Source organism: Halichoerus grypus, chromosome 11 (genome assembly GCF_964656455.1).
Source record: "Halichoerus grypus chromosome 11, mHalGry1.hap1.1, whole genome shotgun sequence".
NCBI classification, from domain to species: domain Eukaryota; kingdom Metazoa; phylum Chordata; class Mammalia; order Carnivora; family Phocidae; genus Halichoerus; species Halichoerus grypus.
In genome coordinates this window covers 25,675,309-25,746,144 of record NC_135722.1, presented here as the reverse complement: position 1 = coordinate 25,746,144, position 70,836 = coordinate 25,675,309, and the positions used below count along the sequence as shown (strand labels likewise).

Genomic DNA, 70,836 nt, shown 5'->3' with positions numbered 1-70,836 from the left:
GCTCCAGACTCACTTGTGCCGTCCCCCACCCCAAATCCGTATGTCAAAACCTTAATCCCCAGTGTGCTGGTATTTGGAGATGGGGCCTTTGGGAGGTAAGTAGGTTTAGATGAGGTCATAGAGTGGGGTCCTCAAGATGGGAAAAATGTGCCTATAAGAAGAGGAGGAGACACCAGAGCTCCCTCTCCCATGTGAGGACGCAGCAAGAAGGCAGCCAACTGCAAGCCAGGAAGAGAGCTCATCAGGACAGGAACTGGCCTGCACCTTGATCTTGGACTTTCCAGCCTACAGAACCGTGAGAAGTAAATGTCTGTTGTTTAAGCGCCCCAGTCTGTGAAATTTTGGTATAGCCGCCCAAGCAGACCCATACAGACAATAAATATTAGTGAGTTCAGTCCAGCTTCTTTTATTCATGTGAACCGGACTTTTCACCTTGAAACTGCTTCTGAAAAGAGATCCTCCACCCCCCCCCACCCGTCCCTGTGGGAGTAAAATGTGGCTCTCAGCAGGCACCCACCTGCAGCCTCTGGGAAAGGCCCCGGGCTACACCTGTGTTTATTTTCGCAATGAATGCCGGCACTGGCCGCAACGTGTCCTCCTCCCTAGAGGTTTCCAAACTGGATTTTCTCCTGGATAATAATGAACAAGCTGATAAATGTCAGCTCTGGATGTGAGAGGACTAGAAAGGGAAGGGGGGTGGGGGGAAATCTGTTCCATCCCACTTCCAAGTTCAGGCTGCCACCTAGTGGATCCCACCAAGAGAGAAACACCTTTGTGTTCATGACCAGAAACCCTGATGCCAAATGTTCCCAGCAAACCCTACCAAGCAAAGTGACGTGTCAGGTCCTGATCCGAGCGGTTGTATGCACATTATCTCAATTAATTTGAAACAACCCCAGGCAGGGGGAATGACCAGGTACATTTTCCAGAAATTCCAGAAATTAAGCACCTGCTTCTTTGAAGGAAGGCTTGGATGAATAAACAAACGAATGAGTAAAATGAACGCAGGCTTAATTTACGGGCAGTGTTTTCCGAGTTGTAGAATGTACTGCATTCAAATAAACTCCGAGGCGACATAAAGAATCCTGGGTGAGTTTGTGAATGGATAGACGGGACAGCTGATATTTCTTCCTCCCTGCAGAGGAGTCCTCCTTCCGGCCCCCGCTGAATCACCGGCTGACCTTGACCTTCGCCGCTCTGTCCTCTCCCCCAGCTCGTGACCGAGCTCCCAGCCAGCATGCCCGCCCCGCCCCCCACCCCCCGGCCCTTCCCTGAGGAGCTGGGACAGGAAACTGCTCACTGTGGGCGGTCCTGCGAACACGGAGCCCGACGACGTGGCTCCGGTGAGTCACTGAGGAGTGAGGTTAGGAGGAAGCCCAGGGGCAGAGGCAGGAACGCGGGGAGGAGTACGGAGAGGGAGATCAGACGGCAGCTGCCCGGGCTCCTGGCGGCTTCCCCCCCACCCCCCCGCGCCAGTCGGCAGGAGGCCCGGGAGGGGACATGCGGCGGCCCGGAATGCAGGGGCTGCCCCCAACTCTGAGTGCCTCTGAGGGGGCTGCCGGCACAGGACCCTGGCCAGCCCTCCCTCCCTCCGCGACGTGGCCAGAGATGGACTCGGAGGGGTGGAGGGCCAATCACATGTCCTCTCCAAGGACAGGAGGCCGGCGCGGAGCCGTCCTGGGGCAGCACCCTCATTCCATTCCTTCTAAAGGCCTGGATGCCTCCTTTTTTTTTTTTTTTTTAACATTTTTCTTACGTTGGTTTCTATTGCTTGTAACCAGAGAACCTTCCTGTCAGCCCCTCTTGTTATTTAAGTAAGTTAGTTTGAGTGGCCCTCTGTTTCCCGGCAACCAAAAGAAACCCAGCCCGCGGAACCATTTCCCGGACTCCCCTCTGGTCCTGTCTCCGAGGACGCCGCCCAGATACCGTCTGTGTGAGCTGACGCCCTGGTGTGGACTGACGAAAGCGCCGGGTGGTGACCACAGCCCTCCCCTGGGGGACCCACCTGCAGAGAGTCCCAGCCCTTGGCTTTGCTGCAGGAGATGATGCTGCCTGGGAGAAAGCGGCTGGCCCTCTCTAGAAAAGACTCAAACCTCCTCCCAAACTGCCTCCCAGCCACGCTCACCTCCTTGTCACTTTCTGTAGGGCTGAGCCCTCGGGGCCCTGCAAGCTCAAAGCTTCTCCCTCCCTGCGGGCCAGGCCTCCTTCTGGCTCACAGCCCACGGCCACCTCCATTCCCCATAGCCCAACAGTGAGAACAGTGTTCTAAATGCGCTAGAAAATAATAATAATGACTCCCAACTGGGGCGGTTTCACATCTGTCACCTTATTTCTTGTCCCCCACCCAACCATCCTTTGAGAGCAGTGTCTCCATTATACAGATGAAGGAGCAGGCTCAGAGAGGTTAGGTGACTTTCCCAAGGTCACATATCTGGTTGGAGACGGAATCAAGTGTCTGCTGAAAATGCCCGTGAGCCATGAGGCACCCACGTGGTGTTCACCTCCGGCGAAAGCTTTAAAGCTGTGATTGGCTCTCTCTTCTGTTCTGAGAAACCAGGTTCCTGCAGGCCTGGATCCTGCCTGACTCCTTTGGCCACATGGTGGGGCACAAATTACTTGCATTAAGTAGAAGGAGGTTTTCCCGTTTCCCTTGAAATTTTCTATTTCTCTCAGGACTAACAGATCTGTGATGAAGGGGATGTGATATAAATAGCTAGTTTCATGCTTAATCAAGTTTCATGTTCCATCTTGCTCAAAATGGTTACCACTGCAGAGGAGGGACTTCTGTCCCCCTCCTGCAGGCTGTTACCTCTGTACTCCCTTATACCCTTATTACCCGAAAGTAGAAGTCACAAATCTGATTGGCCAGGGTCCAGAACATTCCTTGGGCCCCATGTTACCAGTGGGCAGGCTTACTACATCTTAAAAGTCAGTACACATGTGCTCCTATTTATTTCAAGGTAAAGCCTGCCTTGGGGGGCAGGCCTGATCAGGCTCTTCTTTCCTGCCTCGGCTGGTCAGTGTCTACAGCCGAGTGGGCAAATGGGGCCAGAGGAAGAAAGGGGCCTCCTTTATACCTTCAGCCCAACTTCAAATGCTTCAAAGCAGCTTTCTCTTTAGCTCAGTTATGAACAAAGTGGTATTTTTGTTTCTCGTTTAGCTGGTGGTGTGCTAGTAAACAGTTTAACAACCAACTGTCTGGGAGAGTGGAGGTGGGCAGAAACAAACGGGATTTCTACCTTCGCCAATTTCCATGGTGTAGAAACTCTCCTGATGGCCAATATCATATGCCAACCTGACATTCTTAGGAAGTAAGCAGGAAGCACGTTCGTACACCATTATATATAGTGGTGCCAGAGACATGGCCTCAGGAACATAAGTAATTGCAAAATAGGAAGTGAAGGATTTTGAGTATTTCTTAACTTAGTTGTAAATATACTTGGTGAGTTGATACAGTTTAATTTTTAATAATGGCTGTATTTAACAACCAGCTGACAAAATTCCTGAATTTTAGCAACTGGCGCTCATGAGCTATTCAAGCCGGCCCCGGCACCCGGTGCATTCAGCTATTATTCCTTGCATATGCTCTTCTCTCAATCAGGACTCCTATCCTTTTCATCTGCCAACGTCCTTTTCTTTGGCAAACAGCTTCTTCCATTCCATTTTGTTCTGGAGGAGCCTCTCTTCCCTCATTTATAAAACACGCCAAGAGTGGTGCTTATTCTACAAGGTGATGGTGAGGATTAAATGAGATTGTTCATATCAATTGTCTCCCTCTGCGCCTGGGACACGGTGTGTACGGAATAGGGGGCCAATCTTGTGCTCATGGGGGGGGAGGTTAGGGGTTAGCAGGAGGTGGGAGCTATTGGGACTGGGAAGGGAATGGGAAACAGGCCCCCCGGCTATACTGCCCTTGGTTTTTCCCCACCCTCTCATTAACATTCTCCAGCCCCTCTCATTGACTTTGCCCGCCAGAAGTTTTTCAGGGTGAACAAGGGAGCTTTCCCGATAGCCACCAGCCTGGGGCAATAGGAATCTGCCTTCGGGGCGCCTGGGTGGCTCAGTCGTTAAGCGTCTGCCTTCGGCTCAGGTCATGATCCCAGGGTCCTGGGATCGAGCCCCACATCGGGCTCCCTGCTCCGCGGGAAGCCTGCTTCTCCCTCTCCCACTCCCCCTGCTTGTTTGTGTTCCCTCTCTCACTGTGTCTCTCTCTCTCAAATAAATAAATAAAATCTTTTAAAAAATAAATAAATAAATAAAATAAAAGGAATCTGCCTTCTTCCTGGGGAGGAGAGACGGGCCTGGAATCCCTGCCCAGGGTGAGAGGGCTGCTATGGGTAGAGCAGAGGTTACAAACTCTACGGGACTGCTGAGCCTTTATTTTATTTGGTCCGAATTGTGTTCTGGAAATATTTGCATTTGTTGCTAAGATTTAGAAAGCAGGAGCTTTCGCCTGACAGCGTGCTACACTCCTGGCTGGGCAACAAGCAGCTGGAAGTCAGGGTCGGCTGCCGACCCCCCATCCCCCGCCCAGCCTCGGCTCTGCAGCTGGCCCCTCTCCACCCGGTTCCCCGCACCCCTTCCACGGTTTCCAGCTGGGCCTTACAGGCATGCACATTTGCATCCTCAAGCACGGGGTCGCTGCACAAACTTTGAGGAGGTAACATGTAAACAAGGTGTGCAGGAAGTTGAGGGTGATAGCCATGTGGCACCTAGGGGAAGGTTCCAGGCACAGGGGGGCTGGTGCAAAGGCTGAAGGTGGGAGCATACTGGGATGTTTGAGGGCCAGCAAGAGCCCAGATGGCTGGAGCAGGAGTGAGGGGAGCATGATGGGGTAAATGCTGAGGGTCCTTCCAGGTGGGACTCTACAAGCCACTGCAGGGACTATAACTATATAATGGTATGCAACTTCCCGGGGTTCCTAGCACCCATTTCCCCATTTACCGGCATCTGCATGCTCACACCACGGACGGAACCTCCTGTGATTGCAGAGGAACCGTCTCTGCTCCCACGTAACGCCGATCCCTCCACTGTAAAGTAGGTCCCACCCCTCTTGTCCACTTGAGAACACCATTCCAGCCATGCCCCATCTACATCGTCACTTTTTCTCCCTCCGCCCGAGCACAAACAAGCAGTCATTTCTCTCTTAATAAAGACCGCTCAACCCCGCTTGCCCTGACAGTTACTGCTCTAAGAGGCAGCTAAACGCCTCTAAAGTCTTCTCCAGCCATGGTCTCCAATTCACCTCCACCCCCTTCTCTCTTAAAACGACTCTGGTCAGGCGTTAAACCCCTCTCACTCAACCGAAACTGCACTTGACAAGATCACCGACACCAGATCCCCGTAGCCAAGTCCAAGAGGGCATCTCAGGCTCGCGGTGCCGGGCCGACCAGTGCGATTGGTCCGAGCTGATCACGCCCCCTCCCAAACACCTCCTCCGCTCGGAATTTTTTTTTTTTTAAGATTTTATTTATTTTTCGAGAGAGAGAGAGAGAGTGAGAGAAGGAACACAAGCAGGGGGAGTGGGAGAGGGAGAAGCAGGCTCTCCGCCGAGCAGGGAGCCCGATGCGGGGCTCGATCCCAGGACCCTGGGATCATGACCTGAGCGGAAGGCAGACGCTTAACGACCGAGCCACCCAGGCGCCCTCCTCCGCTCGGCTTCTAAGACGCCTGATTCACTGCTCACTCCTTTCCGTTCTTTTTTGCAGGAAGCCCAAACGTCACAAGTTCTTTGGCTGTGATCTCCAGCGGCTGCAGGCAGAGCGAGGGCACAAGAGAATCCAGATGCCAAGCATCAAAATGTTACACTCGATTGAAGACCTGTTTTCTAAAATACTTTCTCCTTTATTTGTGGGCTTGTGTTGCTGAGCTCTTGCTCCTTCTTGCCAGAGAGACAGCACCTGGCTGCAGGGGTGCTGGCAGTGGGGGCCACCCCACAGGACATAGACACCTCTGACCCAGCAAGGGGGAAAGGGCGGCCGGGCCTGGGCCACATTGCACAGCACCACCGCTTCTCGGTGGATTATTAGTTCTGACAGCCTCCTACCTGCTTTCCCTGTTTCCTCCTCAGTCTATTCTCAACTCAGAAGCACAGGTCAGATACTATCACTCGGCTGAAAACCCTCTAACCACTCCATACTCCACTCGAGTCCCTGCCGTGGCTTGCAGAGTCCCACCTGGAAGGACCCTCTGCACTCACCCCTATCATGCTCCCCTCACTCCTCCTGCTCCAGCCATCGGGGCTCTTGCTGGCCCTCAAACATCCCAGTATGCTCCCACCTTCAGCCTTTGCACCAGCCCCCCTGTGCCTGGAACCTTCCCCTAGGTGCCACATGGCTATCACCCTCAACTTCCTGCACACCTTGTTTACATGTTACCTCTTCCAGAAACCTTATTTAAAATGCCACCCTGCTTTCCTCTGACCCTCCTGACCAATTGCCTACTGTTTTTGTTTTCCCCTTAGCAGGTCATCTATGATACTGTATTATGATTTACTTATTTATAGTATTTATTGTCTGGGTCTCCCCCACTCCCAGTCCTGAGTCTGGGAGGGCACATAACAAGTCCTCGGTACTTCTTGAATATGATTTTCTAGGAAGGACCATAGCTTTGACCAGATTATCAAAGAGTTTTTTGGCCCAAAAACTATTAAAACACTTCCCAGGACTAAAGCTGTTTGAAAACAAACCATTTGTTCCAGTCCTCAAAGAACCTTTCTGAGCAGGGACACAGCAACCAAATATATATTGCCCTTGGGTTTTCCCAACTCCCTCCACGTGGCAGTATTGGGCGTCCCCTCCTATGGTCTCAGGAGCCCCTGAATGCCAGCTGGGCAGCAGCTTCTAGACCCTGTGAGAGAGCACCCCCCCCCCGCCCCCGGCTGCAGCACAGAGAGGAGACAGACCATGAGATTTACCCCACAAGTGGGCACTGTATGTGGAATATACGCTGGGAGCAATGAGAACAGCAGGAAATACAGAACAGAAAATAACGATCTTTGAAATGACAACAAACGGGACACATTATCTAAGCACTAACACCTAAGGAGGCGGCTGCCCAGGCTCCGGTGGGCAGCTCCTCAGGAGAGAGAGGCCGACTTCTTTCCAGCCTGCCTTGTCTTCAGTCCTTGTAACTTTTCATCTTTCAGTGCCTTCAAGAATTTATCTGCAGGAGAGCAAAACAAACACAGCTGTAGTTAAGATAAGGGCTTTTCTAACAGTTCCAAAGTAAGCTTCTGGGAAGCAATTGTGTGTTCCCTGCATGAACCCAAAACCCAACATGGGAAGGAAAAAAACCCTAACAGCCAAAACGTGTTTTAAGTGGGGAATATGTAGTAAAGAAATCCAGGACTTAGAAAAGCCTGTCTTCTAGGGATTCTTTCCATGACTGTGGGGAAAAGGACCTTACAGGGTGCCTGATGAGTTGGGGAACACTCTCATGGCCACATTAACCTAAACATTTAGGTTATTTCATACTCCCCTTCCCTGTGTGGCAAGAGAGCCGATTTAACCTGTTGTTTTTGTTTTGTTTTGTTTTATAATAGTGGGGATGGTCTTTCGAGAACAATGTGCCCTCCTCCATTGTTATACTGCAAGCCTTAGAACAGGTGATGGGGGGGCACCTGGGTGGCTCAGTCGTTAAGCATCTGCCTTCGGCTCAGGTCATGATCCCAGGGCCCTGGGATCGAGCCCCGCATCAGGCTCCCTGCTCTGCGGAAGCCTGCTTCTCCCTCTCCACTCCCCCTGCTTGTGTTCCCTCTCTCGCTGTCTCTCTCTGACAAATAAATAAATAAAATCTTTAAAAAAAAAAAAAAAGAACAGGTGATGGGAAGACAAAGTCTGCAGAACAGCCTATGGCTACTGAATATTCTATAGTGTGACAGGTCCTTATGGAAGTAGAATCAGATTTAACTTTACCCTCCAACTGGAAGGATCAGTTAGCTTGCATGCTAGAGGAATCCTGCCCACATCAGCACACCTGGTCTACCCTGATCCAGATCCCTAAGACTTTAAACCTAAGATCAGAGGGCAGAATTCAGGACCCTGGTGAGAGGGCTTACCAGGACCGGACCCAGGGTTCACAGGGAGGTTTCCTTCCAGCACTGAGAAGTGGAGGGCCCCAAAGCCCCTCAGTGAACTGTCCTTGGGATTCCTGGGTCTTGCACAATTCCCACCTCTACCTACAGACCCTCCAACTGGTGTTTGCTTCCCCCTCCTCCCATTCAGGACCGCAGTTGAAGATAAACACTAAAGCTCAGGTCTGTAGAGGTAGGGATTGTGGGTCGTGGGTGATGGTAATATCACTACCACAGGGGTCGGGGGTGTCACGGTGTAGGAAGTTTAAAGTGCAGGATGGGGGCTGTGATGGACGGAGTTCTAGGTTTGGAGGCTGAGTCCAGATTACCAAAAGGGCTCAGGATGGAGGGAGGGTGGAGTTTGGGCCAAAAGTGTTCATGAAATCCTGGCTGTGGTGAGCGAAGCGTCGGTTGAAATCCAAGATGGGGGAGTCGGGGTGCTGGGAGGTGTGACTGGGTGCTGGAGAGGTCGATCTGGGATCTGGGATCCCTGGGGACTGGAGTCTGAGCCCGAGGCCACACTGCGGGGGAGGGGATTAGGAAGACATGGAGCCAAGGAGGGAGCCAAGGAGCCAGCCAAGGCGGGCTAAGGGGGGGACTCGGGCAAGGTCACGCACAGCGCTGGGAGTCGAAGCCGTCCCCAGTGATGGTGAGCAGCTCCAGCTCCTTAATCCGGATCTCCAGCTCGCATAACTCCTCGGGGTGGGAGGCGGAGGCGAGCCGGGGGGTCGTGGGGCCGGGGGCCAGAGGCGAGGCAGCCACCTCGGGCCCCGGCGGTGGCGAGTAGAAGAAGCGCAGAGGCTCATAGGGGATGGAGGCCAGGCCGGAGGGCCAGGGCGGGGGCCACGGGCGCTCGCTGGGAGGCCCCAGGCCGGGTGGCGGCGGCAGGGGCGCCGGAACCTGGGGCACCTGGGGCAGGGGCCGCCCCGCCACCGCCCCGCCCGCCGCCGCCCCGCCCGCCTTCAGAGGCACGAAGAGCTTCTTCCAGATGTTGAAGTCGCTGAGCGGGGACGAGGAGATGCCGCGGTCGTAGAGGGAAGGGAAGTAGAGGGGCGGGGCCGGCCGCTGGCTCATGGTGGGGCTCTGGCTGCCGCGCCGCCCCTTCGGCATCTTTTGAATGGGAAGCTGCGTGGGAGGAACCCCGCGCCCTGAGACGCGCGCCTCAGCCCGGAGTCGCCCGAATTCTGAGGTTCCACAGGCCACGCCCCGACGGAGCGCGGCCCCGCCCTTTCGGCCTGCCCCGCCCCGAACCGGAGGGGTTCTACTGTCCGGCCGGCCACGCCCCAGGACGTGCCCCGCCCATTGACGGCAGGCGGCGACCCTGGAGCCGGCGAGGCTGGGCGAGCTGCAGTGACCGGAAGTCTCGCAGGCGCGCCCTAACCCGCGCTGGCCGCACCGCTGGTTTTCCGCTGCGCCCGGCGATCGCCCCACATCCGCTGTCCTCTAGCCTCCCATCCGGTCCGGCCCCTCGACTCTTCCCACCGCCCCTACATTCCACAAGCCTCGCTCCCACGCTCTTGCTCCCCTGGCCCCAGCTCCCATCTCCCATCCCAGCAGAACCTCAGAAAAAAACAGGAAGCAGGGAGCTGGCCAGAACTGCAAGAATACATTTTTCAGTCTTCCTCTCCTTTCATAGGGAGAAAAATATTTCCTAGAAATCTGCCCCCTGCCACAGCCGACTTCCCTTACACCTCTCGCCGCAGAGTATCTGGGGAAATGAGTTACCATCCTCTACAACGGGAGGCAAAGGAGAAGAGTGTTGATTGGGATCGGCTGTTGGAGCCAGCCCATGTTTCTGCCAAATTTCCCAGTGTTGTGGAAGATTCTGGAGAACGGGACCCTGGTATGGATTTGTAATAGATCTGAAGTGGAATGTCTTCAATGAAATGCAGTTTACTTAAGTTCTTTTCCAGACACATTATTAGGCGCTAACAGGAAACAAGCCACCAAAGAGAAATCCTGCTGCACCCACCTCGAATAGCTCACCCATTCTTTAAGAAGGACCTGTACATACTGTCCCAAGGGGCTTGTCCAGCTCATTTTACATGCGTAGCCTGTATTAGCCACAGACTGAGGGGAAGTAAATTTCCTTGAAAACCTCCCCCTAGTGATCACTGGTGTGAATGGACAAAGGTGGGTGGGGGCCAGTTTAGGCTGTTGGCCAGCCAAGATCTGAGTCAGTACCAGCTCCATTGGCAAATGCTACATATATGTATACGGCTATATACCTATGGTTCATTTAGGGGTCTGTGTGTGTGTGTACATGTATGTATGTGTGTGTATATAGGTATTAGGAGTGAGCTGGACAGTTAGGCAGTCAGGACTAGGGTCCCCACAAGAAAATACAGAGTCAGGACAGCTAAAACAAAACAGCACCGACATCCTGTTCTGCAGCTTAGAAAGGACTGCACTAACATTTTGCTTTGCAGCCTTTGCAGAAATGACTTCTGCAGAATGTCCTAAAATAAGACAATTAACCCCAAAGCATTTGTCAATATCACGGGCAAGGAACAGTTAAGACAGATGTCAGCAAAAAAAAAGACCAGCACAGAGACATTAACCTAATAGATAGGCAGATACATGACCAAAGGCATGACTCAGCACGTACACCCTGGTTGCTTAAGATAGCTCCACAAGAGAGCTCATAGAAGCCCCTAAACTTAGAAACTTTGAGAGCAACCCACTCACACTCCCCTCCCTCTCCGGGAGCTTTATACTCTTGCTCAATGAACTTTGTTTTGCTGCCCACCACTCTTCGTCTGGTCTACCTCTTCATTCTTCCAAGCAGTGTGACCAAGAACTGCGGGCACTAAGGGGACAAAAATCCTGTAGCATATATAGCGGGACAGCGGACAGTCAGATGTCCAAGGTGAATAACTTTGGGTACGTTGCTTGACTTCTAAGAGGGTTTTCTGTAAAAATAAAAATAAGAGAACCAGGCTGCCTCATACCGTTGTTTGTGATGATCCAATAGAAGACAGAATGATGTGTGTGAAACACTTGAAAACTTCAAAAACTCTGTCCAAATGCAGCTGTCCCCACTGAGCGGCTTGTCTGAAGCTGAGCAGCTTTGTGTTCCCGTACTTAGCTGCAAACTCCTCGAGGGCAAGAATTCAGCCTTATAATGTTGAGCATAGAATAGGATTCAATAAATATTTGAGAACTTTTATTTTTTTTTAAGATTTATTCATTTATTTGAGGAGGAGGGAGGGACAGAGGGGGAGGAAGAGTCTCCAGCAGATTCCGTGCAGAGCCTGACTCGGGGCTCCATCTCACAACCCTGAGATCATGACCTGAGTCAAAACCAAGAGTTGGATGCTTAACCTACTGCACCACCCAGACGCCCCTATTTGAGAACTTTTAAAACAGTGTTATGTGTTTGGGGGACTGAAGGGGACCAGGATATAGCACGCCAAAATATGCCATGTTGGGATAAGGATTATTGTAAGTTGAAGGAAACTGAGAAACAGCAGACACAAGAGAAATTCTGTCCTCTCCCTTTCTGCCTAAAAGCAGGGTATAAATTTCCCTTTGTGAAGGTATCTCCTCCCCTCTGCCAAACCAGGGAAAAGTGATGATAATTCTCACTGGAGACGGCACTGACTTGAGTATGCATAAACAAATCTTACTACACAACCCTATCTTCAATGAGTTTCTCCCATGTATCTAACTTCCCACAATTTATGACTTCTAGAAGCCCAAACCCCTTTTTCTTTGTCTTGTCCCTTGTCCACAATTTATCACCCTTTGTTAAAATGGCTTATAAGGTTGCAAGCCTAAATGTTTCTTTGGGTTTTCACATCTTTTCTGTCAGCCCCCGTGTGCATGCATAATAAATCTTTTCTACTGTTAACTTGTCTTTCGTTGGTTTAATTCACATGACCCAGCTATTGAACCTAAGAAAGTAGAGGAAAATACTTTTTCCCACCTCTACAGAACCACAGTAGTGGTAAGAACCAGAGTTTTGGACTCAGACCTAGGACCAAACCCTGGATCTACTATGTACTCGGCTGTATGGATGAACTTTTCTGAACCTCGGTTTTTTTTTAAATCTGTATAATGGGAATAGCAGCAGTATTTCCTCATTAAATTGGCAAGATTAAATGAGACCATCTAGGGGCGCCTGGGTGGCTCAGTTGGTTAAATGAGACCATCTAAGTTATTTGGCCATAGAACATGCTCAGTAATGTTAACTCTTATTATATATTGAAGAGCCTTAGAAAGGAAAGAGATTTTGCATTATGTTTTTCAAATGATGTAATCTAATCACATTTTTATTCATATATATATCCATTCAAAGAGAAAAAGCTTACAGACTTTTTGCCTTAGCTTCAAGGTAATCTGAATAGATGTTTATACCAGGTGGCTTAATTATAAGACAATCGTGATGTTACAAGTGGTAGATTTAAGAGAAAGGTAGTTTCCTCTAACAACTACACAACAGGAAAATGCTACGATGAACACACACTGAGGTAAATCCCAGTGAGGTGAAGTCCTTATGGGGTACTAACAAACCACAGTGGTTAAGGCAAAACCCTACAAATTCGTTCTGCAAACAAGTGTCTGGTAAAGTGAAGTTGGTGATGAAAAGACAGAGCAGACTTACATCCATTTTAAATAGAAACTTCCCCTCCCTGGGCTCAAAAGCTCTTGCAGCACCTGCCTCACTACTCAAATTCCCCATTATGTGCCATCCTATTGGGGCTGAAGGGATTCAGTTTCCGACACCCAAGCTCCCTGCCTGCACTTGGAACCAACTGAGAGAGACACTCACCCAGGTCGCTCTTCGCAGATAAAGGTCTGTTGGAGGACGTGGCTTTAGGTCTGGTGACTGGGTGGATTTGCCAGGACAGCACCTCTGAAGTGAGCTCAGCTACCCAGCGCCAGGCCCGGTGGGAAAACCACAGGCCTCGTCCACAGGGGGAAGGGTCTTTACTAGCACAGAGGAGAGTGGGATAAAAGGCCTGGTCCTTTCTCCAGGCTCATCTATCAGGGCAGGGGTTCTCCCATCTCAGGAGAAGGGGGGCAGGAGTGTCACCCTTAAGACACGTGACACAGTGGGTTGGGGGTTCCTCCCAACACTCTGACTTAAACTCTCTCGCACCGAGGTTGGGGTTTATAATTTCCCCTCGCCCAAGCCCTGTTCGGCCAGGAGCTCCCAGGAGTACATGCGTTGCTGGTTCCCTCATCATAGCCTGCTGGACATAAGCAAGCTTCTTCCGGGTTTGCTGCCCTGGGAGTCCCACTGCTCTTCAGCACCTTAGCTCTGCGTCTAGTCACACCACTGGTGGTCACATCCTATCCGGGTCCCCAGCCTCTTTAGGGGCATATCGCGATTGGCCATGCCTGCCTTGGCTCCGGATGGCTTTTAGGGACATGTAGTGCTTGTGGCTCAGAGTACAACAGGGTTGTTATGAGTACATGTTTGTGTCCCCCCAAAATTTCTATGTTGATATCCTAACCCCCAAGAGGAAGGTGTTAGGAGGTGGGTTGGGAGGTGATGAGCTCATGAGGATGGAGCCCCCACAAATGGGATTAATGCCCTTAGAAGAGAGACCCCAGAGACCTCCTTTGCCCCGTCCGCCAAGTGAGGACACAGGAAGAAGATGGATGTCTGTGAACCCGGAAGTGAGTTTTCACCAGACACCGAATATGCTAGAGACTTGATCTTGCACTTTCCAGCCTCCAGACCTGTGAGAAATGGCCTCCAGACTTGTTGCTCAAGTCCCCCAGTCCGTGGTATTCTGTTACTGTAGCCTGAAGGGATATGTGAACCCAGGACTCTGTGAGTTGGGGAAAATTGTGTCAGCTCTCTGAACTTCAACGTTCTGGTCAATAAAATGAAGACAGTATGTACGCCGCAGGGTCGGTGCGTCTGATGAAGACATGAATAAGCGGTCCCTGGGAAACACACTGGGTGCTCAGTACAGAGCGGCTTGTCCAGCTGTAGCCGGGTTCCTTAGTTCACCATTAAGCCCTGGTGAACTGATGAGGAGAATGGAGCAGGGAAGGGAGGATGTCACTTCTAGAAAACCAAACCCTCTCCAGATGACTTAGCAAGGCCTGAACCCTGGAAACCGCTTCCCGGCTGTCCTGCTGAGGACAGTGAGAGCAAACTCATGAAGAGAGGCTACTGCATGCCCCACACTTGTCTAAACTCCACTAATCTTCCTAACGACCCAAGCAGTAGGTGTTGTTATCCCCATTTTCCAGATGAGAAACTGAGGCATGTAAGGTTAAGCACCTCACCTGAGGTCCGTGGCAGGTTGGCATCAGAGCTGGTGTTCTAAACGGGGGGCGGGCCCCACTGCCGCCTCCTCCAGCCTCCCACGGGCCCCCAGCCCTCGGGGCAGGCCCACAGCCGGGCATCTGGCCCCCTGTCCTCTTCCTGGCAAGGGCTGGCTCCACTTGGAAGTTGTGTGTGCCACAATTCAATGGCCCAACTATTCTGGGAACAGCCCTTCCTTTATTACTCATCTGAATTAACCATTGTGTTGGTCTGGACCTGGGGGCCCAGACATGCCCACTCGCCTTCACAATGCCCACTATTTATAAAAGTTTCTAGAAAATACAGTTCAGCCCTTCTTCTTTTTCCCTGGGTAGATGTGTTCCTCTGTACTTACTCTGTACTTTGCAGAGTAAGCAAATTGTTTAATAAACTGGAGCCTGAGAGGCGATTTAGTGGAATGGAGCATGCAGGGGAAGGTCGAGCCGCATCAACCAGTTGGGCAACCTTGGGTAAAATAATTGTAGCTTACACTTACTGACCACTCACTATTACGCGCTCTCATGTCATCCCTACAGCAACACTTAGAGATTAGGGCTGTCAGAATTTTCTGTGCTCAAGCAACAGAAGTTGACACTGAGAATTTACACGGAGGGCTATGAGATAGCTCAGGGATTTGAAAGCTTAAGAATTAGGTTTAGGAGGAGGAAAAAGCAAAGCAACTTCAGGATCCAGGTAGCAGGGAGGAATCAAGAGCGTGTTCAGTGTGGCCACTGGGGGGGTAGCCAACTGTTGGCTGGCTATTCTCAATGACTATTCCCTTATCCTTTTACCCTTGCTGTCCTCCCCTAGAGAGGTTGGAAAAAGTAAATACAAGCTTTGCCAGTCCCCCTTTCAGGTAGGGGTGGCCGTGAGACACAGTTCCAGCTGGAAGGTATGACCAGAAGATATTTGGGAGATTCCTAGGAAAGACTGTACTTTCCTGGTAAGAGTGATAAGAACAACTGAAGCTTTCCCTTCAACTCCTCTTCCTGCCTTGAACTTGGATGCAATGCTGGAACTTCTGCAGTCACTTTGTGACCAGGAGGGAAAGACAAGGCTATCACAAATATACCAGCCCAGACATTGTTGAGCAGCTGACCGAATGCCGGCCGCTGCTTACCTGCAGGTTGTTTATGCAAGAAAGTCAGACTTTGTCTGGTTAAGCTCCTCTAAGTTGGGTTATTACTTGCAGGCTTCCTGCGAGGCTCACACCTTCACCCAAAAATATTTCTTGCAGTCCTTGCAGAACTCCAGTCGAGACTTAAATTCCAGGAGAGAACATACCCAACTTTTGGCTGGAGGAGGGTAGGCTACCTTTATTAACAGTCCCACCAACACCGCACTTACGGGTAGAAGGAGTTCCCCAAAAGAGGAGTATGCTCCCGTTACCAGAAGGTGGGGGCAACAGAGGCTGGGAGGCTGAAAGTCAAGCGTTCATTAGGATAGGTACCATGGTTATAGCTGGTGAGGACGCAGAGGCTCAGGGCGGTGACGCAGGAAGCTCAAAGCCTCCGAGCTAGTCGGTTCACGGGCACGGAGAAGGACCCTTTACGGACCATGCTGCAAATGCTCTGCCTTTAAGTAAAGGACTGTTGTACTGGGATTTTATTGTCCACCCACCTCTTAAAAAAGGGGCAAAGCTGGGGCAGCTGGGTGGCTCAGTCGTTAAGCGTCTGCCTTCGGCTCAGGTCATGATCCCAGGGTCCTGGGATCGAGCCCCGCATCGGGCTCCCTGCTCTGTGGGAAGCCTGCTTCTCCCTCTGCCACTCCCCCTGCTTGTGTTCCCTCTCTTCGCTGTGTCTCTCTCTGTCAAATAAATAAATAAAATCTTAAAAAAAAAAGGGGGGGGAGGGGCAAAGCTGCATTATTCATCTCATATACATGTTACTTCCATCCCAATTTTTTGTGTTCTTTTAACTGCTCCCCACAGCTCAGGGAGTAGGATGGTTTAGTTAGCAACTGTCAGTTAACTCTTTTCACTAGTAGATGTCTTGGTGAGGGATACTTGGCTGCAAAGAACAGAAACGTTCTCAAACTAATTCAAGCACCCAAAAAGGACGGAGTTATGGTGTGGATAGACCTGACTTTGGGTATAGACAGTAAATACCATTCATAGTTACTGAGAAAAATTAAGCGAACTCGTACACATACAGTGCTTGGCATAGTGCCTGGCACACGGTAAGCCCTCAAGTTATGACCACGACAGTCCAGGGTCGAAAATGTAGCGCCAGGTCCCATTTTGTCTACAGCAGTAGAGTTTATGAACTAGAACACTAAGTTCCAGTTCTGGCCATAACACCATGTCACACCAACCCAGGAAAGGTGTTTCCATTACATTCAGGCCACCGTACCTTATCAGCATCAGCATTGTAGGTTTGCCTGATTTATATATAAAACCTACAGCCAGATTGGGTGGTGTTAGTTGAGCCCGCATGAGCACGGTCTGTTTATGGGATCGACATAATGGGGTCGGCTAATTTGCACAGAGCCAATGATGCGAGGATGGGGATAGCCGCACCCTCAGGGAAGCTGATCACCGAGATGAAGGTCCTCACTCTACAATACAGGAATTGTGTTTCCCAGTTCAGTGCACCTGCCCCCTGCAGGGTCTGTGCTGTCTCCGCATCCCCCCACCCCGCCCCCGCCCCACCTCTCCCAGGCTATGGACCTACATGGCTTCTGGGGAAAAGGAGAGCATCCTTACCTACAACAGAGCCTCGTAGGCACCCAGCTAGAAGTCCTGTGGTCATCTACCTTACTCCAAAATAATGTGTTAATAAAAAGGAAGCTTTAGCCTAAACAAAAATCTTAGGGTGAACAAACCTGTAATAAGCAATATGAAAAGATCTCTGGTCAATTTCTACTTAGGCCAAAGCCAGTGGAGTGGATGCGACAATGTGGTCACTGGAGATTCTCAGGTCTCTTTAGTTTTAACCACCCTGGACTCGTGTAACCTGCGTTTTTATTACAGCCCACTTCCTACCTGCCAGACACTTTACAAATGCACTTTACGAACGTGAGATCCCAAGCCTCACAACAATTCTTTGAGCGATGGGCAGGAAGCCAGAGTTCAGAGAGGGTCCAAAAACTTGTCTAGAGACAGCCAATTCGTGGCAGAGACAGGATCAGAACCCGGGCCTCCAACTATAAAATCCACCCACTGAACTGCTACTATACTGAAACGAAATAATTACGAGAGGCAGTGGGCCCTGGAAACAGACTGTGGCAAACACAGTATTTTGTAATTTTATCATGTTTCCGGAAAGGCCTAACTGGGTTCTATAAAGCTCATCCCGTTGGCTAACCTAACTGTTCAGTGAAAACAACCGTACTGAAAGTTTTTGTTTCTAAGAAGAGGCAGGAATCATTTGCTTCAAAGCAAAAAAGCACCCGGCTCTCCCTCCAGGCTTTTTCCCAAAGTCACGCTGGTGTGTGCTCAAGGCAGTGTGCAAAGGATGCGGGGCAGTAGAGGGGGGCTGCCTTGGGGAGCTGAGTGTGAACCCTAGACCTGCCAACGTGTTACCCTGGTGACTGGGAGCAATTCAGCTAACTTCTCCAAATGTAGTTTTCTCTTAAGCAAAGTGAGATGATAGCACAGATGGAAATACATGTAGACCACAGAGCAGAGAACCCCGCACCAAGTTCCCCTTGTCAGAGGGCATGTCAGGTCGGTACTACTTTGGGTCAATTCTGTGCCTTCCCAGTACATCAAGAATCTCTTAGAAATGTTAGCATTAGTTCAGATCTGTTTGCAAGCAAACAAACCCAATATGAGCTAGTGGACTTTGACCACTGATGAGGCACTTACAAGGTGCAGGGTGAAATCATCTGGACCCAAGGACTCAGACATATAAAATAAGGTTCATGCTCTCAGGAGGCCCAAAGTGCAAAACGTGGGCTAGACAGGCTCTTATTTTATCAGGATACATACTACGTGTTAAGTCGTGGGGCCCACTACAAGGACACAGGGGAAATATACCCATACCTTGAGGCTCAGTACCTTCAAGCCTAAGTTGGATGATGGGTCAGCATCCTTCAGGACACACTAGGCGTTCCACTTACTACCCATTGGGTGTATCTTGCATCCATACCTCATTCCCCGAGAGAGAAGATCCGATGGGGGTATGACCACCCAATATTAAACCCAATATGAAAGTTCTTATAAAGCCATACAAAAGCTGTTGACTCTCCAGTCACCTGGCCTTTGCAGGACTACTTTTGGGTCAAGACACCCAATGCTCAGTCCATAGCATGAGTCATAGTAACTTTCTACAGAAAGAAACCTCAAAGCTTAAGGCCATTCATTATGACCATGCTGATTTCAACTCCCAGGAGCCCTCTCCCCATCTCCCCACGTAGCAGCACTCAGATTCTGCTTTAGAGAATTATCCCTTTCTTCGTGCTCTCTGACCCCAGTGTGGGCGCAGGATCCCAAGACAGCAGTCAGACAGTCACACTCTGGAATCCAAATGTTGAGAGCGCGTTCTGGAACTACCCAAATCCTGGCTTCTTGTAGTCTGGTTGGATTCTCCCTCAAAAGGTCCCCCAGATTCATTTTCTGTGTGAGTGAGTCAAAACTGGTTCTGTTTCCTAAAGGCCTATGTGAAAGGCACTGCGCTGATCAGCCGGCGGCCGTGGGTACGGTCGTACTACCCTAGGCAGAAGGAAGCCTCCTGAGCAAAGAGTTCCATGTGGTCTTCTGTCTTGGACAAGAGAATGAAAGACGATGTGAGGAAAGACACCGAGCCAGTGAGGAACCCAGAGCACCAAGGCAATGCTAGGTTTTGGTGAGGAAGCCCCAATTTGTCTCTGTTCGAGGAAGGGCGTCCACAGGAGAAAGCTGACATTGCCCAGGCTCTCTTCTACTAGCTGCAACCACTGGGCACACCGCAGATGCTGCTCTCCTCCTGGGCCAGTTATCACACTCATGCACTTGGTTACATTTTATCTTTGGAAAGACACCCGTCATTCCAGTTTGTCGCACAGATTACATGATCAAGGGGTTTAAAAAAATGTTATTCGTGAAATCCCACCTTCAGCTGCAAAAAGTCAAGCTATGCTGTTAAAGACAGCCAAGATGATAAGAGTACAAGTGTCCTTACATCTATTGGATCTTGAGAATTATTCAGCAACACCCACAAGAAAAGTAAAACTCTACCCTCCTGAAAAGGTGTATCACTATTTAGGAAACCGGGAGAGCTTCCAAAAGCCTCAACATTTGTGATTATGTTAATAACCCTGACAAATGTCTCCTCTGCAAACTGGGCTAAGTCAGCTAGGGGTCAACAGGCTAGGTGTCGGCAGGAAAAAACACACCCCTGTTGCTGTTTACGAGGGCATCTGGAGGTCCCAAGCTGCAGCCCCAGAGCTCTTCTCTTTGTGTTCATAAAGTACACAGACACAGAGGAAGAGACCTGCGACCAGTACTACTTAAAGTAGGCACACTTAATACTGCGAGTCATTTTTAACAAAGAATGTCCCACCGTTCAGTCTTCGACTGTGGGTGACAAAGCCAAGATACTCCACCAATCCGAAACAAAAGTCAGGGGGGTAGTTTTGGGTTTTTTTTGTTTTTTTAAAAGATTTTATTTATTTATTTGACAGATAGAGAGCACAAGTAGGCAGAGAGGCAGGCAGAGGGAGAGGAAGAAGCAGAGTCTCCACTGAGCAGGGAGCCCGACGCGGGGCTCGATCCCAGGACCCTGGGATCATGACCTGAGCCGAAGGCAGCCGCTAAACCGACTGAGCCACCCAGGCACCCCTAGGGGGGTAGTTTTAACACATCATAATTATATGCTGTTTGTTTTTTCTAGTGAAGACAGCAAAGCCCATTCACAACTGAGGAACAGAGGAAAACTTGGATTTTAGCCAACTGCTAGCTCTCGGAAGACAGACCTGGGGGTTCCATACCCTGCTGTGTGGGAAGCTCCCCTCCTTCCCTGCCAGACACCTGCTAGTTGAGAGTACAAAGGTCATTGCGATCACCGCCCCCCCCTCCCCCTGCGCTGAGACTCTCACTGCACCTGACCGACAGCCCACACGTGGGAGCCTGGTCGGGCCTGCATGGCAGCACAGGGGGCCATGAAGGGAGAGGATGAAGGCATTCCCTGGGAGAGGCTGTTGAAAAGAATCCCCTGCCCCAGCCCCCCTCCCCCCCGAAAGCACTGATCAGAGTATTTAATAACTACCTCCCAGCCATCGGAGGGGAAATGACCAGGGCATGCAGAGAATCTAAGGTACTCAAGCTGTCACAGCGAGGCTGCTCTTGCAAAAAGCCGAGGAAGAAGCATGTGACCTAGCTCAGATCATGCATGCTTCACCCTTACATTTTGTCCCTCTGACGGGTCTTCGCTGCCGGCGGGACTGGTCTTCAAAGTCTCTCAGAGTCTCTCTCTTAACCACGTGGCTCGAGCTAGTTTTAGTCTTGCCCAGCGGGATCCAGGTGAAAAATGTGGAAGGCAGCAGCCAAGGAAATAAGAAATATACAGAAACGGACGGTTTAGGAGAAGGCCTCCCGGTGTTGATTTAGAGCCAAAGGGTCCAGGCTGCGGCCAGCAGGGGGCTCAGCAGCAGAGCCGTGCTGCTGGCACCTGGGGCCGCGGCGTTCCTGTTACACAGGTCCTGCTGGCAACAGTTGTACTTGAGCTTCCCCAGCCCCAAGGCTTTGGAGATGAAGTTGTAATTGCAATCATCCAACTTCCAACAGCGGTGGTAAAAAAGGTTTGGCTCTGTGGGGGAAAGACACACACAAGGGTAAGCAAGCCCGCGGGTACAGTTCGGTACCTGCCTTTGACCTCTCGATTCTATTTGCTAGAACTTAGCTACTCATGGAAGTAGAGACTTCTGGGCGACAACAGGTACCCTCATTGGGCTAGGGAACGACTGAGCAAATGATGATACAGCTCAAGATGTAGAACTTTTCCCTAAAAACAAAGGTTCATCAGAGCCCGTAAAGTTTGTGGTGCAATAACCAATCACGCTGGTGTTTTAGAGGTTTGCTAAGATTTTTAAACCCATATTCCCTTTGATCCAACAATCCTACGTCTAGAATTGACTTTATGATGTTACTTGTGAAAAAGGTTAAGGTAGATGCTCGAGAATGGTCATGGCATCACCATCTGTCACAGCAAGAAACTAAAAGACAAAAATCAGTCCATTACTAAAGAAACGTTTGAAGAAATAAGGGTAGAGTTCCATACAATGGAAATCCAGGTAGAAAAGGAAGGACACAGGCCTGCATGTGTTGAAGTGGAGTCTGAGTTAAAAAAAAAAATGTAGAAAAATGGATAAATTGGACCCCATTAAAATAAAAAACTTTTGTGCATCAGTGGGCACTGTAGAAAACAAAAAGACAACCCACAAAGAGGGAGAAAATGTTTGCAAATCATATATATGATGAGTCTAGTACCCAGAATATAGAAAACATTCTTACAACTCATTAATAAAAATACAAACATAAGCAAAGGATGCAGAGATTTCTTCAAAAAAAGATATACAAATGGCCCATCAGCACATGAAAAGATGTTCAGTATCATCAGTCATTAGGAAAATACAAATCAAAACCGCAATGAGCTTCCCTTCACACCCAGAACGAGTGTTGACAAGGAAGTGGAGAAACTGGAAACCTCCGTTCCCACCACTGGGGGGAAGGCAAAATGGTGCTGATACTCTGGAGAAGTCTGGCAATTACTCAAAAAGTTAAAAATAGAGTTACAAATACCATATGATCCAGTAATTCCACTGCTGGGCATTTACCCAAAGAAAACAAAAACACTAATTTGAAAAGATACATGCACCTCTACGTTTATAGTAGCATTATTTACAATAGCTGAGACATGGAAGCAACCCATGTGTCCATTGGTAGATGAATGGATAAAGATGTGGTACACACACACACACACACTGGAGTATCACATGGCCAGAAAAAAGGATGAGATCATGCCATTGGAGACAACATACATGGATGGACCTAGAGGGTACTATGCTTAGTACAGACTCAGGGTACTATGCTCAGTACAGACGGAAAAAGACAAATCCTGTATGATTCTACTCATAAGTGGAATCTAAAAAATAAATAAACAGCAGAATCAGACCTATAAATACAGAGAATAAACTGGTGATTGCCAAGAGGGAAGGAGGGGGGCGGTTGGGAAAAACAGGTGAAGGGGAGAGGGAGATCCAGGACTCCAGTTATGGAACGCAGGTCACGGGCAGACAGACTGCATAGGACATACAGTCAACGCTACCGGGACAGCGGTATGAGGGCCACGGGATGGGTACGCTTGTGAACACGGCAGCACGCGCACACTTGTCAAATGCTAAGTTATACACTGAAACTACTCTACTATTGTGTGTCAACTATACCCCCCGCCCCAAAAAAGAGTTACCATATGACCTAGCAATTCCACTTCTAAGTATGTGAACCCAGGAGAACTGAAAACTACGTTCACACGAAAGCTTGTACACAAATGTTCAGAGCAGCATTATTTGCAACAGCTACCAAGTGGAAACCCAGATGTCCGTCGGCTGGTGAATGGATCAACACAATGTGGTCGCTCCACGCAATGGAGTGTGATTCAGCCACAAAAAGGACTGGACGTACCGACACGTGCCATGACATGGGTGAACCTTAAAAACACTCTGCTCGGTGGAAAAAGCCAGTCACAGAGGCCACACCCACTGTATGATTCAGTTCACAGTAAGTGAACAGGCAAATCCATGGAGATGGCAAGTCGATTAGTAACTGTTAGGGTATGTGGGAGGGAGGGGCAGGGAGTGACTGCTGATGGGTATGGGCTTTCTTTCTGGGATGAAAATATTCTGGAGTTAGTGGTGATAGTGGTGCAACCCTGTGAATATACTAAAAGCCACTGAACAGTACACTGTAAAATGTACATTTTCTGGTATGTGAGTTTTATCTCAATAGGATGGATGCAGACCAGGATGTAGAATGGGGGCCATATGCATAAATGAAGTGTGTGTCTGGGGGTAAATGCATTCATTTTCTCTGGAAAGATTCCCAAGGAGCTTAACAGTGTTGCCTTCCCAGAAGCCTATCTTTCATTTATATATTTCTGTATGGATTGAGATTTTTTTTTTAAGTCATTGGATGGATTTATTTTCAAAATATTTTAAACTTCATTTAAATATCATTGGACTATTCAGTAATACAGGAAGAATTAAAAAAAAAAAAAAATGCCATTATGGTCCAACTTTTGCACACATGGAAAAATAAAGGCCCAAAATATCTATGCCAAATATCTTATTGTGGTTTTTGACTATTCAGAAAAATGATGTTAAGGGAAAAACAGTGTGCTGGTTGAGAGGCATTATGGTCAATTTTCCTCTCCAAAAATAACTGTGTGCCAAGACCACGGTGTGCTAGCTGCTGGGGACACCCCAACAGAGAAGGGATGGTCCTGGCCCTGGGATCACTCTCTCATCCTCTGTGCTGGAAAGAAAAAAACCCATACATATGCCTATTTCCTTATTAAGGGCTTGTTGTAACTAACTTCATTTCATTCATAGCTGGGAACAAAACTACATTTATAATGCAGATATAACTGTCTCATCCTCCCCCTCGGAGGGGATGAGCGCTTGGGCTGGATTTTAATGAAATTTGGTCAAGTGGCAGAGGCCACAGACTGTTCTAGTGACTCTACTTTCTTGGGTCATAAGTATTTAAGTGGATGCTTCTACTAGTGAACTAGAGGATGCTGTTGAACAGGACAAGTTACTGCTTTATGTAATCCTAATCAGGAATTGGAGCTGGAAAAACATTCAAGTGACCAGAATTTTAACTGGGGGAGCCTAACAGCCCAGAGAAAGCAGATAGTAGTTTATTAATAATTGCTACCAATGAATGAATCATTTACTACGTGGCCTGCAGTGAGCCAAGCACTCTACTTCAATGATCTCATTTGCATAACAACCTATGATGGTGAGCTTCTCACCAAGCCACTAGCAGAATTACCCAAATAAGGTGGATTACCAGAGTCCCCAGAATGTTAAGAGTTTCTCTCTGCTGGGCGCATCATCCCTGATCTCTTTGAAGACTTAGTTTGAGTCTAACTTCACCAAGCAACAGTCCCTCATTGTTCTTGGCACCTCTACGTGCGCCCCTCATTCATAAGGTCATTCCAGCAATGATCACTCGGTGCCGTCACCAAAGGCTTATGCCACAGTCTAAGTACATGGTTTACAGTTCTGGGACAGGCTGGGACACCAGTAAATAGTGGTTGAATGAACACCTAACACCTGCCTCCTCTCTTCTAGACTCTCTGTATAGCACCAACATACCCATTTTCTCCTCTATCTGTCCCACTGACCCTGGGAGAGAAATATTCCTCTTTTACAGTGGGGGAGAGGGTAGGGCGTAGCTAGAGTAGTGGAACGATTTCTCCACCGGAGTACCTGACTTTTCACTCGTGTTTATGACGACAGTGTGCCCTGCCTCTCCCAGGAGATGTCAATCCCAGCTGGAGGGGGACTGAGGTGCTCTGGTAGGATCTGTCTTACTGTAAGGTCAGAATGTCTGTATTTCAAGAACTGCTATCATCACATGTCAAGCTGAAGTTTTGGGACTTAAGTTCATAAGAAGAAAAATATTTATCCTTTAAAATTATCCTTCAAAAAAAATAGATTTTATCCTTTAGAGGAGTTTGAGATTCACAGCAAAATTGAGCAGAAAGTACAGAGTTCTCATTTAGCCCCTGGGACCCCCATCCCTACCCTAAAGAACCTGTTCTTAGCGCCCCACCAGAGTGGTCCACTTGTTACAACTCCTCCTCACCTCTACCGTCCAACACACACATTTCATAAACCAAAAAACACAGGCAGAGAGAACTTACTGGAGGCAGGACAGAGATTGGAGTTCAGAGCTCCTAACTGCAAATCTAATTCTTACTCTACACATAATATTGCCTTTATTCTCTCATTTGGAAATTACACTTTTTGTAGTTGGGGAGGGGTCCAAGAGACACAGATGATCAAGGTTAACTTGACATATGTGCTCACACATAACTGGTTTTCAAATATCTGTGGGACGAATGGCTACATTCTCTCCAGGGGCCTTACTGCGCTTTCTACATTAACAATGAATGATCGTGGTCCCCCTCCAGAATCAAGGACCTTGCATACGTAGGGCTCGGAATGTTACCCACATTCTAGGACTTTACATCAAAATGATCAGATCGTCCACTCTGACAGGATAATTCTGATGTGTCCTTACTTATTGAGGGATTTCTCCTTTCTGGGGAAATCAATCTTCTCCTCCTTTCTATCAGGTTTTTCTGAACCTGTGGGTCTCCCGAGCCTTTTATGAGTTTACTGGACATGTTCAGCATTCCCTGATGATGCCCCTGGAAGGACTTTGTGGTAGAGGGTAGAAAAATAGAATAACCTTGAAGGGTGCTTTTATTTTTATTTCTTAGATGGTAACCATTACTTGTTGAATACAGGTCTCATGAGAATAAGCGTGGCACACATTTTTTCCCAGGCCCTCATCATCCTGTTACCCTGAGGAGACGGGGAAGGGGCAGGCTCTTACCGGCTTTGACCAAAAGACACGCATCAAGATTAAGCGAACAAACGGTGGTGGTATTGCACGCAACATTGTCAGGACAGGTGTAACATGTCAGGCTATGACCTAGAATCAAGAACACACCCTGTCAGCGCTTGTAAGATCTCCACTGACTTGCCCCCCCACCCCTGGCAGCAGAAGGGAGCCCACCATCGCCACTAGTATGAGGCTGAGGTCGGCAACTCATAGCCTGCTTCCGTTCCCATACGAACCTGTAGCAGATATATTTTCCCAACCTCAAGCTACAGTTCCAGCAGCATTTTTTGGACCCTGATACAAGTGCAAAAGGAATTTCCATATTTCAAAATCCACATAACTGGGATACCTGGGTGGCTTAGTCAGTTAAGTGTCTGCCTTCGGCTCAGGTCGTGATCCCAGGGTCCTGGGATCGAGCCCCGCATTGGGCTCCCTGCTCAGCAGGAAGCCTGCTTCTCCCTCTCCCACTCCCCCTGCTTGTGTTCCTCAATCTCTCTCTCTGACAAATAAATAAATAAAATTAAAAAAAAAAACCCAAAAGCCCAAAAAACAAAATCCACATAACCATGCAATTGAGAAGTTTCCTCTTGCCTTCAACTAGAAGTGATAAAAAAAAAAAAAAAGAAGTGCTTAATCTGCAATGTAATGACATATTAAAAGGAAACTACCCCGAGAAAAAACTAACAGAATTCTATAAATGCCTTCCAGGCCATGAATATGCTCTTTTTGATCACATTCTCCTAGACTGATACTCAGTTATTTGGCAGTACATATCTGTGTGAAAAGACATTTTCAAAGACGAAATATGTAAAATCTCATAGAAGAATGTCATGGTTAAACCCAGACCCAGTGTGGGTTTTAGAACCCAAGAGCTGACTTGTAGTTCTAAGGCCAAAGCCTACATTCATCACGCAGGGAGGGGAATTTTCCAGAAGGCCAGAAGAAAGTGGCTCCTCACTATCTGAGCACCACAGGAGTCAAGCGCTCTATAACATATAAAATGGCCATGCTTGCCTTCACAGGTGTGAAATCCCACCTAGCAGAGGACCCTCTGATTTGGGAAGGTTCCAGATTAACCTTTGAAATGTCAGTCCAAAAAACGCTCCCCCACCCACTTTGTTTGCAGATGACAGATGCCTGAAGAGGTGAAGTGGCTCACCCAAGGACACCGAAGGACACCCAAAGCAGCATGGCCGGAGCCAGCCCCCACACCCAGGGGCCAGGCTCCGTTAGCCCACTCTGCCTCCTCCCTCCCAATGTTAGTTAGCGTTAGTCGTGCCTGTGTGAAGGGGGGCCACCATGAGAAGGGACAAAGATGCGATTTTTCTGTAGTCCCCTCCCTGTTCCAGATGTGTACACCTGCGTGGGAGGGGAGGATGAAAGAGGGAAGAATGTTCTAGCCTGGATACTGGGGAGGGCCATCTGAAAAGGCTGTTCTGAGGACTGACTCTTCTGCTGGCTACAGCCAGACCTCTTCTGGCTTCTTGACAGATGAACCAAAGCTCACACTTGGAACTTGTGGGGGGCAGAAATACAGCTAACATGTTCATTCGGCGTGCAGAGATCCTGTGTGCCTCCACGCTAAGCTCTTGATCTTTGCAGAACTGTTATGACAGGTAGGCTCAGTGATCTCCGGCCCCATGTTTGAAGAGAAAACAGGACTAAAATGTTAACTAACTTGTCCAAAGTCTCACGTTACAAATGAGAGTTGGGACTCAAACCCAGGCCATTGGTGCTGAAACCCAAGCTTGGTTTAACCATGACGTTCTTCTAACGGTCCAGAGCGGGAAAGAGAAGGAAAGAGCACAAACTGTGCAGGGATCCGACTCTGGGCTAACAGAGGTGAGAGGAAGACGCCCCTGCATTTTCCTCAGAGCCCAGGCAGCAGCCAGGGACGCGTCTCCCCTGGGTGCGCTCATGCTCCAGACAGACCCTGACTCTCTGTGCAAGGGCCGGGAACCTGTCACAGAGCAGCTGCTGGCCCCAAACCCAATCCTGCTCCGTAAGCAGATGCCGGCTGCTGGAGCTCGGGCATCACCGGGCGATTCCGCCCACAGGGACTACACCAGGCAGAAGAACAGAGACAGTCACGTCATGTTGTCACAGGCATGAGCCACATGAGTACCCGCCCCGGCTGGGAGTGACACAGGTGGGCAGGGAGGGTCATGAAGCCACAACAGCACCCGCCCCGCACCAGCTGGGAGTGACAGAGGTGGGCAGGGAGGGTCATGAAGCCACATCAGCACCTGCCCCGCCACGGCTGGGAGTGACAAAGGTGGGCAGGGAGGGTCATGACCGCTCTTTTTTTCTCCGAAAGGTAGAGCATATTCAAATGTGTCCTTGGGCTAGTTCCTTCTTTGCTTCAGTTCCCTCAACTGTAAAATGGGAAGAACAACCATGATCCCTCATGGTGTGGCTGGAAAGGTTAAGTGAGACCGGGGCTTGGCACAGTCCCTAGGACACAGAAAGAATTCAATATATGGGAGCTGCTAAAGCTAATAATATCCAAGACATGCTCTGACACAGCAGAGATCTGTTCCTTGCTCATTGCATTGCTACCTCCCTTTCTGCCTCTCCCCCACCAAAAAACCCTGAAAAACTGGCAGAACTAACTGGACAGAGGCAGAAAAAAAAAATTGATCCTTATCATGAAGCAAAGCAAATAACACAGGTGGGGTTTTTTGTTTGTTTGTTTTTTGTTTTAAAGATTTATTCATTTATTTGAGAGCGAGTGAGGGAGCAGGGGAAGGGGCAGAGGGAGAGGGAGAAGCAGACTCCCTATTGCGTGGGGTGCCTGATGCGGGGCTTGATCCCACGACCCTGAGGCGAAATCAAGAGTCAGTCTACCTGACTGAGCACCCAGGCGCCCCAGTAACAGAGGTGTCTCTACCGTTCCAGAACTAAGACTCAGGAACACACAACTACTGGGGAAGGAGTTCGGAGCAGCCACTCGGGTGCCAGTCCATCTGGGGCTCAAGTTCAGGTTGCACCACTTCTGTGTGACATTTTACAATTAGTTCACCTCTTCGGGCCTTAGTCTGGTCATTTATAAGATGATGGCAAAACCAGGAGCTACTCCATGGCGCTGACAGGAGGATTCAGTAAGCGGGTGCGTACGAAACACTGGGAAGGGCGGCAGCACACGAGTGCCGTGAGCTAGCCGTCACCGCTGCTCCCAGGGCCGTCGTCCTCACCCCCACACGGCGGACGCCCCCGCACGGAGCTCAGCACCCTAAAGATGGCGCCCACTGGGGTCCCCAACAGCTGGCGAGAGGCAGAAACTTCAGCTGCTGCGTGTACCCCCTGCCCTGCTCCCCCCGAAAAGCTACTCTGTCACCCAGGTCGGGCTGTCACTCAGGAAGGTGCTCCAAGGAGGGCACGGCTGTAATGCAGGAAGGAGCGGTCACACGGCCCTGGACCTGTTACACTGGAAGGCAAAAGAAGCAAAGCCAGGTCCGAGGCCAGGGGCATCTGCTCCGTCTTCCTGAGGCCTGAGAGAAACGAAGCTTATGATCAAGCTGACCTAGATGGTCTGGATCCACGTCCCCTTGGACCACTCACCTGAATGGCAGAGGACAGCCAGGACGAGCAGGTGCAGGATGAATCCTCCTTTGCTTCTCATGGTGATTGTCCACAGAATCTGGAAGGAAGGGACGCAGAGGGTTGTCACGCACCAACAAAGGACTGCTGGCTATTTCAGAAACCAACAGTTGGAAGGCCTGGAGCCTTCAGGAAACACGGGGAAGGAGCTAGCAGAGCAAGAAGTGGTTTGGGGTGCCATGAACCAGGGTGCTCTCCTGGTCCCTCCTCTTGCCCCCAAACCTCAGGTTACTGAAGAAATGCTCGCCGTCCTGGTGGGAGGGGCAGCTATGGGGAGTCAACGCACACGGGGCCAAGCGTCGGCAATACCCGGGCCCTGCCCCAGCTCTCACCTTGGGTGGCCAGGAATAAACAGTTACCTTTGAATAAACCTCAGTCCCTCCAAGCCACAGTGGTCACGATCATGCAGTGGGGGTGGCACTCTCTTCCCCAGAAGGGTTGTTGAGTCAAATGAGAATGTGAGAAAAATACTTAATACAGCAACTACAATTCCCACTCTGCGGGCCCAGCCCCAAGCTGCTGGCGGAGCAGGGGGGCCTAGCAAGGGCCACCTCTGCAGGCCACGCCACCACGTGTGTCAGACCCCAGGGGTGAGTCTGGAGGGCACCAGCAGGCCTTCTGCAGCAGAACAGGAGGCAAAGTTTAGCATGCACAGAAGCTCCGGCTCCCCACCTTAGCCAGGGTGATGGAGACAGTGCCTTGGTCACCTCCTCCCCTCTGGGGAAGTAAAGAGGGGTCCCACTAACTTTGATGACCAGTCCCCTTACATTTACGCCTACGTGTGCGGCAGGGAGCATCAGGGGAGGAAACGGGAGGGCTGAAATGCCTCAGCCCCTCCTTTCACCTGACAAGGAAGCCAAAACACAGAGAAGGTTCTCACTGTCTAAGTCTAAGCCTCGAGTCTCCCAATCCCGCCCCTACTTCCCTGACCCCACCCCCTGAAACAAGGAGGCAAGAGCGCCTCTAAAGCAGGGTGCTCCACGCTCTCCTCCTCTCAGCCCCACCGGCCGGCCTCGCAGACAGCAGGGGTTCTTGCTGGGCGAGCCCCCACCGCCCCTCAGTTAGGAATGTCATCCCTATACCTCTGAAGGTCATCTGCTGCTCAGAAATTGGCTGATCAAGGTCAGGCGAGGGTTGAAAAGCAGAAAGAACAGGTTCTGGCCTTGCCCAAAGAAGAAAACACCGAGCAGGTCAGGCCCGGAGGAAAGAGACAGGTTGCCTTCTGATGTGTGGGGAAACAGGAAGAAAATCAAACGGAGCCTGGCCTTTCTTTACAAGTAACCCCCACTTCCCTCTGGCGTCTTCAGAATCTACAACAGCCTCCGTATGGCCACCTCCCGCCCCCCCGCCGGCCCCGCAGGGGGTTAGCTGCCCTCAGCAGCCCTGCACAGTGAGGCCGTGAGGGGTGCAGGCGTCACCGCCCCCCAGCCACATTTGCCTCAGCTATGACAAGGGGCAGGCGCTGAGGTGCTTCCCAACACCGTGAGGACTCAGTGAGAGAAAACAGTATGTGCTTGAGACACAGCCAAGCCCAGGGAAGTGGCGGATGTTACCAACCACAGGCCTCCTGCCCTGACTCAGACAGGCATGTCTACTGCACCTCCCGTTCCGAGGACCTGCGGATCGTGGATCTTTCTTCCTGGTCCCTGACCCTGAGAGGTGGGTGTCCTGAGGTCTCCGCACCCTAATGGATGGGGAAGAGGCCTCAGCACCTCCTGCTGGCACCCCGTGCCCTTTGCCCGGAGCCAGATGAGGGACACGGAAGAGCCCCATCCACTCTCCCCTCGCCCGTGAGTGGCCCGGGCCTCGGCACCCTGCCAGCTCCCCGCCTGGCTTCTCTCGCTCAGGAGTTTCTGTTTTGGAAAATACAAAAGCTGCAGGCATGGATGAACCTCCGGAAGGCTACTCCCTACCTACCCTGGGGTTATACATTTGCCACCAGAGTAAATATCCACAGTTTGAGAAATATTGCCACCCCCCTCAAGGAACATTCTGAGGTCTGTGTGCCTTCCTTAAGAAGTGGGAGTGAAGGGGCGCCTGGGTGGCTCAGTCGTTAAGCGTCTGCCTTCGGCTCAGGTCATGATCCCAGGGTCCTGGGATCGAGCCCCACATCGGGCTCCCTGCTCGGCGGAAAGCCTGCTTCTCCCTCTCCCACTCCCCCTGCTTGTGTTCCCTCTCTCGCTGTGTCTCTCTCTGTCAAATAAATAAAATCTTTAAAAAAAAAAAAGAAGTGGGAGTGAGATGGCCCCGTGGTGAACAGGAACAGCTGCTGTGGGGTCATGACAACGGTCCGTGAAATATTAACAGCCACGTTGTTCTCCACGAACAGGTGCCAAACTGATTTCCACGAATTATCTCCATTAGTTCTTATAACACCCTAGAAATTAAGGCCTATTATTTTACTGATAAGAAGGTGCGGTTAAATACCTTGCTCAGAATTACCCAGCCAGTAAAGAGCAGAGCCAAGGTTTAAACCCTGGTCCGTTGCCCAGGCCCCTGACCACTACTCTGTGACACATGAACTCGGTCGGGAAGTGCAAATTCACCACTTCTCACGCATAGCAGGCTTCAAATTGTACCTGACTCTAGGTGGATTCCAGAGCCAACAGATTAAGCCAGACAAGGCAGGGCAAAGTGGTAGAAAAGAGGCGTTTCCCCGAGAACTGAACACCTAGTAATCTCTGGGTTAACTACCGTGTTTGAAGTCTCTCCCTCCATTTCAGAAATTGTTTATTATCACAAGCTAACGTGACAGAGGCGCTGTGTCTCTAAATCTGCAAAATGTATGGGCTGATCTGCTTAGAAAGAAGGAGAGGTATTGCAGTTGAGTAGGGGTGGGGAGCCAGGTCTCCGCTGGGACCCCCTGGCCTCTTTAGGAAAGTCACCACCCGGTAAGAACACGATTTTTAAAAGAATCAGCTGGTCACAGCGGGCGGCGCCTTCAGAATGGACACAGCGGATGACCGAGAGTAGGGAAAACACCCTCAAAAAGGACACGCTGCGCAAGGCGCGGAGCTAGCGCCTTCACGAGGTGCCCCCCAAAGGAGTGTACGATTTCACGAACGGGGCCTCCCGCGGGCAGAGCGTCAGGATCCGCGGCCTGCGGGAGTCGGTGTGGGCTGCTGCAGGCCCCCCGCGAGGGGCCGTTTCCCGGACACCGTGCACTTGCGGCGGCGAGGGGAGAAACGGAACATGTTAACCTGGCACATTTCTAGGACCCGGGGAGCGCCTACTTCTCCTGAAACCACCGCACACACCACTAGTTAACAGTTCTTTAAAATCCCGCTGTCACACTCCGGGAGGGGTGTAGCCCCTCCAAACGAAACGTCACACCAGACTTGCACTTAGAATGTCTCCGTTTCGGCCCGCCCTTTCCCCCACAATTCCAAATTTGTCGGTCTCGACCAGGTCTGTTACCACTCGGCGGGGAGGGGGTGCGGGCTAACCTCCTTTCAAGGCGCGACTTTTCTTCCCTAAGTTACAACAGCTTCCCTTCAGAGTGACGCGAGGACACGGTGGGGGTTTCGGGAAGATACTCCCGACGCAATGGAGAGCACGGCGCGCGGAATTTGGGGTGTTTCGTAAAGAGCGCCCTCTCCCTCCCCCCTCCCCCGCATCCCCGCGCTTCTCTTTTTGTTAACAAAGGAGGCCAGCGTTCCGCCGGGCTCTCTGCGGAGGGGCTTCAGGGGCGGGAATGCTGCGGGCCGCGGGCGGCACGGAGGGGTCTGCGGAGGGAGGCCGAAGCACCTCCGTCGGTCCGGGGTTTCCGCCGGCCCGGGCCCAGATGCCGGTGAGCGCACGCGCCGGCTTAAGATGGCTGCGGCTGCAGGCTGGGGGTGCAGCTCGGCCCCCTCCCCGCCTCGGATCTTACCTGCCTGCACCCGGGGTCCCGTTGCTAACACCGCGCGGCTTGCGCGCTCCGCCCCGCCCGTGTTTATAGCCCGTGTGGGCCGGGCTCCGCCCCTTCCCGCAGGCCCCACCCCCGCCGAGGCTCCTGCCGGGACCCGGGGGCCGCGCGTCTGCGAGTCCAAGGTCACCTCAGTCCCAGCTCGGTGTGCAGACCCTTGGCACTCACCGCGCGCTCCCGAGCGAAGGCCCGCCAACCACCTCTGGCCAGGCAGCCGGGCAGCCACTTCTCGCAGGGTGACTCAGGCTCTCCGCCCAGGTTCAGAAAAACACCGTACCACGAATAGGTTAAGACCTTTAAGATCCCTGAAACGGAAAATTTGTAGTGTCTTCCTCCGATTTGTTACAGGAAACAAAAATAGGAAGCTCCATGACTTCTGATTTTCCCTTCGTTTAAAAAAATATATTAAGATGTTTCAAAAAACGTTCTTGTGCCCGTGCCAAGCTCCCACTTGGCGGGGCTGTCAGGTTATCCAACCCTGCTGCAGCCGGAGTCTCTTTTTTTTTTTTTTGGCATGAATGCATGAGATACATTTTACTCAGGGAAATCATATGATAACCGATTATGACATGTGCCTTCTACCATGATCCTCTGGTGGCTTTGGGATGTCAGGGAATGAGTTTCAGTTGGTGGTGCCCAAATCTTGGTTTTCTTCTGTAGAAATGGGAGTCTCAAATCAGGACTTGCTTTGGTATTTAAAATGTGTCTGCTTAAAACAGTGAATACATGTATTTCCTTGTTTACAAAACTCTTTCACATGCATTATCTCATACACATCCTATTAGCCGTTCCCTCCTTGGAACTCTTGGATTCTGAGATGCCACCCTCTCCTGGTTTTGCTTCCAGCTTCTTGATCTTTCAGTCCTGAGTGTTGCCAGGGTTGGACTGAGACTGTTACTGTGTGCTCCCTGGAAGAGGACACTGCATCCACTTAGTTTCGCCTTGGGGATATGTATAATTTGCAGATAATTTGCAAATCTTTATTCTCCATCCCTCACCACTCTCTCAATCTTCATATTCATACGCAACTGATTGCTGGAACCTGTATGTCCTACAGGCATCTTGAATTCAAAATGTATCCAAATCTCATCTCCAATGTCCAACCGTATTTCCTCCATTTTTTTTTTCATAAATGAAGCCAGAAACCTGGCAATCACCTTTGATTTCTTCTACTCTCTCACATCTAATCACCAACTCTTACGTACTTTCTCTTGTAGATAACCATTTCATCCTCTTTTCACTCCACTCCCACGGCTCTTGCCCTAACTCAGGCCTGTAAGCATGTCTTACTTGCGGAATTACAAGTTCTTCACACCAGGTCTCCATGCTGCCCATGTTAATTGCTGCATCACCCGTCCCCCCCCAATCTGTTCTCCACATGACTGCTGGAGACCTGGTTGGTTTACCCCTCCAGCTGTATGTTTGACTTTACTTTCCATTTAATTTGTCCCTTTTCTCATCATCCTTCCCTATCCATCTATTCCTGGAATAGAATATGACTACAGCTGCCATCTTGCAACCACGAGGTAACCTTTATGATTAAAGCCTTGTGCTAAGGATGGCAGAACAGAAAGTTGGAACGAATCTGAAATGAAGACACCACTGGGCCACTGTTATCAGTCCTCAACTAATCTTTTGTTTTTCATAAGAGAAAAATAACCCTTAGCTATTTGCTGCTATTGGGTCTCATCCTGATACATCAAGCTTTAGATAAATGAGTCAAAGACAGGCAGTGGTCTCAAGGGACCTCAGAACCAGAAATGGCCTTCACTCCACAAAAGCATAGGCTGGCCAACTGTTAGATCCCTTCTATGTGTGAATACACATTCTTGCTAATGAAATAACACTTAAGCGTGTTATCAACTAATCAATCACACCTTGGTATGAACAACAAGTCATTCAACATATTAAGAGGATGTGAATTTAGATGAGAGGATAAATAAGCCTGACGTATTCTAAGGAGCAAGAATTGAATGGGGTTGTAGGGGAGATTTGGGGCATTGTGAGTACTGTGGGAACTGAGAGGAGAGGTCAACCAGAAAAGACAAAGAAGCAAAAATGCTTAACCCCATATACACTTGCCTCTTCCTATAGTTTTCCCTACAATAGTAGTATTCTTGGGGCACCTGGGTGGCTCAGTTGGTTGGGCGTCTGCCTTCGGCTTAGGTCGTGATCCCAGGGTCCTGGGATCGAGCCCCATGTTGGGCTCCCTGCTCAGTGGGGAGCCTGAATAAATAAATAAAATCTTAAAAAAAAGAAGTATTCTTGGGGAAAATGGAAGGTAGGGCATATGACAGGATATAGTCAAAGCCAGGAAATAACTTTGAATGGGCCTCTGGCAATAGGACAATGAATATCGATTTCATCTTCCATCCTGACAGCAAAGGCTGATTAATATTAGTTTATGGAAAATAGGCAATTACACAAAATACAGGGTCAGAACCAAAATTCGTTTTTAAAATGTGAGTTTTTGCCACTTGGAGGATTTCATTCCAAACTCTCAATTATATAATTACAAAAAAATCCATGTTTCAGGAAAACATACTTAATCTTAACATAAAACTCATGTCACTTATCACATAGACAGTCAAGTGTATAAAGGAGAAACAAAACAGAAGCAGTATTTACAAATTTAGACTACATGAGACATTGTGAAGACTCTTGTTAATAAACAACACAATACATACTTTTACACACTACATTTCAAAAATGATGCATCTGTGAACAATATGATAAAGGTCATAGCATTAAAGACTTTAAATTCAAGGTCGTCATGTTGAAGATTTTAAATTAAATTCAAGGTTGGTAGAGTTGAAGACTAAATGCAAGGTCATAATGATGAAGACTTTAAGTTCAAGGTGGTAGTGATGAAACCTTTAAATTCAAGGATAGATTGTCTAAGAAAGGACAAACAACTAGCATTCAAGCTATTTAGTCAATTAGTTCCCTGTGAGTACAAAATATATAGGAATCGCTAAATGGATTAGCCTAATTACAAATTCTGTTCATTTCTAAATAATTCACAACTGCAAGAAGTCTTTTCACAGAATTATTCACATAGTTCCTCTCTATCCTTGTGTAGGTATTTCTGCTACATTTTTCAATCCTTATTCAAAACAACTCCCTCCCATTTCCATATTTGTAGAAGTATAAAATATTTTGAAACAAAGAAATGTCTGTTCTTTAGCTAGAGAACTATTCTCCCACTGACTTCTAGAAGAGGGAGAAAGAAAAAAAGATTCCCATTTCCTCCTCTTCCTCAAAAACACAAAGCAAACCAAAACAATCCAATTCCTAACATGGTGTCGCATAGAACCCAGGGCCTGGAACAATATTTCATGCTAGTTTTCCTGCTATGTGTGGAGAGCAATTTAGTTATTTACATTATTGGGAAATCTATTTAACAACTGGATTCATGCCAGTGCTTCCGTCAGCACAGCCTCCCTAAAAAAGGCGAGAGCAGCGGCGTCTTCGAATGGGAACGTCAAAGACTCTCCTCCGTCTCTCTTCCTCATCGTCTTCATCAGACTCGTCCATATCCGCCGAGTCATCGTCGTCGTCGTCTTCCTCCTCCTCCTCTTCTTCCTCTTCCATCTCTTCATATTCATCAGGACCCATCTCCTTGAAAGAGAAAACAATCTTTTGATAAGAACTTCCATCAGTTTTTTATACTTATTTTACACAAATTCTCATTTATCTAGAATCTAAACAACTGGACATGCCAAATAGGATTTTTTATGGAGTTGAACTGTGTATTTTCATAAATGCACGTGCTGATGCAAGATTCTAGAATGTATATACATATATCACATGTTTTAAAAGGCTCAATGTGGTTTTAATGGTAAGTCTGTTTCACTAATGCAGTACTTACACTTTACATGGTAGTTGATAATTTGTACAAGGCAGCCAACAGACCACTTCTAACAACCCAAGAGAAAATTTTACTAGATTTATTTTAGTGTATTAAGTAACAATTCTTTATTAATCTATATGCTGACAGAAAAGAGGACTCCAAAATATTAATAAGGTATGACCTCTACTGGTAACTTACATGTACTGTCAGGTCTAATAGACTTCTATTGAACTCCTAAGTATAAAGATCTATCATTTCAACTCAATCACCAGGGGCAGCGTCTACTTAGAAATTAACTTGCTGAAGGCTCTCAGAATAGGGGCAACAGTGAGGTTGAACATCTCATGGAAACTTCAATTCTGCTTAAGCAGTGTCTCTGATAAAGTCTTGACTTCCTCTGCTGTCAATTTTTCTCTCTCATACGTTTGAAGACTCAGTGAGAGGAGTCGCTATATTGGAGAGAGTTCTGAACAGCAAGGAGCACCTAGCTGGTGATGTGGGAACTACTGGGAAACCTGGGATGTGTCAGTAAAAGGCCTCTCTGGCCTCACATATCCAGCACTCACTATGCCTCCGATTTCACCTCTGACCACCGTCCCCCGGCCACGGCCCTCCAGCTACACTGGCTGTTCTTCACACATGCCAAGCATTAGTATGTTTATGTAACATCAGGGTTTCAGGGCCTTTGCACTTGCTATTCTTTTGCTTGGAACATCCTTCTGCCACATATATCCACCTGGCTCCCTCTACTTCTTTCAAGTCTTAACTCAAATGTTGCCGAGGCCTTTCCCAACACATCTTTATATTAGAACAACCAAACAGGACACTCCTTATATATCCTTTACTCTGATTTTTCTCCAGAGCACTTATTACTACTTGGTATAACTAGGTAGTGTTTATTTGCTACTCTTGTCTCTTCCAACTAGAATGTAAATTCCAAGGCAGAGGTTTTTTTGTTTTTTGTTTTTTAATTTCCTCAACTTTCTTCTTTTTTTTTATTGAGGTATAATTGACATACAACATTACATTCATTCGTTCCAAGTGTACAACATGATTTGATATTCATTTGATATTCGTATATATTACAAAATGATCACCACAGTAAGTCCAGTTAACATCCGTCACCGTACAGTTACAGAATGTTTTTTCGTAATGAGAACTTTTAAGATTTATTCTCTTAGCAACTTTCAAATATGCAATGCAGTATTCACTATAGTCAGCGTGCTGTACAGTACATCCCCGAAGGCAGATTCTGGCTGTATTGTTCACTGCGTTTCCCCAGCACCTCGTAGGGACTCAATAAATATTTGTTGAGCAAGCAAATTAATTAATGTGGGAGAAAAAAATTGTTCTTTAGGAGTTGTCAAAGGATTGTCACTTAGGATTTATTATAACACTAATAACAACATTAACAACAATCAGAGAAAATATACATAAATATGACATGATATTCCATTATTTTTATTTTTTGATTTTTTTAAATCTAGGGAATGAAGACTTTAAAATTCAGAAGGTTCAAAAGGGGCAAGGGGGAAGGCTTAGGAAATCCTAAAACATTAAATTCAGGTAGTATGATCATTAGTCATCTTATTGAAGAAGAAAACAGAAAAAAATGTTAAAGAAGTCCGTGTGGCTAAAGAGGGAGACTGCTGATGTCAGATAAAAGTGTACACAGAAGCAGCAGACGGAAAGAGGCACACACAGATAAGAATGGAAATAAGTAAGCAGCAGGAACCTCTAAAGTGTCCAAAAGCAAACAACAAACCACCTAGAGCAAGAAAAGGCTTAAGAGAAACCAAAAGTATATTTTGTAGTGACATTCAAAGTATAAAGCAAAAGGAAGTATTAAGTACAATAATTATCATATGGTTAGGGCACAAAAAAGAAGAACAATTCAGTTTCCATATCAAGAAAACTAGTATTTCAACAGGAAAGGTACAATACAAATACAACACCATACAAATACAATCCCCACTGCCTCTTTCATGTTGATTAGAAGTAAGTCCAGAATTCTCATTTCTTTGTATTGATATCTCATCCTTGAGAGAGAAACATTTTCCACAAGGCAGGTCAAAATTTTATATGCGTATTTGTGGTTGGGAGGAAATTAAAACTCTAAATAAGTAAGAACATAGTTAAGAGGGTTGAACATGTAATGAGTTTATTATTATAATTTAAAATTATAAATTTAAAAATTGTAAACTTTAAAAAAAGAGTAAGTAAATACTATAAAATTTCTCAGTTTTCATTTCTAACATGATAAATACTGACATAACCCACATCAACAAAAGTTCTTTGGAGTCCTCAACAACTTTTAAAAGCTTAAGGGAGCCACAAGACCAAAATGTTTGAGAACTGCTATCCTAAATTAAAGACTACTTTATACCCACCCTAACAAACATTAAAAACAAGTCTCACCAGGATCAAGCTGACCCCATAGTAACTTAACTGCCTGCCCAAACAAACCTCAACATTCTTTACACTGTAGGTCAGGAATATTAGCAATTTTAGGACAAGAAATATTATCAAAGAGAGAGATTTCATAATAATAAAAGAAAGCACTTCATTAAAAAGACATAATCATCCTAAGCATATCTGCATATAATTATAGAGCTTCAACACACATGAAGCATATCTGATAAAATTTAAAAGAGAAATAGACAAAACTGTAATTATGGTTGGAGATTTCAACAATCATCTTTCAGAGAACAAGGACCAAAAAAAAAAAAAAAAATAATAATATATAGAAGACTTGAAAAACTGTCAACCAATTTGAACTTTCATTTATAGGTAATATTCCCTCAATTAGCAGAATATACATTCTTTTCAAATACACAGGGATTAGTAATCAAGACAGACCATAATGCTGGGACATAAAACCTTTAAAAGGATTGAAATTACACACAGCGAGTTCTCTAACCATAACAAAATTAGAAATCAGTAAACAAAAGTTAACTGGAAAACCTCCAAATGTTTGAAAATTAACACATTCCTAGAAAAGTTACAGATCAAAATTAAATTACAAGGGAAATCCCAGAATATCTTGAATTAAATGTTAATGAAAACAACACATCAAAATTTATGAAATACAGCCAAAATAGTGCTTTAGAGAAAAGAAAGGCCTAAAATTAATAATCTAAACTTCTACCTAAGAAGCTGGTAAAAAAGCAAATGAATCCCAAAGTAAGTAGGAGGAGAGAAATAAAGAAAACCACAGAAATCAATGAAATAGAAAATCAGGAAACAGTAGAGAAACCCAGTGAAACCCAAAGTTGTTCTTTCAAATGACTAACAAAAGAGATAAACCCCTTAGGTAAACTCATCAAGAGAAGATATAAATTACCATTATTAGGAGCAAAAAAGGACATATGACTATAGTTCTTATGGCCATTAAAAGGATATCAAGGGAATATTATAAATAATTTTATGCCAATAATTCAACATTTAGACAAAATGGACAACTTCCTTGAAAGACACAAATGACCAAAAGTGGAATAAGAAGTAGGAAATATATGAAAGAAATTAAACTATTTCAAACTTTCCCACAGAGAACTCTAGCCCCAGATGGCTTCACTAATGACCTGTATCAAACATTCATGGATGATAACCAATCTCAGACAGAATCTGGACTAGTCAAAAACAGGAGACTGTTATAAGAAGTAACAAATTCCTAGTACTGGAAATATACAGTAGAAAGTATTCCTGCACTGGGAGGGAAGCTAAACTTCACTTCCAAACCCAGACGGTAGATCCTTTTCACCAGATATGCAAGCATAATGGCCTAAAGTCTCATATCATCCTTCTCCTTCCAAACTGGAGTTGGGAATGTGTCAGCTCTGGGTCAGACTAATCCTATGTCCATCTTCCCAGGAGCCAGAGGGCCCTTTCTGAACATTCAACACCTACCACTCAGTCACATTCTGGATATATGAGTCATAATTTATTTCTATTGTATAGCAGGAGCCTCATAATTCTCTTTATTCATTTTATAATCCATAAGATTAGGGTACTGCCACTATCATAAAGTAATCCTAAAAGTGAGATTTTAAAATTATACCTAGTTGACTTAGGAAATGATCCCAAAGAGAGATGACTACAAAGAGGATTTAACGGGTAGACTTGCATTTTTAATAGTCTCTCTCTAGGACATTTGTTATTATTATACAAAATTGGGATTTTTAGCAAAAACACTGCATGAAATTGCTTTTCTAATCTTAATGAAATAAAATAAAGCCTATTTTAACTGGTCTAGTGTGGTGTTTCTCATTAGGCCACAGAATTTTTTTTGGAAATAGTGGAAAAGAGGCTGAACCTTTAAAACCAGTAACCTCTCTACATGATACTATGATGGTGGATACGGGTCATTATACACTTGTCCAAACCCAAAAAACGTACAACACCAAGAGTAAACCCTAATGTAGACTATGGACTTGGGGTGATTATGACGTTCCAATGTAGGTTCATCAACTGTAACAAAAATACCACTCTGGTGGGAGATTGATGATGAGGAAGGAAGTCTGTGCGTGCATGGGGGTGGGGGGTATTTGGAAAATTTCTGTACCTTCTGCTCAATTTTCTATGAATCTAAAACTGCTAAAAAAAAATGACATCTATTAAAAACAAACAAAAAAAACAAAAAACAGCTAAACAGAGTAGAGTTATTCTGATTGAAGTGTATGGAGTCTAGCTTATTATCCACCACCCCCACATATTCACATGGCCTCCCACGATATTTCCTCAGAATCTCTAGGGTTCTCTGGAACACCATTTATAAACCATTTGTCTGGCTAATCAACAAAATCCCTCTGTGGAGTTAATTCTACAAAGCATGGAAATCAGTCCCAGAGGAAAATTTAACTCACCAATCGGGCTATAGACACCCTGAATGTTGGACAAGCCATATGGAATCGGGGAATAGCAACATTAAAGATCTTGTCTTTAAAGTAAAGAAAATGGAAGGTATAATATCCTTCCATATATCCTGATGTTGTAGAAAATGTGGTACAACTTGTGTATTCATATACCCGACCTGGGCTGATGATTGGAAATTCACCTGCAGAGAAAACAGTAATAAGAAACCAAAGTATAAAACTCAGTTCTTCATTATAGCAAATAAGATATGTCCTCTATGAGATTATATAAACTATGTTAAAGTAAATGCACAATTAGAAAAAAAAATCTAAAGCGCCCCGATAATCGAAATCTTTTAAAAAGCTAACGGTCAATGACAACCAGAGCTAACGATGACTGAAATCCACAAATAAGAATCTGTGCTACTGATTTTAACATTTCCCCCAAATTTCAAAAAGATGACCAATATGAAATTTATTTTCTCCTTCTGCCCTATGCCTGGTAACCCTACAGAATATGACAGTGAATAATTCTCCAGCTAAAAAAGATGATGAACTTAAGAAGCTAACAAGGAACTCAGGTGACCCACAGAATGGAAAATCAATCCCTGAATAACCGTTTGCTGTAATTTTATTTATTTATTTATTTATTTATTTATTTATTTATTTATTTGACAGAGAGAGAGAGACAGCGAGAGAGGGAACACAAGCAGGGGGAGTGGGAGAGGGAGAAGCAGGCTTCCCGCCGAGCAGAGAGCCTGATGTGGGGCTCGATCCCAGGACCCTGGGATCATGACCTGAGCCGAAGGCAGACGCTTAACGACTAAGCCACCCAGGCGCCCCCGTTTGCTGTAATTTTAGAAAAGTTCATGTTTAAGGTACTAAACTAATAGGATAATGATCTTTACACATTATATTTATGAAGCAAAGTATTGGAGTTACAAGAAGCCGAGAATCTATAATATCTTTCATATTGTAAACATAGCTATTAAAAGATACAGTCTTGGAGCGTCTGGGTGGCTCAGATGGTTAAGCGTCCAACTCGTGGTTTCGGCTCAGGTCATGATCTCATGGGTGGTAAAATTGAGCCCCATATCAGGCTCCAGGCTCAGCAGGGCATCTGCTTGAGATTCTCTCTCTCCCTCTCCCTCTGCCCCTCCTCCCAGTCATGCTCTCTCTCTCTCTCTCTAATAGATAGATCTTTAAATAAAAATACAGTCTTATCCACTAACTACATCGTGCCTTTTCCCAGCTGTATGTCACATATATGCTCTCCAAAATGTCTTAGAGGCACCTGATCTATAAACCCAAATCTTGAGTTACATACATACCAACTACTCCAGGTCCTTGAACTTCTTCTACATCACCTTTAGCATTTGTTATTCTCCAATAGCGACTGTCCAACTGACAAGCCTTCTCAGGAAGTGCATCCTTTGACATTTCAATCCTGGAGAAGGAAATGGGGTGGTAGAGACACAAATCTGACCTGATTTGGTTTCTTTTGCTTAAGAGCTAAATTATTTGGACTAAAGTCTGTGTTAACCACCTATTTCTGAAAGTTCTCAAAATTATGGGCCTGATTAGCTTGACTCTCCCACATAAATGCCTTTACCCAATTTGCACACTTGACTTGCCGAGAATCAACAATAGAATGGGGAACATAAAAATGTATGAACACATTGGTGATAATAATTTTGGGCTCTTCAAGTAAAGATCAATGTACGAAATGCTTCCCAGATAAAGTGCAATAAAAAATTTTAGTTTTCTTTAAAAAAAATTTTTTTTTTTATTTATTTATTTGCCAGGGAGAGACACAGCGAGAGAGGGAACACAAGCAGGGGGAGGGGGAGAGGGAGAAGCAGGCTTCCCGCCGAGCAGGGAGCCCGATGCGGGGCTGGATCCCAGGACCCTGGGACCATGACCTGAGCCAAAGGCAGACGCTTTACGACTGAGCCACTCAGGCGCCCCTCTTTAAAAATTTTTATTAAAAAACTGAGACTGAAGGCATTTTCCTTTTTTCCATTAACTTCTAGAAAGCTCAAAGAAAAATGTCACCAATCAGTTACTAGGATTACACCTTGACTCTTTCCCAGTACTATTATTTCCCCCCTTTCTCTAGGAATCTGCTGTCTCTTATTTTCTTTTGGAGTACCCTATAAGCAAGTGTCAGTGTTACTATTCTAAGCATGTTTCAATCTTACATAGGATCTGAATTAAACAATTAAAATAACAAACATCTGTACATGTGTAACTGGACATATCAAAGGCTGCATGTAATACCAAAATCCTAGGATGCTCCCTGGTTAGTATACATAGCAAAAATAATTCCAGTATGTATGTATGCATATATATGTATTTTTAAAATATCTGTAATATATCATAAATTATATAAAAATATATCTAAAAACATGTTCTGGTAAGCGCTGTGAATTGTGCAAGACTGTTGAATCTCAGATCTGTACCTCTGAAACAAATAATGCAATATATGTTAAGAAAGAAAAAAAGAAGAAGAATGTAGCAGGAAGGGAAGAAGGAAGGGGGGGAAATCGGAGGGGGAGAAGAACCATGAGAGACGATGGACTCTGAAAAACAAACTGAGGGTTCTAGAGGGGAGGGGGGTGGGAGGATGGGTTAGCCTGGTGATGGGTATTGAGGAGGGCACGTTCTGCATGGAGCACTGGGGGTTATGCACAAACAATGAATCATGGAACACTATTATCTAAAACTAATGATGTAATGTATGGGGATTAACATAACAATAAAAAAATTAAAAAAATATATATATCTAAAAACAAAGTATTCTTAATATTTTAAAGCAATGAGTTATCTTTATGTCATCGCACAGAGTATTAAAGTGAATTTAATATTTGTTTTTTATTTAACCAAATTCAATGCTTAACACCATGCCTAATATACAGGCAGCACCGATAAATATTTATTAGAGTTTTAATCAATATAGATAGCCTAAGTGAAATTTAAAACGCCTGGTTTTATCTTGAACAATTTGATAGCTTCTAAATGCAACTCTTATAGACAGCTTTCATGATGATTATAACTTAGTGTCCACCTCACGAAGTACCTGGCACAATTCTTTAAACACAGTACATTTGCAAGAAATAACTTAAGTAACTTGGAGGTTACTGTAAACTCAAGGTACTAGATTATACTAGATTATAAAATTATACTTTATAAAATTATGTAGTATTATACTAGATGATAAAAAATTTTGTTATCCACCTTCCTCCACACCTCGGCAAAAAGCTGTCTTTCAAAATATGTCTGATGGACCATGTCAAAGGGGGCTACACCAACACATCGACAGGCTGTACCCCATTTACATCTCTCACCTGATTCGGTATGTGAAGAAGTAGTGGGGCGGGTGGACAGAGCTAAGTTCTGGCAGAAACGATGTAGAAACTGAAACGGTAATGTCCCCAGTTGTTGCCACACACTCTGGATCATGAACATATCTAGATAATTTTAAAACATTAAACATTTTTTAAATCAACTAACTTCAAGTCTATAAGATAAAAGATTTCAAGATACAATGCAAAATAGCTTATATTTTACCTTACGATCAAAAATTTAAACCATATTTGGGAACTTAAAGGTATAGTCCTATGATGCTTAGAAGAAAATTATAAATTACAAGCAAACAAGAAAACCTTGGAAGACTTCAGACCAGTAATGACAGCATCGAGGCTCAATGATCAGTGGTTCGAATAATGATTCAGCAATTAAACTGGAAACTAAAAAGAGCTTATCTCAGTTTTCAGAGCCAGGAAACTTTTGGGACATCTGAAAACAGTGGCTCTGACAATAAAATGTGTTGGTGTGTTATTCTAGAGACCTCTAATTTATAATTAATCTATCATTTCTGCCAACCAGGCTACTGTGAACCAATATGACCTCTAATACTATCTATAATACCTGCATGTTTCATTTATAGATGATATATAATATTCGCCAAGAGTTAACAGTTAATGACTTGCTATTCATGATAAATCCATTAACTGGCAAACAATCTTTTTCCCCCCAAAAAAGAAACTATGTATAAAAAGAAACTATACCATAGAGCTATAACTTCGAAATAAAAATCAATTTATTCTCTGGATCCTTCAAGATAAGAAAAATATTGGCTATTCAAGTGTTTGAATGTGGCTTTAAAGTGGGACTAACACAGTGGCACTTAAGATAATGAGAGGTTCTGTTATTTATTTTTTTTTATTGTGTTTTTTTTTTTTTTTTTTTAAGATTTTATTTATTTATTTGAGAGAGAGAGAGAGCACAAGAGGGGGGAGCGGGAGAGGGAGAAGCAGACTCCCTGCCGAGCAGGGAGCCCGATGCGGGACTCGATCCAGGGACTCCAGGATCATGACCTGAGCCAAAGGCAGTCGCTTAACCAACTGAGCCACCCAGGCGCCCCGAGAGGTTCTGTTATTAACCTTCTTTGAAACTTCATCTCAAGATGTGTAACTAATGGTTTTTTCTGATTTACAATCATTTTAGTCCTGAGTGAAATACCTGAAAATTTGGTCTCTGATGATTGGGAAACCACCCGATACAACATTGCTGACATAAGAAGTAAACCAGTCAGTAAAAGTAGCACCTATAAATCAGGAAGGGGTGGGGAAGAAGAAAAGGACAAATAATTTTTGTAAAATCTATACAGGAAACAATGATAATTTCTCTATGCTTAAGATACAAGATCAAAACTAGAAACACTTATAATTCTACTAGTCCATTATCAGGTCAATTTCTATTCTCAATTCTATCCATCTCATTCCCAACTACCTTGCTAGGGAACCCTCCATCTACCTTCAAACTACTTTTTACATTTATAATTAAATAACAGATTTAAACTTTATTTTGTGCTGGTACAAGAATGAAAAGCCTTCTTCTGTCTGTAATTTCTAGAACATACGGAACAAAGGAGATACACATACAGCTATGTCTAGTAAGAAACTACAGGAAAAATATCAGCACCTATCCTCAGACAATCAGGGTATATACCCTTGGCCCAGGTACCTCCTGACTCATGCATAAAATTCTGGCAGAAGCCAGGCTCAGCCCGGGCATCTAACAGGGGTATGGCACTGTACAGTTCTGGGCATCAAACCAATCCCAAAGTAGTCTAGTTGCACCACGGCAGATTCAAATGCAGAGTGGTTCTCCATATTCTCAGTGACCAGCTCAAAGTCCAGTCCAGACCAGACCACACATTCGTGATCTAGTGAGTGGATCACTGGACAAGTATTTACATGAATTATGTTCACCCCTTCTAGGTAAAACAACATAACTTTCTCAGACCCCCACATCTATTATTAATACAATCAGTGCCTGGCAATATTAGTCCCTGAATCAATGTTATTCACTGAATTTCTCTGTAATCTTGTTTCTTTTTTTTTTAGATGTATGAAGTATGTAATCTTGTTTCTATTAACAAGGTTCTCACACTCTGCCATGCTGAACATTGGAGCTAAATTTATAGTATTTACTTATTATTCTATTTAGGGAATAATAGAAGATACAATTTAAGCTTGGGTCTTAGGGTTTATAGCTTTAAAATTTTAAAGGCATCAACCGAGAGAAGGTAAGCTACAATAGTTGGCTCTTTTCTCAACATCTACTAATGAATGGCCAATTCTAATCCTTTAATTATTGAATGTGCTATTTAAATGATTACCTACCATCTATCCACTCTGAACAAGATACTAAAGAGGCACATGAATAAGGTCATTAAAATTCACAGAAGCTACAATTTTGTTTTTAAAACTAGTGATTTCCCTATAAAGTTTAAAACATCATTTTGTATATTTCCTGGAATAAAATGTTACAGTAAAAAAACCACAAATTTTTCATGGTTTACATAAAAATGAAATTGGCATGGGATATTTTAAGGTACCTTAATTTATAATAATACACACCCAAGTGTGTTCTTTAAAATGAGGACAGTCTTTTCTATGCAGTCTTCACCACTCAACTTACCTGAACACAGATTCTAGTTTTTTCAAATATCTATTAATAATTCACTGAATACCAGGAGATTCCATCTTGTGTTTTACCAAAAATTCCAAGAGTGTCAAACTTCGTTGAATCAAGCCGGATTTTTATACATCCCGAGGTAGTTTACCTTTTAAAGTAAGCCTGTTACCTTGCTGTCTCTTTGGTAGCACTAGGGTTTTATCAAGGCAGCTTAAAGGAAGCCACTTTCTTGTCTCTCCTCCCAGCACTAACATCCCATTTCACCTCTCCTCCCTCAGTGCATCTCAAATCTTTTGCTTTGCTCTCTTATTGCAGGAGAAATCCCAGCTACCAGAATAGTATTCATCAGATCTTAGAACCCTGCTGTAGCGGTGGGGCCTTCCACACCATGTCAGACCAGCACCAAACCAAGAGCGAGGAACTCACAGAGCGTAGCTGGATGAACAGCAAAGGGGTGAGCTGCAATTGCAAACAAACTGGATTGTTCTCAAAATCCTATGAGAAATATCTTGGAAGGCCAAGAAAAAGTAGTTGAGCCAAAGAGTTCATGGAGCCCAGTTTATACTGGTCTCTGAAGACTACTGTTCTGAGATCTCTAGTGATTTATCAGTATTTTCCCATCATCGGCACCACAAACTTTATAGGTATAAAGTTGTTTTATCTATCTGTCTCCAATTATGTATTAACATGATTGATGGAAAATGCATGCAATGTGTAAGGTAACTATATACATACTCATAGTAATTCTATTCATTCTCCTGTTCTACAGCAAAGTCCTAAGAGCACAAGATTATATAGGGCATGGCTTTTTTTCCAAGTAGAAAACAAATTCACACAAAGTACAAGGGCTATTCAAATGAGAGCCTAGATACAGTATTTTATAAACCAGCAAACTTTAAGAAAGACAAGTATAAATTGCCAGCTGATCAAGTAAGTGCAAAATTTTTACCAATTTAATTTTTTTAACCAGGAAGAAGAAAGGAAAAGGAAGACTATTTTTTCTCCTACCTATGATAAACATGTCAATAGCAGCTGGATTCCGAGCCATTTGGTCCTAGGTGAGAAAAAGAATATTGTAATTGAGAAAAAGACATTTTACTTAATTTCTCATTGTTCATTATCTGTATCCTTCCCTGGAGACAAGGCAGAATAGATAAAAATAACAAGTGCTCTAACCAACACTCGGACATTACTCATACTTTTCAGTCCCTGCTCTTATGATTTCTATATTTAGGTCCTTTCTAAAAAGAAGAGTGCCAGGCACTTCTCAGTAACAGTTAAAAAACACTTATGTACTGCGATTACTGTTACAGCGAACTAAAAAATTACCCTTTAGTTAGGAAGTTAAGGTAAGATGATATATATGCCTATTAAGAAAGGGCTTTAGATTCGGAGTCAAGAGACCTGAACAATTCTAGGTTGGTCACTTCTCTCACTAAGCCCTCATCCTACAATCTTACAGAGGTATCAAGTGAAAAATGAGCTAAAATGCATGAAAATATTTAGGAAAAAAATAAAACTATGAAAGCTCTTTAAATATTTTCAATGTTATATGAAGTCACATGTCTCGGGTATCTATGATTTTCTATTTTAAATTCCTCTTTTAAGTTAAAAGTTCACATTTTGGCAAAAATGAAGCCAGAAGATCTACAACTGAGAAATTACAAAGAACTGAAGAAATAAGAATGAAACCAAATACCACATTTTCTGTGATCATATTTAAATCTTAACAAAAGCCTCCTAAAAAAGGATCCACACTTCAGCAACTCAACTATGTAATGAAGAGTTTAAAAAGTTTCTATTGCACTCGGAACTTGAGTCAAATGATGTTCAAAAGCTAAATTTTTTAAGTTAGAAATGTATATTATAATTACTTCAACAAATCGCTTTAGTTTTTCTTAAACTTAAATTGCCTTAACACGTATCACAGCCTTCCCTCTGTGTGCACAATGGTTTGCATTGTTTGTCCACAGGTAAAATTTTCCTTTGGCATTCCATAATGTCAGAATATTATGACTGAATATTAGCCCTCTAATTAGATGGGTCTATAATCAAATTGTATAATGCTCTATGCCCATTCTACAGCCCTGAAAACTCCTACTGCACACATTTATACACTCATCAGAACATATCTTATAGCCGCATTTAAACACCCTTCCTACTTACTGGACATTGGTAAAAAACTTCATTTTTGTTTCGGCCCTCCGCAGCTTCCACTGCTATGTACTGACTCAAACCAGTATGTATGCAAAAAGTTAAAGGGAGACAGTATTTCAGTCCCTGTCTCTGCTGGAAGCCTCCAGCGGCTGTATCGACGTCTAACAAATCCTCCGAACGATAGTGATTGGACAGCGCCATACTTCCCAACAACCTGAGAGCACAGACAAAAATTTAATCAATTTCAGTGCCAAACAAACAGCTGTGCTTCATCTTTTTGATGAATGATAATTTCCTACCGACAGCTTTATAAGAACTGATTAACATGTCAATCACCAAAAACATTACAATTTCTTTACATTCAAACTCGAGTGGAAAGATTCTGATTTAAATTAAAAGCCTAAATGTCTAAAATGTCTAAAAAGCCTTTTTAAAAGAAAAATAGTTTACTGCTTTCAAGACTATCTTGCCGGGATATACTGATTTGCTAGTGTTTTGCTATATATGCATGTGAGACTATTTTAAAGTTTAAAGGGGTAAAACTCTGATACCTTTATCTTGATACAACTTTTAGCTTATCCTATCCTCCCAGACAATATTAATGTAAATCAATCTAAACCTTGCCCAAATTTTCATAAACTTGGGATGCATGGGGTCTAAACTGATCTCATTGCATATACATGACAACAGAGGTATTGGTCCTTGATGGAAGGAATCCTTGATGATAGGATTCCTATCCTAAAGTCTCACTGTTTAGACTGTGGATAGATATAAATCCCTGCGTAGAAATTATGACCTGGGGGCGCCTGGGTGGCTCAGTCGTTAAGCATCTGCCTTTGGCTCGGGTCATGATCCCAGGGTCTGGGGATCGAGCCCCACATTGGGCTCCCTGCTCAGCGGGGAGCCTGCTTCTCCCTCTCACACTCCCTCTGCTTGTGTTCCCTCTCTTGCTGTCTCTGTCAAATAAATAAAATCTTAAAAAAAAAAAAAAAAAGAAATTATGACCTGTTTGTCGTGTCAATTCTGGGCAACTCTTTTAATAAAGTTCTCTCTTATTTGCTCTTGAAATATGACAATTTTTCAATTTTTGTCAAGTTTCAGTTCAATAGGGAAAAAAGACTAGAAAAAAACAGCTAGTAATTTAGGCATATCTCATCCTAACTGCCCAATATTTGATTTCTGCATACTACCTTATAATCTCAGGATGATCACCCTGTACTCACTCAACCCTGATCTAAAATGGTAACAAGGCCTCATATGATTCTTCACACACAAAGAGACACCATGTTCCATTAAGAACAATGCAAAGTTCTCCCTAAGTTCTTATGAACATTTCATAAGTGCAACGTCTCTGAAATAGCTTAATTTCATAAAAGAACAAAAGGAGTAGGCCCAAAGTATATAGCTTTCAACACTGTGAATGAATTTGACAGCTACTGTATGTCTGCTTTTGCCAAAAGGTTCCACAATGAGTACTTCCTCTTAAAAACAGGCCACTCAATTACAAGCTATGCCTGAATAGGACAAAAATCTATTTTCTTTAGTGTATGTAGCTCTGAATAAATTATTGCTTTTTACATGTATGGTACACAGAATTTACATCAAGCTCTCCAAAACAATTTACCTGGCCTATAATAGGATAAAGACCTCAAGGGTTCTGAACAGTTTTAGTTAAAATACACTCGCACACACATCCACCCTATATACCACAGCACGCACCCCAACCCCAACCAGACTTCATTTTAAGTATAAAGATGCATTGATAAAAATGCTCTTTTTATGAGACGTATTTATTTTGGGAAAATCAAATTCAAGCAATAGATTCTGTCTTTTGGATTCTTATAAGGAAGAAGAGGGAATTCCTATACTCCTTTAATCTGTTAAGAGTAACTACAAATTGTATTTGTTTATTTTCATTCTGGGAAATGACGTGTGTCACTAAAAATAACCCAAATGGCAAACATTCTTACCCAGGAACCACTAACTTCTGCCCATTGTGGATACGATACGAACATCGATAATCATCAGGAAGCTTGCAACCAATCTGAGCTTCCACAGCATCTAGGTCTTCCTCTCGAGCACCCTCTGCAAATGCACAAAAAAGCAAATTATGAAGAAACAATAAGCCTTATAGCTAAGGAGAAATACAATCTGCTGCTAGCCAGTGAAACAATCTTAGAGCAAGTAAATTCTGTCCAAATTGTACTGCTGAAATATAGAGAAATAAATTGAAAATTCAGAGCAACATTTCACTTTGGCTTGGCTCTGACATTTGAAGCACTGAGAAGGAAATTCCTCAGTTTCCTCTCAACAGGGAAAACACTGGCACTCAGTAAAATATGGAAAGGTATGCAGGAGGGAGATGCATTGTAATTATTTCACATTACAATGCAAGGGTATACCTCATTTTTCTTAATCTAAACACTCACATTTAAAACACACTCTCTATTAAAAAAACCTCCCCAGAAGTTCTCTAAACTGATGTTGTTCAAGAGTCTTGACATTGTCTCTTAATGAGAAATATAGGACATAGGTAGGTATAGATTCATACTGTAGGGAAGCCACTAACTTAAATCCAATTTTGCATGTTTGTCAGCTTGCCATCTATTCCAGCTTTAAAAAGCAGGAAGTGATTACAAATACCAAAAGAAGAGATTCATTTCCAGTAATGGTTCACCAGGTGGTTGGAGCAAACCTCTTGCCGAGAACTAGAAAAGCAGAACAACAGAAAATTGGTTTCAAGGCTTTTGGAGAACCTCAAAGACAGTGAGAACTGGGGGAGAGAGACAGTCACAAGAATTGGGAAACTGAAAGGTTAGCCGGGCCTTTGGAGCAAGCCTGTCTTGAGAGGCAATTGCCAATTCTGAAAGCAGACCTGTGGCTGAGAAGCTGAGCAAAACTTACAGCAGCAGTACAGAGAGAATTTTCCAAAATCGATGAAACCATCAAACCATAGATTCAAGAAGCACTATAAGCCCTGTGGAGAACAGTTATAAAGAAAATCATATCGGGGCGCCTGGGTGGCTCAGTCGTTAAGCATCTGCCTTTGGCTCAGGTCATGATCCCAGGGTCCTCGGATCGAGTCCCGCATCGGGCTCCCCCTGCTCAGCGGGAAGCCTGCTTCTCCCTCTCCCCCTGCTTGTGTTCCCTCTCTCGCTGTGTCTCTCTCCGTCAAATAAATAAATTTAAAAAAAAAAAAGAAAAAAGAAAGAAAAGAAAATCATATCTAGGCATATTATTGGGAAACCGCTGAAAATCAAAGACAAAGAGAAATCTTAAAAGGGGCCAAAGAAGGGGAAAAGCCATACAGTCACTTTGAAAGGAACAACAATAAGACTAACAGCTACATTCTCAACAGAAACAATAGAAGGCAAAAGAAGGATAGCTTCAAAGTGGTAAAAAAAAAAAAACCTGTTGGGGCGCCTGGGTGGCTCAGTCGTTAAGCACCTGCCTTCAGCTCAGGTCATGATCCCAGGGTCCTGAGATCGAGCCCCACGTTGAGCCCCACGTCGGGCTCCCTGCTCTCCCTGCTCGGTAGGAATCCTGTTTCTCCCTCTGCCTCTTCCCTCTGCTCATGCTCTCTCTCTCCCAAATAAATAAAATCTTAAAAAAAAAGTTATTAAAAAAAAAACCTGTTGACTAGAATTCTATATCCACTGAATATATACTTCAAAAGGGTAGATAAATACATTTTTGAACAACAAAAAAAATCTGAAAAAATTCAGCAGTAGTAATCCCTCATTTAAAAAAAATACTAAAAGGAATTCTTCAGGTAGAAGAAAAATGATCCCAGATGAAAGCATGAAGATGCAGGAAGAAATGAAGAACAATGAGAAAAGGTAAAAATGGAGGTAAATCTAAAATAAAACTGAATATATAAAATAATAATAATGTTTTCAGGGATAGAAAATACGTTCAAAATTAAAATCACAAAAACTATAGTGTGAAAGGCAAGAGGGTGATAATTGAGTATTCTAAGGTTCTTTTATTGACCAGGAAGTGGTAAAAATAAAAATTTACAATAAATTTTAATTAAGTCAGAGATGCATCATTTAATCTCTAGGGTAAATCACTAAAAATGATAAATAAGAAAGGGAGGTACAGAATAAAAGATAATTAAGAACAGAAAAAAAGGAACACTTGCTCAGGAGCACAAATAAAAAAACAAATAAGAACACAGTATATTGGGGCGCCCGGGTGGCTAAGTCATTAAGTGTCTGCTTTCGGCTCAGGTCCTATGGGATCGAGCCCCACATTGGGCTCCCTGCTCAGCAGGAAGCCTGCTTCTCCCTCTCCCTCTCCCCCTGCCTGTGTTCACTCTCCCACTGTCACTCTCTGTCAAATAAATAAATAAAATCTTTAAAAAAAAAAAATTTAAAAAAAGAACACAGTATATTTAAACTCAAATACATTAGTAATTACATTAAATATAAATAAATGAAATAATCTAATATTAAAAGACTGACCAGATAAAAAACACAATCAGGTATAAGAGGCACATCTTAGAGATGTAGATATGTAAAAGAAAGTTAAAATAGCTGTACTAAAATCACTAAAATAGACCTTAAGACACACAGCATTATCAGAGGTAATGGACGATTTTTTAAAATGGCAAAAAAGGTGCACCTAATAACCCAACTTCAAAATATATTTTTTAAAATAACAGAACTAAAATGGAAAAAAGATGTATCCACAACCATAGTTATTAGTTTTCTATTGCTATACTATTAGCAGCTTAAAACAACATGCATTTATTATCCCATAGTTTCTGAAGGTAAGAAGTCTGGGCATGACTGAACTGGATCCTCTGCTCGGGTCCCACAGGCTAAAAACACCATGTCAACTGTGGCTGCTATCTCAGGTTATGCATCTTATGCTTGGGGTCCTCATCCAAGTTCACTGGTTATTGTCAGAATTCATTTCCTTGCAGTCGCACAACTGGGGCCCTCCGCTCCTAGAAACTACCTGCCATTCTCTATCACCTGGCCCTGAGCATAACATGCCAGCTTGCTTATTCAAAGCCAACAGGAAAGACCCATGCTTCAAAATCTCTCTGCCTTCTGGAAGGACCCAGTTTTTAAGGGCTCACCTGATTAGGTCAGGCCTGTTCAGGATAATTTCCCTTTTGATTAACGATTAACTCAAATTCAACTAATTTGGGACCTTAATTACATCTGCAAAGCCCATTCACCTTTGTCATCTATTACCTAATAACAAGAGTGAAATCAATTATATCCACAGTACCACTCACACTCAAAGGAAGGCTATTATTATACCAGGCATGTACAGCGAGGGTAGGAATCTTTGGAGCTATCTCATAATTCTGCCTACCACACTGATAAGTTTTAACATACCTCTCTCAGTAACTAATAGAACAAGTGGACAACAAAAAACAAATAAAATAAAATAAAATAAAATCAGTAAGAGTACAAAAGATTTGAACAAGACTAACATTTTTTGCCTAAATTATATACATAGTACTGAATCCAACAATTGCAAAATATACATTCTTTTCAAGTGTACAAGGAACATTTACCAAGAGAGATTATATGCTGAACCAGAGAACAAACCACAACAAATTTCAAATGACTGAACTTATATAGAGTATATTCTCTGATCCCAGCAGAACTAAAGTATAAATTATATTAAGAAAATTACAAAAAAAAACCCCAAATATTTGGAAATCTAGCAATACATCTCTATATAAACCTGTGAGTCAAAGAAGAAATCAAAAGAAATCAGAAAATATTTTGAACTGCATGTTAATGAAAATACAACATATTAAAACTTATGAGATAAAGCTAAAGTTATGCTTAGAGGGAAATTTATAGCAAAAGCTATTGAAGAAAACAAAGCCTAAAAATTTATGATCTAATCATCTCAAGTCAAGGAAAATGCCACAGTAAACTCAGAAAGAATCAGAGAAATTAATGAAATAATAAGAAATGAATATAGAGAACTGACAAAGGCTAAGCCAGTTCTTTGAAAAGGCTAGTAAGATTAACCCCTACCAGCATGTGACTCTCGATCTCAGGGTTGTGAGTTCAAGCCCCACACTGGGTGTAGAGATTACTTAAAATAAAATCTTAAAAAAATAAATTAGTAAATAAACAAATAAAATTTTACCTAATTTACGTGTTCTTTTTTCCTAATTATCAAACTTGGGAAAATTCCCAAGAAGTCCACCAATCCTCAATAAACACTCCTAAAAATAAAAATTTCACAATTTCTTTCTGGATCTCACTCGCAACAGGGCCATGGCTAAGGACACAAGTATCAGCCTCGCTGCACAGCTTGCCAGAAGCCGTGAGTCAGCCTGCTCCCACCAGAAGACTGGAAGCAAGTCACCCATCTACTTCATGGCTCAGGTTTTGCACTGGAGAAATTGAAAATAAAGCACCTGCCCCTGTTTTATGTAAAAAAAAAAAAAAAAAAAAAAAAAAAGAACGAAAAAAAAAGATTAACCCCTACCTAGTAAGACTGATAAAAAAATAACAGAAAAAGCACACGAGAGGCGCCTGGGTGGCTCAGTTGTTAAGCGTCTGCCTTCGGCTCAGGTCATGATCCCAGGGTCCTGGGATCGAGCCCCGCATCGGGCTCCCTGCTCAGCGGGAAGCCTGCTTCGCCCTCTCCCATTCCCCCTGCTTGTGTTCCCTCTCTCGCTGTGTTTCTCTCTGTCAAATAAATAAATAACATCTCTAAAAAAAAGAAAAAGCACAAACAATATCAGAAATGGAAAGGTGAAATCACTACAGATCCAACAAGCACTGCAAAGGTAAATGGATATTATAAAAAACTTCACAGCAATGTATTGGAATATGTAAATAAAGTGGACAATTTCCTAGAAAAATACTCAAGTTTACATAAGAATAAGTAGAAAATCTGAATAGTCCTATATCTAATAAAGAAATTGCATCTTTAACTTAAAACCTTCCCACAATGAAAACTCCAGAATTGAATGGCTTCACTGGTGCATTCTATGAATAATTTAAGCAAGAAATAATATCAAGCTTACGTAAACTCTTCCAGAGAACAGAAAAAGAAGTAACACTTCCTGACTTGTTTTATAAAGCCAGCATCATCTTGATACCAAAACCTGACAAGAACATTTTTAAGATGGAAAAATTACAGGCCAAAGTTTCTCATGAACATAGATGTAAAAATCCCAATCAAATACTAGCATATCAAATCCAACATTCAAAAAGGAATTTACAGGGCGCCTCGGTGGCTCAGATGGTTAAGCGAGACTGCCTTCGGCTCAGGTCATGATCTTAGGGTCCTTGGATTGAGTCCCGCATCGGGCTCCCTGCTAGGCGGGGAGCCTGCTTCTCCCTCTGCCTCTGCCCCTCTCTCTCTCTCTCTGACTCTCATGAATAAATAAACATTTAAAAAAAAAAAAAGGATATTACAGCCAAAGTTAACTTTATTCCAGAAATGCAAAGTTGGTTTAATATTCAGAAAAAATCAATGAATACAATTCGGGACATTAACAGAATGAAGTAGGAAAATCAGGTGATAATCACAAGGTTGGAAAGTCACTTGACAAAAATTCAAGGATCCATTTAAAACACAAAAACAAAAACCCTCTCCACAAACTAGGATCAGAAGAGACTTTCTTCAATGTGATAAAGACTATCTATTAAAAAACCTACAGCAAACATCATTTAATTTTTTTTTTAAACATTTGATTTATTTCTCTGACAGAGAGAGACACAGCGGGAGAGGGAACACAAGCAAGGGGAGTGGGAGAGGGAGAAGCAGGCTTCCTGCAGAGCAGGGAGCCCGATGTGGGGCTCGATCCCAGGACCCTGGGATCATGACCCGAGTCAAAGGCAGACGCTTAACAACTGAGCCACCCAGGCGCCCCAGCAAACATCATTTTTAAAGGAGAAGTGCTGAAAGCTTTTCCTCTGTGATCAGAAAGATAGGACACTCATTATCATCATTCCTATCCAATACTGTACTGAAGGCCCTAGCCAGTGCAGTAAAGCAGGAAAAAAAATGACATGAAAATGGGAAAGCTAGAAATAAAACTGTCATTATTCAACATCCTTAGGGAAATGCAAATTAAAACTACCACTACATATCCACTAGAAAGGCTGAAAAAAAAAAAAGACAACATTAAAGTTCTGGTGGGAATGTAAAGTTTTAGAACCACTTTGGAAAATTAATAGTATCTTTTGCAAGTTTAATATAAGCATACTCTACAACCCAAGAAACTCAATCCTAGATATTTACCTAATGGAAGTATGCTCATATGTACATCAAAAATTATTTGCAACATTATTTATAATAGCCAAAAAGCTAGAGACAACCCAATATCCATCAACAGTAGAATGAATCTATAAATCATAGTCTACCCATATAATGGTAGACCATACTCACGACAAAAATGAACAAACTACTGTTACACACAACACAGCTGAATCTCACAAACAAAACAAAAAATTCACACAAAATATATACTTAATCATGCAAATTATATAAAGTTCAAAAAGAGAGAAAACTACTCAGTGGCATTAGCATTCAGGATAGTGGTTACTTCTGAGAAAGAAGGAAGATTCTAGGTACAGAAAATCATTCTACTTCTTGACCTGGAGGGTGTTACAATGGTCATGTTTACGTTGTGATAATTTACCGAGCTGTACACTTAGAATCCACACACATTTTTGTATGTTAGTTAACATCACTAGTGATGGCATGTGGATATCACGTGTCCCTAGGTATGATGTGGTAAGAGGGGCACTTCACCTTTGTGGTAATCTTTCTAAAAGCCCATTACTCCAATCTAATCATAAGTAATACTTCAGACAAAGCCAATTTGCGGAATAGTCTACAAAATACCTGACCAGTACTCCTTCAAACTGTCAAGATCATGCAAGACAAGGCAAGACTGAGAAACTGCCACACACCAGAAGACACTAAGGAGACATGACAACTAAATGCAATGTGGTATTCTGGATTGAATTCTGGAATCCAAAAAGGATATTAATGGAAAATGTGGCGAAATCCAAACGAAGTCTGGAGTTTAGTTAATAGTAATATGCCAACAAAAACTGTAGCTTTGACAAACGTCCCACAGGGAGATACGTTAGGGGAAACTGAAACTAGGTGAGGGGTGTACAAGAACTCTCTGTACTGTCTTTGCAACTTTTCTGTAATCTAAAATTACTCCAAAATAAAAAGTTTATAAATAAAAAAGTTTAGTACAAAAGAAAACAAGCTGAATAGCTGCCTGAGCCAGAAATCGATGAGGAAAGAAACTAATATTGGTATGGTCAGTGCTACATGTTGGACATTAGAACATTAAGAAACTAAGAATTTCTTGAAGAGACAGCTGGACAGAAAAAAGTAAAACAACAACAAGAGAAAAATATAAGGAAATACATGTTTACAATACAACAAAATCAAGGTTTAGAGGGGCATCCTGTTAATAGGAGAATTTGGGAGCCACCCAGACCAGGTTCAAATCTCAGCTCTACCACTTACTAGCTCTGTGATCTCTGGCAAGTTATTTCACCTCTTTAACCCTGTTTCATCTGCAAAATGGGGGATAATACTACCTACTTGAGACAATTATCCTGAGGATTAAATAAGCTCTCTCTGCTTAATAAAGTGCTTTCCTGGCACTCAATAAATGTTCATTTACTTTCCTTGCCCCTTAGCCTACTTCTGTGAAAAAGCAGGGAAGAGGTTACCAGGAGTTACCCATCACTTCCTAGTTATGGGACCTTGTGTAAGTCACCTAAAACTCCTCTGAGCCTGTTCCTTCACCTGTAGAATGAGGGAACTAGTATAAATCAGGGATTGGCAAACCACAGCCTGTAGATCAAATCCCAGCTTGCCGCCTGTTTCTGTAAATAAGTTTTCTTGGAACACTGCCATCCCCTTTGTTTAGGTATTGTCTACGGCTGCTTCCCCACAGTAACAGGAGAGTTGAATAGTTGTGACAGAGACTCTCTCTCTCTCAAAGACTAAAATATTGACTATCTGGCCATTTAAAGAAAAAGTTGGCTAACCCCTGGTCTAAATGGTCTCAAAGGCCCCTTTCAACTCTAAAGTTCTAAGCCCACATGTAAGGTAAATATGAAATTCGAAGATACATGATATATACCATTAGATAATTCCAAGTTACTCTGTAAAACTTTCCCCAAGTCCAGTGCCTATTTGCTTTCCAAGTTTCCTTTCTATCTCTGCCATCTCCATAACCTTGAGACTGAGTCAAGGACTGTGGCCCTTGAGGTGAACAGCTAGTTCCTGACTCAGTACTACAACTCATAGGCCTGGCATCCCTAGCGTACCCAGCATTCTAGATATCAAACAGCTTTTACCCCATTCCAACTCACGGCAAAACCCCCAGAGAACTGGCACTTGGCAGTAAAACAGGGGCTATCAGGGAAGTCTCTGATAACCTCACCTCCAACCACCAGATACAGAACAGTGAGCAGCAAACCTGGGAATGCCAAATGGAGGGGAAAAAAAAAAGGAGGAAGAAAGAAAAAGAAAAGAAAAAGAAGCTGCTATGTATCTTTAGTTTCTTCCTTTCTTGGTAGCTCTGTGCCTCAAAGGAGAACCATGCCTACATTTTCATATTCTAAACGTCCTAATATTGGACTAGCTCTCTAAGAGTCCTAAGCACTCTGGACAAAATAGAATAGGTCCTCTCTCCCTTCAATTGTTAAGACCATAGCTCTCGCGTAAGCTCTGTATTCACATCCTGGCTCTTTTATTTTGTGATGGCAAACAACTTGCTTAGTTTATTATGTCTTAGGTAGTTCACCTATATAATGAGAATAATAATTGTCTACACCTCATAAGATTTTGGCAAATTAAATGGAATAATATAAGTACTTAGCTTAGTGCCTTACTTTGTGTATAATAAAAAATAGCTATTACAAATCCTTACCTATTTTATTTATCACCACCACATACCTATTTTTGGAATTACTTTCCTCTTGTAATTATTTAACCCCACATACCAAGTGGATATTATTCTCCCCCCCCAAAAAAAGGAAAAGAAAAAATCTATTAAAGATATTAATCAAGGATACTTTCCTTCAAAGCTCTACTCTCTCTACCAAATCACTCTTTCCTCTACCTCCCAGCAATTCCGTTTGAAGTACCTAGTCATGCGATCCTGGTCTGTATGAAATTCGTATTTGCATGGGAAGTTACAGTGGAAATATGACATGTAAAAGGAATAGTGTTTCCAAATAGACCTTAATTCAAAAGGAATACATGTGAGAACTGATTCCAGTTTCAGCTCAGTAGAACCAAAACATGTTTAAAATTCCTTTGGAGAAATCTGAAAAAACCTGGAAGCTAAAGCAGGTAAGTAGCAATGTATCTGCAATGTGTTTATGTACTTTCTTGGGCATAAATTAACAAATCAAATTAGTGGGAAATAGCTTGTTAATATTTCTTGCCAGAGTTGGACAATAACAGTATAGTAGAAAGACCACAAGTTCTGAGGTCAAATAGACCTTAGTTCAAATCTTAGTTTTCACTATTCTGTAAATGTCAAAATAGGGATGAAAGTTTCCCTTACTTTATTATGCTGCTCTTATACTCTGAAAGACCCAGGTCTTTAGTATTTGGTCTTTCTAAATCATTAGACTATCAAACAAAACTTTACTTGCACTAAAAATAAGAAAGAGGGTTAACACAGGAGGCCATTTTTCGATTAAAAAAAAACTCCTTTGAAAGAAATCACAATAGTTATCCTCAAGCAATCTTAGTGTTAGTGAGCTTATTAAAAAACAAATGTAAAGAGGCGCCTGGGTGGCTCAGTCATTAAGCGTCTGCCTTCGGCTCAGGTCATGATCCCAGGGTCCTGGGATTGAGCCCCGCATCGGGCTCCCTGCTCAGCGGGGAGCCTGCTTCTCCCTCTCCCACTCACCCTGCTTGTGTTCCCTCTCTTGCTGTGTCTCTCTGTCAAATAAATAAATAAAATCTTAAAAAAAAAAAAAATAAATAATAAAACAAACGTAAGGACACTAGGAGTTCGGCTTTCCCTTCTAATAAATAATCACGTGGGTCCCAAGGCAGGCAAAAATGGGATAAGCAGTAGAGCAAGGGTCCTTTTAGCAATATAGGCTTCCTATTTCCTTGGCCAAATGTGAATGGTGAATTACAGATAATGTTGGTAAATTACAGATTAGCATAGATGATAGAAACCCAAAGTTATTTAACCTATTTATACTATAGTTACTAAAATGAAGGGAGACCCTGCATTGCCAGTACCTTTCAGAGATAAAACCATCCGAGGACATCTGGGCTCCAAATATTTCTTGAGATCATCCCAGGCCTTTTTAATAGCAGCATAATGGTCAATGTATCTTCCTACATCAGAGTAAGTATCTATGAAGAGAGATTTCCAACACTGATTCTTCTGTGTTTTCTCTTCCCTAAATAGATTTTAAAACATGAGATTAAAAATCTTTTGAAATGAAATTAAACACTTACCAACATACTTTATTGGGAATTTGTGCTTACTTTTGCCTTCCTTTTCATTTATTTTAGCTACAAATGAAGACTAGATAGCAAAAGTGATACATACATCAAAAAATCTAACAGGAGTTACTGCTGGCATGGTGGGATTATGAGTCACCTATTTTCTTACTTTCTACTTATTTTTTTCCCTAAGTTTTCAAATCCTTAATGAAATATAATGTGAATTGTATAGGAGGTATGAATTTCAACTTACTCCTTAAAGCATACCAATTATAAAGTTTTAAGACACATATGTAGCTGTTCTATTTTAGAAATTATTCGGAATTTAATGATATAATACTACTAATCTAATTTATCTACATTGGATTAGCCAGGAAATCATATAGCACTGAAAGTAATCACATGATTTAATATCTCTATTTGGTACAATTCCACAAACATCTATTGCGTGTCTACTCAGCCACTCAGGGCATTAAAAATGAAGCACCTTTTTTGCCCTCAAAAATATATATATTCTAATCAGGGAGAAAGAATGAAGTGTCAATTTATGAGTCGGAAGTGGTATAGGATAAGGCAGACACAAAGGGCCTTCTGGTATCCTGCTAATGAGGTTGGACTTTATCCTGTAGGGAATGGAGAGCTACTAAAGGGTTTTAACAGGGGAGTTGAAAGAGCAGAACTGTGGTTGTGGTTTGGGAGGTGTGTAAACTAGAGGCACAAGAGATGAGTCAAGAGGGTTTTGAGTAGTCCAGGTAAGAGATGATGAACTGAACTAAAACTGGTAGCTAGATGAAATGAGAAGGAAAATTCAAGAAATATACAGAGGCTAAAATCAGAAAGGCTTGGTAACTGAATGAATGTAGGGAGAGAAAGAGAGGAGATCTAGGATGATTCCTGTTTCTGGCATAAATACCCAGGTGGATGCTTCTGCCATGAGGACTAGGAATGCAGGAGGATCAGGTTTAGGGATGGTGAAAAGAACAATTCAGGGTGTTGTTTTGGCTGGGAGGCAGGGGTGGAGGGTGGGGGCTGGGGGCAGGAGTTGGAAGCAAAGCATCTTTTTATTAATCAAAATAATATATATACATATTATCAAAACCAAAAAGTACCAAAGAACTTACGATGAACAATTAGTCTCCTAGTCTAATCCCAACCCTTCAAAGGAAACTTCAGTTATTTCTGCAAGTTATCTCTGTAATTCTAGACGTTCATGCCTCTACACTTGATTTATCAATTTTACATCTATCTACTGATACCCCAAAGTAAAGGATCAGTTCATGGCAATACTTAAAATGTCTTCTTCCCCATTCTTCCTCCTCCCAGTGTTTGATAACCCTGTTATATTTAGTTCTATTAGGTAGCTTGCAACTTTAAATAATATACTTAGACCTCTAGTTCTTCCTTTGCCAACTTGTCACTACTTGATTCCCCTCGATCTAAGAAAAAGATACTGGCAACCCTACCTTCCCTTTCATCTTTCCCAACTGCCACCTTCTGTCAACTGCACTTTGATTCTGTCAAATTTATTAACATTTACTGAACTCAGAGAGCCCTTGTGGGTGATCCAATTAAGATCTCGGTGGGGATGTCAGGGATGGACATTCAGGTTTGGGAGTGAGGAGCACACTGTTGCCACCATAAATGGCCAACAGCGCATGCAGAATTCACAGAGGGAGAAGAGCGGTGGCCCAAGGACAGAAGTTTGGAGAACACCAGCGTTTACTGGCAGGCACAAGAAGAGCCTCAAAGGAGATAAAGAGACAAGGGTGAGAGAAGAGAATCAGGACAGACTAGTGTTATGGAAGCCAAGGGCCGAATTTCAAAATAACATTATTTCCTGAATACTCACTCAGATATCAGCCAGTATTTTTTGCAATGTCTTCTCCACAGTGGATCATGACTTGATAGCTGGCTAAGTCTTCGACTGACATAGCAACAACTGGCAATAACCAGATTCATGGTTAGTATAAAAGAAAATAAGAAAACAATTTAGAAATAAAGATAAAAATATTCAATGTTGTTTTCTTTCATTCCTTTTGCTTTTCTTATTTCCCACTTTCTACCCTTATAATTGTAAAACAATATTTTCTAAAACCTGTTTAGCATGTTAGCTAGTATAATTACCTTGTGAGTGGTGAAATCTTAACTATTTGAGTTCACAAATAAACCCCAAAACCTCTGCAACTGTAATTTTCATATGAAAGTCTATAAAACATATAAACCATTGGAGTTAATTTCAAATCAAAGAGTTTTCCTACACTTATTATTGGGACGGTATTTCTACATATAGGAAGAAACGTTAATCAGGTATAAACAAAACGGTTTTCTTTTTAAGATCTGTGACACATTTGATATTAAATACATAAGCCTTTTGTCTGTTTTGTTCCAATTTTTTCTTAAAGGAAAGAAATACTGCAGCCAAAATCAATCTTAATTATAGCAACTATTGGAGAGCCCATTTATAAAATACATCGGATTCATAATAGTTCTAATTCAATATCTATAGCGATCCAAATTAGTATCAGCTACTCAAAATCACGGAATGTTGGAAATAATTTTCTTATTATATAGAAATTTCTAATACAATAGTGCTCCAGTCCTGTAAAGACTACCCTAATTAATTTGCAAAAAGAATGAACCTAGGATTAGGAAAATAGATTTCTATCCTCTCAGAAGAGGAATCACAAGTTACAGAAAGTTGATACTCAAAGATCTCAGTTGGGCAATAGGTAGTCAACTAAGTGAATCTTAAATTACATGGGATTTGTCAAGGCCCTGATTGGGGCATGTTAAAAACCAATTGATGGTAAACAAAATAGCTTTCGTTAGATTTTCAGATTTCACACAAATATCATCCTCATCCTTTTATGCCAAGCTCAGGAAGTGCCCAAACAAACACTTGCAAACATAGGAATCCCTCCAGTTTTGTCAATTCAGAGTCCACTCCCTCTTTTCTTGATCCTTCTCTCTCCACTGTCCCAAGAGGTAAACAACAAAAAAGAATCTCTGGAATAAGCACCAAAGGAGATTTTGATGCACATGAAGGATGAGAACAACTGTTCTAGACATTCTGACTCTGTTGGCTTGGGGTAAGATCTGTATCTTGAGCATGTGTATGTTTAAAAAAGTGTCACATGTGGGGCGCCTGGGTGGCTCAGTCATTAAGCGTCTGCCTTCGGCTCAGGTCATGATCCCAGAGTCCTGGGATCGAGCCTGGGATCGAGCCCAGGATCGAGGCCAGGATCGAGGCCCACATCAGGCTCTCTGCTCGGCGGGAAGCCTGCTTCTCCCTCTCCCACTCCCCCTGCTTGTGTGCCCTCTCTCGCGCTCTCTCTGTCAAATAAATAAATAAAATCTTAAAAAAAAAAAAAAAGTGTCACATGTAATTCTGATACATAGTAAGGGTTAAGAATTAATAGTACGCAATAAATCGCCCTGGAATGGGGGAGATCCACATTGTACAGCTGATATTACACAATGATCCCAATAGACTACTCCAATCCAACCTGATCCAGTCAGTAAGTATGTATCAAAAACTTTGGAGCTCAGCAATGGTCAGGACACTTGACAAAGTGGAGCTGTACAGTGCAGGAAAGAAACTGTAGTCCACTGGAAACTTTTCTGTAGATAAAATTTGATGATGTTTGTGACGGTTAATTTTATGTGTCAACTTGCCTGGGCCAAGGGATACCCAGATAGCGGGTTAAAGATTATTTCTATGTGTGTCTGTGAAGGTATTTCTGGAAAGGATCAGCATTTGAAATGGAGGACAATGTGGGTGGTCCTCAACAAAACCACTGAGGGCCTGGAACAGAACAAAAAGGTTCCTACCCAAAGCATTTAAAATAAAATCTGATCCCCCTCATCTTGGCTCACAGGGTCCTGCATGATCTCACCAGTCTCTTCTCAAGGCACTCTGCCTGTGAGTCACTCCCTACCCTCCTGCAACAACATTCTAGCACCCATCCTGGCTATGCTACCATCCAATCAGCTTCTGAATACACTGTTCCTCTGCCAGGACTGCTCTATGCCAACCTTCATAGATGGCAACTCCTTCCAATTTGAATTGATCATCCCTTCCTCTCATTCCTTTACAGAGCAATTGGTTTATTTCCTTCATAGCAAACAGCAACTCTTGTAATTATGCACTTTGTTTTCCCATCTTGCCTACAAGGCTGTAAGCTTCCTAGGAGGAGCCTTATCTGTCTTGTTCACTATTATATTCCCAACATTTAACCAGCTGGCACTGAAAAAAAAAATTTGTTGAATAAATGGTGAATACTAAGATAAACAAGACAGTCTTTGCTTTTAAGAAGTGCACAACCTATCTGGTATGGCAAATAAACTCTGCAGAGGAAGGAAGAAGGTAGAAGAATCAGGAGAAGGGGTCTTAAATAAATTCCATCTTGCTTAGGGTGAGAAAAGGTGGGCAAGGCATTCCAGACAGGGTCAAGAGCTTAAGCCATAGAACAAAAAAACCTAAATGTGTGGTATGCTGGCAGAGGTCTGATTTGGCTAGAGTGGACTGTGCCAAATTGATAAGGACCTTAAATGCTCCCGAAAGTTTAGGTAATAGTTTGTAAACAAGGAGCATCATAGGTTTTTAAGCGGACTGACAGCGAGATCTGTCTTAGAAAAATCACCCTGGCAGCAATGTATGTGTGTATATGTGTGTGTTAGATCCCTAAGAGGCCATAGCAAGAAAATATGTCAGATGAAAAGTCTGCTTTTGGAACAGCCTTTTCCAAAGAAAAGACAAACGTTATTTCTCTGCTTTATGTACAAGCCTGAGTAGAGAAAAATTTATTGAAAAAAAAGTTACAGGTGCTAATATAGATAGCAGCCAGAAACTGGAGTTATCCCTCTGTCACCAACTAGCTAGGCCAACCAACAAATATCAATAAATCGAAGAATACTGTATGTCTAAAAGAATTTCTGATAACACAGGGCACAATCATCAAAGGGTTAAAATCCAATGGTAATCCAAAAAACAAAACGAAACGAATCTTGCCTACCGATCCTTAAGAGGGCGATTTTGCCTCCTCTGCAAATATATATGGTGGCACAAGAAAGACAGAGCCATGCCACCAGCTGTCAAGGGTGTAAACAGCGCCATTTCTTCCACCAAACAGTCCCGAGCGCTGAAGGAACTGGCATTTGACCACCCTTACCAGCAACCGGTGTTATTTTTGGAACGGATGCTGGTAATGTAGGAAACCCAGAGCCCACAGGAGAGAAGTCACCTGTATCGCACCACCGGAAATCACTACCAAAACACAAAATCCAACATGCAACCATGAGGAGGAAGGCTGGCAGCAAAACAATTATCAAGCACTGATGTCCAAAAGTGAGCCCTGCGAGATATTACGGTGCCACGGAAGTCGCACCTGAGGGTCAAGCGGTCGCCCCACCTGCCCACTCTGGCGCCGGACTCCGCAGGCCCGGGCCCAAGCAGAAAAGAGCGCTTGGCCCAGACAGGGGCTTTCCCAAAGCGTCCAGGGCTGGGCCAGATCGGGCGGAGACCAGCAGGACGGCGTGTGGGGGGCACCGGGGTCGACGGGGCGGCCGCGGGGAGCAGTGCCTCCCCACCTTAGAACTGGGCCTTCGCCGAGGCCTGGCAGAGAGGATTCTCGTCGCTCCTCCGGCCCGGGCCCTGGACCGTAGGAAGACCTAAAGGCGGGGCCCTTTCCGCCCCCGTCTCACCCAGGCCCCGGGGTGGCTCCGCAGGATCAGGGCGGCCCTCGCGTCACCTTCTGGCTGACGCGGGAGTCTGGGTCAGTCTGGGAGCCGGGCCTCCGTCCCTCCTGCCTCACTGTCTCCCCCCGCCCCGTGGCCCCACCCCTGCCATGCGTGTCCTCCCATTACTTGATTAGGTCCCGGTAGTCCAAGAAGGATAAGATGAGGAGCAGGGGATCGGTGGGCAACGATTCTAGGGTCAGCGTCGCTGACTGGGTCTCCATGGCCGCCATCTTGCCTGGCCCGGTGCAGGCCTGGCCCCGCCCCGGTCCCGCCCAGACCCCGCCCCCCGCCGCCACCGCCCGAGCCGCTCCCCAGTCGCTCGTACAGGTTTGTTATGTAACCGCCGGGACAGCCCCGCCCACGGGGCGGGCCGAGGGGCGGCTCCCGGCCGCCCCCGCCCCTCGGGCCCAGCGCCGGTGCGGTGGGACCCCGCTGCAGCTGGGATCCGTGTTCCTCCACGCTGCGCGAGCTCCGCAGGCTTCCCCCATGCTCCCCATCACATCTCCCGCGCTCTCTCCTCCCATTCCGATCCTTAAACTTGCCCAGCCCGTAACCCTTTCAGTCTGTTCCAAATCTTCTGCCTGGCTCTATCCCCGTACGCGAAATTTTACATCCGGTGTCCTCGAACCCAGGCCCCAAATCTCACCCTAAATCCTCTCCGCCCTTGGCCCCCAGATCCTTCGCTTCCCGACCTAGAAACTCTTCGTTTTCCCCCTCAGCCTCCCTCGCCCTGCCTGTCCCTAGCGCACAGCAAGGTGGCTCAGAGCCTTGTCCACTCAGTAGAGGCAGAGTTGGGGATCAGCCAGAGGTGCAAGGCTCCACTCCCAAACTGGGGAAATGATCGTCGAGGGCATAATTTTAACCCCTTCCCTAGTGATAGGTGCACAGGGACTGAATCTAAAGATCAGCCGCTCTCACGTATTTGGTCTTCACGGTGATTTTTCAGCCTATTAGGGCAATGCAAAGTGTATAGTAAATGGATTTTTCCCCCCCCAAGGTTTAATATCCAAGGGTTCAGTACCTTGGGTGTGAAGAGATGAGCCGAGCCTGCCAGTGGGCGTCGTTGAGGCACGGTGATTGCCCATCCTTAGCTTTGCGGGTGGGAGAAGTGTCATGGATCGTGAGCTAAGGAATACACACTTACCTGAATCCTTCTTTTCCCTTGCTTTTCCAAAGGCAGCCTGCTGTAAGGGACTTTGGGGAGCCCAGTGAGACCTGGACATCACATATCTGTCATATACTTTAGTAGAAGTGAGATGGACTAGCTAACGATGCATAAACTCTATGAGCCTGTGGACTCATCTCTAAAAACCCTCCCTCCCCTAAAGTGGTTTATGGATGGTAATGAAGCTTTGTTTGTGTAAAGTACCTGGCTAGATATTCAATAAATATTAATTTCCCAAGCCTATGCATAAATCCATTACTAAGTTTTCCAAACGTTTCCATATCCTGGAGAGGGTTTCCTCCCAACCATTTGGAAAAGTGGAAATAATTCCACCGCCCACCCCAAACCGCTCCATTTCCTCAATTCATTAATGGTAATTAATGCTTTATATTTATGATTTTGTCTAATATTTATAACTCCTCTCCCCACCACACATACATGTTTTAATCATGTTTTTTTTTTAATTTTCTGTATGTTACGATGTTTTGATCCTAAAAATCTTGCTCTCCCGGGAAAGACTGCCCTCCTAGGGCTAGCTAATTCCTAAAGCTAGCAAACAACTTGGTTGGGAGATGGCCTCTCACGGGCAAGCCAACCACTCCCTTTATCTCTCTCTCACACACCAAGCCAGTGTTTCCCCTGCCCTAAATCATCTGAGGGCCAGGTACCAGGCAACTAGAGAACACACTTAGAGCCCAAAGCCCATCATGTATTGTTCAAACTAGCCAGTCCTAAGCTGTTTAGTCTGTCCTGCCCTGCCTTCCCAGTGGAAACCCTAATAAAGTCCCTGTGATGTAGGAAAGAACATTAGGGTTTGAAGCCAATTGCCAAGAAAGAATTCTTGAGACGTCTGGTGCAAAAAGGTGATTTTTATTAAAGCACAGGGACAGGACCCGCGGGCAGAAAGAGCTGCATTGGGGTCATGAGCAGTGGCGCATTATATACTTTCAAGTTGGGAGGGCATTAGGGATAGTGTATGTCTAGGGAATTTGGAAGCAAGGTTTCCAGGACCTTGAGGGGGCTAGCTATTGTTGGGAAAAGGTCATTTATTACCATCTAATAAAACCTTAGTCATGAGACCCTTCAGATGTATATCAGTGGGCCATATGTTTGGGGGGTGATTGCCAACACGTATCTTGGGGGGTTTAGAGATAAAGGAAATTTCTAAAGGAATTTTTATAGGTTAAAGTAGACTTACAAGGATCCTGGGATGGGGGGCGGGGGTGGT

The 70,836-nt window shown here is 44.3% G+C and overlaps 3 protein-coding genes across 6 annotated transcripts; all 3 read right to left on the bottom strand.

Moving 5' to 3' along the window:
• Positions 1-5,258: 5,258 nt before the first annotated feature.
• On the bottom strand, positions 5,259-9,313 carry C11H11orf91 (chromosome 11 C11orf91 homolog). 2 transcript variants are annotated; one of them, XM_078058226.1, is made up of 3 exons: positions 8,692-9,313; positions 7,039-7,164; positions 5,259-5,751 (listed from the first exon to the last, which is right to left on the bottom strand). In XM_078058226.1, the coding sequence occupies exons 1-2, from the start codon at positions 9,182-9,184 to the stop codon at positions 7,079-7,081; spliced, it is 579 nt and encodes a 192-aa protein (XP_077914352.1). In that variant the 5' UTR covers positions 9,185-9,313; the 3' UTR covers positions 5,259-5,751; positions 7,039-7,078. The 2 variants fall into 2 exon arrangements, with proteins under 2 accessions (XP_077914352.1, XP_035963065.1); XM_036107172.2 differs by lacking the exon at positions 5,259-5,751 and having other exon boundaries at positions 6,907-7,164; positions 8,692-9,312.
• A 10,583-nt stretch (positions 9,314-19,896) lies between these two features.
• CD59 (CD59 molecule (CD59 blood group)) lies at positions 19,897-33,658 on the bottom strand. 2 transcript variants are annotated; one of them, XM_036107193.2, is made up of 4 exons: positions 33,537-33,658; positions 29,461-29,539; positions 25,891-25,989; positions 19,897-21,070 (listed from the first exon to the last, which is right to left on the bottom strand). In XM_036107193.2, the coding sequence occupies exons 2-4, from the start codon at positions 29,519-29,521 to the stop codon at positions 20,868-20,870; spliced, it is 363 nt and encodes a 120-aa protein (XP_035963086.1). In that variant the 5' UTR covers positions 29,522-29,539; positions 33,537-33,658; the 3' UTR covers positions 19,897-20,867. The 2 variants fall into 2 exon arrangements, with proteins under 2 accessions (XP_035963086.1, XP_035963076.1); XM_036107183.2 differs by lacking the exon at positions 33,537-33,658 and adding an exon at positions 33,371-33,526.
• Positions 33,659-35,837: 2,179 nt separating this feature from the next.
• On the bottom strand, positions 35,838-68,715 carry FBXO3 (F-box protein 3). 2 transcript variants are annotated; one of them, XM_036107150.2, is made up of 11 exons: positions 68,570-68,715; positions 64,554-64,643; positions 62,495-62,658; positions 52,222-52,336; positions 50,261-50,465; positions 49,103-49,148; positions 46,634-46,718; positions 45,457-45,579; positions 43,441-43,556; positions 42,122-42,312; positions 35,838-37,027 (listed from the first exon to the last, which is right to left on the bottom strand). In XM_036107150.2, the coding sequence occupies exons 1-11, from the start codon at positions 68,671-68,673 to the stop codon at positions 36,851-36,853; spliced, it is 1,416 nt and encodes a 471-aa protein (XP_035963043.1). In that variant the 5' UTR covers positions 68,674-68,715; the 3' UTR covers positions 35,838-36,850. The 2 variants fall into 2 exon arrangements, with proteins under 2 accessions (XP_035963043.1, XP_035963052.1); XM_036107159.2 differs by lacking the exon at positions 35,838-37,027 and adding an exon at positions 38,208-39,374.
• Positions 68,716-70,836: the final 2,121 nt, after the last annotated feature.

What these genes read in the sequence shown, in the direction of transcription:
- CD59 (XM_036107193.2), bottom strand. Translation starts at nt 29,521, where the DNA reads ATGAGAAGCAAAGGAGGATTCATCCTGCACCTGCTCGTCCTGGCTGTC. An exon ending in GGCTGTCCTCTGCCATTCAG is followed by an intron (nt 25,990 to 29,460) that starts GTGAGTGGTCCA and finishes TCTTGATTCTAG; the next exon opens with GTCATAGCCTGACATGTTAC. An exon ending in GTGTCTTTTGGTCAAAGCCG is followed by an intron (nt 21,071 to 25,890) that starts GTAAGAGCCTGC and finishes TTTCCCCCACAG; the next exon opens with AGCCAAACCTTTTTTACCAC.
- FBXO3 (XM_036107150.2), bottom strand. Translation starts at nt 68,673, where the DNA reads ATGGCGGCCATGGAGACCCAGTCAGCGACGCTGACCCTAGAATCGTTG. An exon ending in GACTACCGGGACCTAATCAA is followed by an intron (nt 64,644 to 68,569) that starts GTAATGGGAGGA and finishes GGTTATTGCCAG; the next exon opens with TTGTTGCTATGTCAGTCGAA. An exon ending in GGGTGTCTATAGCCCGATTG is followed by an intron (nt 37,028 to 42,121) that starts GTGAGTTAAATT and finishes TTCTCTTTCAAG; the next exon opens with GAGATGGGTCCTGATGAATA.
- C11H11orf91 (XM_078058226.1), bottom strand. Translation starts at nt 9,184, where the DNA reads ATGCCGAAGGGGCGGCGCGGCAGCCAGAGCCCCACCATGAGCCAGCGG. An exon ending in CGGCTTCGACTCCCAGCGCT is followed by an intron (nt 7,165 to 8,691) that starts GTGCGTGACCTT and finishes GCTCTCCTGCAG; the next exon opens with ATAAATTCTTGAAGGCACTG.